Source organism: Calypte anna, chromosome 5A (genome assembly GCF_003957555.1).
Source record: "Calypte anna isolate BGI_N300 chromosome 5A, bCalAnn1_v1.p, whole genome shotgun sequence".
Taxonomy (NCBI): Eukaryota; Metazoa; Chordata; class Aves; order Apodiformes; family Trochilidae; genus Calypte; species Calypte anna.
The window spans coordinates 31876849-31948937 of NC_044251.1; the positions used below are offsets into that span (position 1 = coordinate 31876849).

Sequence of the window (72089 nt, forward strand, 5' to 3'; positions counted from 1 at the left end):
CTAGAGGGCTCAATGTTCTCTCCTGAACCACTTTCAGCCACACCCAAGTGCTAATTGTTCAGCAACGAAAGCTCTAATTATCAGGTTATTAAGATTTTAATTACTAGGAGACTGGAAGAGACTGAGGTTAGACTTCCAAAGATGCATTATTTTTTTATAATAATGGAATCTGATTTCTGTTCATCCAGGAAGAAATCTGTTTACAAGCAGGATAGTTATAAGGTTTTATTCCTGTTCTAGGAAAGATTTATGTGAAGAATCATGAGGTGCTTTTACTATGCAGCCAACTTGGATTAATCCTTGCATGAAAGATTTTATCACTTGGCCTCCAAATTAGCAGAAGGTTTTATCCAAACCTGTTTTAAGTGTATAAAAACAAAATGCTCAGGCAAATTTTGTAACTAAAAAATAGAGAGGCTTAGAAAACATGACCTTAGAGTGGAAAATATTAATACACAGAATAGATTGCTGCAAAGAGAAAGAGAATTATCTGTTGCTTGTATCTTCAGCAAACAGGACAAGAAGTAATGAGACTAAATCAGATCAAAGATGATTTAGGATAGAAATTAGAGAAAACCCTCAAGGGGTAGTGATAATTGATCACAGAACTAGCTTACCTTGAAAGAACATGGACCCCCCATGGATACTGCTTTTTAAAGACAGATTGAAAGAACATCTCTGAGGAGTGCATGTGGTTTCCCTGTACTTTGCTTGCTATGGGGTAACAGACTAGATGCTTTCTTCTGATCCTGCCTGTATTTTTATCAGCCTTTACTCAGTGAAGTCAGAATGGGACTAGAGATTTAATTCATTGAAATTTCATAAGGAATTAGATGCAAGACTGGAGATTTAGATGCATTTTGCATGGTGCAAACATTTTGACATAGTAGTGTTCAGGCAAAGCAGATATTGCAGCTCTGAAGCAGATACAACAATCAGAACTTCTGAATTCTCTTGCTTTCTCCACAGAAAACAATTTCAGAATATTTTGTAGACATATAGTGATATCTTTGTGAGGTCTTTTGGTATGGATTACAGTTATAAGTTCTCTGTGAACTCAGATATAGTTTATGCTCTGCTTATGGCAGAGATAGAAAACATGTATACACACTTTTCTTACCTTAAGACAAGACTTCTATCCTTTCTGGGCATTGCATTAATAATCTAAAATAAAAGTACCATTTATCTGGTCAGTGATGGTGAAAGAATAACTAAACTTCCATTACAGAGATGTATCAAAGTGTTTGACAGAATTATTGAGTGTGGTCCAACCAGTTACATTAGGAAATATTGAGATCAGTCAGTAGCTTCCACACTAAGTTCTAGTGGATTGTTTTAACTGCAGGCATACTCCGTGAGTTGTCTAACACAGATTGCTTCTTGCATGGTATTAAGACAATTTTTCCTGTTTATACTTATAACTCTGAGGGAGATCTGTCGCACCTTGTCCCACTTGTAAATAAAGCTTTTCCCATTTCACAGGACAAATTATGTATTTGTTCCATGGAAAAAACTTGTGTTACATAAAAATGTTATCTTCTTCAGAGAACAATTTATTTTTCTGCCAGTAAGGCCCTATAGTTTTGCAAAAGCAGAATTAAGTCAGAAATAGAATTAGCTGCTTCCATAGTCAGCAGTTATTTTACAAGGGGTGTGCATGTGTGTGTGTCTAAATAATTTATTTGCAGGAAGGTTGTTTAAAGGACAGTGTGGAGCTGTGTTTCAGCTGGGGATCGGTGTGAAGACAAAAAGCCCAGCTGGAATGCAAGAGAGAGAATCCTCATAGATAAGTAAAACATCAAATGAAAAGCAAAGACAAGAGAGGAAGGATGGTTGGCAGGAGGAAACAGAAGGAAGAGGAGTAGACAGGCATGAAGGTAGAAATGTTAGTGAAACACAGCTTCAAAGAACTTCTCTAAAGAAGACCAGATGCTCAAATCTGGTGCCAAGCATCATAAAAAATAATCAAGTAAAAGTCATGTGATTCCAAGTGACAAAAATGCAAGGCTAAATAGCTTCAAGAGCTAAAGCTGGAAAACACAATCCTTTGGGGATATTTTTAGAATACTTCTAGAAACTCACTCCAATCAATGAACATGAGAGACTCAGAGGAATGTCGAACCAGTTGCAGAGAAGCCACGTAGGAGCTGGTGCAGGTACCATGAAAAAGAGATTGTAGTGACTAGAAGTGTTTGCAACATTGATCATTTTTGGACTCTCACTCTTCACAGGGCAATAATCAAGAGAGGAAAATCACACAGCTCCAGGAAATTGTGGAGGACCTGATTAGTCCAGGAGCAAGGATTGCTATTATTAAACAGTATTTTTTGTGGAAAAAAAAAAAAGCCTCCAAACACACACACACACACACACACACACACACACACACACAAAAACCTGAAACAGAACAAAAACTACCACAAAAGCAAAACCCAAAAACCCTACCCAAGCCAAAATCAGGAAACAACAACAACAACAAAAAACCCCATCAAAACCAACATAAGTGAAAAAGCCCTAAATAATTGCTCCAGAGTTTGTCTACAGCCAGGCTGTAGGCTCTTGAAACTATAACTAAGTCAGGAGCCACACTGAACACCACCATAGCCACAATTCAGGCCATTTGCAAAGGCATAAAGAGAAATGCAACTATGAGAATGGCTGTTTTATGGTGCTCTGAACTGAAGGGTATCCCTGGCCAAAGCACTTTTTTTTTTTTTCTTTTTTTTCTCTAGGAAGCCTTAAGGAAACTAGTTTATTTTTAGGCAGCTAAAAAGTTCAATATCAAAATCTAAGAGCTGTTTGGTGACTGGATTTATTGTTTCTATCCAGAGGCTTCCTAAAATGTTAATGAGCATGACTCTTACTTCCTCAGCAGACTAGGAAGCAGGGATTTAAGCAGCTAATTTATTATCATTTACACTAGCATACAAATTAATCTGTCATTTTCTAAGCCTAAAGTAAGAAATATATTTCAAAAAAAGGTGAATCAGAGGCATTAAATAAACCATGACTGTTACCTCTGTGATTTGCCTCCAGTGAGCCTCTCAATTTAAAAGGAATGTATATTTTCTGCACATAGTTTCACACATGTTGGTGTGTTTCTTTCTGTCCCTCTGGCTGTGCAAGGTGTGAGGCAGAGGTTGCAGATGTCATCAAGATGCCATTCCAGAATGTGGCTGCTAGATCAAGAATCTATGTTTGCATGGTGTGGTCTGCATGCTTCTCACCTCTGGCTTGGCAGCGACTGGCAGAGTCACAGCCACCACCAGTGGAGCCACCACTCCGGTACATAAATACCCAAGTGGCTTGCCAGTAACTAAACAGAAAATGAAATTTTGGTGCAAGTGGTAACTGAAAAAATGGAGAAATTGTTGTAGGATCAAAGACCTGAAGAGGGTTGGAGGGAGGAAAGAATATGAAAGCAAAGAAGATTGCTAACAGAGAAGGGGAAAAGGAAGTGGGAAGGAAGATTTAATCCATCTGATTATCATTCAGTCCAAAGGCACTGAACAGGATTGATGTAAAGTGCTCAGAGTAGCAAAAAGTGTAGTAGTGCACCATAAAGTAGTAGAATTTGCCAGGAAGTTATACAGATCCAGTGCTAATAAAGATAATGAGGAGTCTGCTAAGAAGGAGTATCACAGGCTGTGATATCTGCCAGAACAACAGGAAGCGATTCAGGAATCTAACCCACAAGTGGCATCAAACAGTGAAAGCTGAGGATTTCAAAATTATGTCAGGAATTTGAGACCAAATAAGAGATCTGAAGTGATGTGCATATGAGACCTCTTCTAGTTATAGTACTGTTCTTTACTAGCATGACAAACCTGCTGTTAAAAATACAGTTAAGCAAGGGAGCATCAAGCCCAGCAAACATTAAGCGCCCCCCTTGTATTCTCCCACACTGCTTCCTACTCCTTTGTCCCTCTGCAGCCCAGCTTTGTTAACTCCCAGGTGATACTGGATTCCCAAATTCTGTCTCCAATCCAGCCTAAGAGGGGAGAAAAGATACTTGTAGCAGTGGATTTGTGCAGCTTTAACATGGTGCTGAACTACAACTAAAATATTGTTGTTACATCTGTCTTACAGATGCCTGGTCTTTATCTATCCAAGTTTTAGGAGCTGACTCTGGGAAAGCTATGTGTGAATGTTCAAGGTCAGCCAGGCCTTGTATAAACTACAGCACAAGTTTCTCTTTTTTCATAACCCAGCTAAACAATTATGGATGTTCTTCATTTAGCTGTATGTTAGTTCATAGGCTAAAGAAGGAATGAAACGTGTCCATCAGGTACTTCTATTCCCTCTCTTCCTGCCATTAGTTGTTCCCAGTAGAACTCTTTTCCTCCTTTAGTCCTTGTATATCTCAAAGTAGCTCCAGGTCACAAGAGAGGAAACTCTTGCAACAGGAAATCCTGAAATAAGTTGCATACATGAAAAATCCTATGCCTGCATTAAACACAGGACTTTACAAAGAGAGATATAATAGGAATTCTGCTAACTCTCTGTGTGGACCCAATTTCAACACACCTTTTTTTCTGCAAAGCAAATAAATTCTTAAGCACAAGAAAGTAATTCAACTTTTCCATCCCCAGTATCCACCACTAAGGATGTGTGCAATTAATATTTCAGTTGTTAATTAACAAACATCCCTACAAAGTTTTCTAGTTGAGGAACATCATAAAGATGTCCTATGAAGCTATGTGGCTTCTGCATTCTGATACAGTCCTATTCCTTTTGTCTATTCAAAACTATCTTACAAGGCAAATCAGTACATAATCATTCCTGAAAAAAGATCACATTTGCTAACTTTAAGAAGGGAAAATACAATGATCCTTGTTCACAGTTCCTACCTTTATACTTACCTTTATTTTTTTATCCTAACTGGATAATTCAGTCAAATAACTGAGGGGTAATTTTTAGAAAAAGAATGGTGATGGAATCCATTGTTCTTCGGTGTCTTCTGATTACTTTCGTAATCATGTGAAAAGGGATGCTTTCACACCCAGCAGGACCTAACAAAAATATTTGCCTTTGCTAACTTTTTGACACTTCTTTCAGTCAACACTCAGCCCAAACAAATGGCATTTTTAGTATTCTGATTTTAGGCAGCCTGAAACGAATGACTTAGACTGAAAACTAGGTCTTGTAGCAGGCTCTTCTCTGGCCTGGCTGCGCAGCCCATCACTGGACCTCCTGCATGGAAGTCCTCAAGCCAATGAACTGCAAGAATACTTATATGTCTTCATGACAGAGCAACCAGCTTTGGCCTGATAGTGCCTTGGCATGGAGCAACTCCTCGCACTGTGGTAGTCAGCTTGCTAAACTTGTTCAGTGTATCCTCACATGATACAACATGGTGCACTGCTGGAGGAAACTATTTATGGTGGAGGAAACTATTTCTAGTAGCAGGATCAGAATATGTTTTTGAATGTACCTTAATTTCTTGTGGTTATGAGTCTGCCCATTTCAGTAAGATTTAATGAAAGCTATAATGTTACTTTATAATGCCTTGAGGGTTGCTTTTTTATTTTTTTTTTAAACCTACAATTTGTATTATTATTTAGAGAGTATGGCTGAATAAATTATCATAGGAACTGTAAAGCTATTATCCCAGCAGAAGGCCAGGCACATTGCATTTTAGAACACCAAGGAATTCCACATGGATCATGTGCGTATGGTAAGGATAGGAATTAATGTATATAGGAAGGGATTGTCATTTTCTCCTACTTCTAAATTCTTGCTTGTTGCAGATTTGAGATAATAATATCATCTTGTACTTGTATGCCCCAAGTTATTTGTTATCATACTGAATCTAAATCATTCCTTTCTATAAAATGACTGAAATTGTTTTATCACTTCATAAGAAGTATTATTCTTAAAAGTATTGTACAGAGAGTTAAGGAGGGAAGAGCTATTGCAGACCATTTATATATTCTATAAAAATAAACAAACATGAAAACTAATAAAGCCAGACAGATTTTTCTCTAGTTTTTACCCAATTATAATGAAAATGGAAATTTTCTGAGAGCAGATATTTCTGCTTAGTATAAAACTATTTTTTTCCACCAAAAATGCTTCACTTGAATGGTTCAGCATTTTTAAAAGAACTGGTTTCAAAGAGTTGCTTGTTTGTCCCATCTACATGTCAAGAAAGGAGGATATTACATTTTTGGCCATGTAGTTTTGATGTCTGCCTGGCAGCGTACAGGAATTGTTAAGAGCATGCTGGATTTCCTCAGGAAAGAAAGCCAATATCCTCAACAGTATTGTGTATTTATTAAAAGACAGAACCAAGAACTGAGTTTCTACATTTCTACATCATCCAAGCTTTTAGCATTGCAGAAAGCCCTTGCTTTTCCCTATTTTTTTTTTTTCCAGAGAGGAATAAGCCATTAGACACATCAGCTGTTTATGTTTCTACTCTTCATTTTTGGAGTTCCTTTTCAGAAGAAGATTCAGATTTTTACATCCTCAGTAGTGGCATTTATTTCATAGAATCACATAATCATAGAATCACAGAAGCAGAATCATAGAATCATATAATGGTTTCAGTTGGAAGGGACCTTAAAGATCATCTTGTGCCAACCAACCTGACATGGGGAGGGACACATCCCACAGAACCAGGTTTCTCCAAGCTCCACCAACTTGAACATTTCCAGGGATGGGGCATCCATAACTTCCCTGGGCAACCTGTCCCGGTATCTCACCACCCTCATAGTAAAGAATTTCTTTCTTATCTCTAGCCTATATCTATCCTCTTCCAATTTAAAGCCATTCCCTGATGTTCTGTCAATTCATGCCCTTGTGAAGTGTCCCCCCCAGCTTTTTCGTAGGCCCCTTCAGGTACTGGAAGGCTGCTATAAGATGTCCTCAGATGTTCTCTCCTCCAGGCTGAATGACCCCAACTCTCTCACCCTGTCTTAATAGGAGAGGTGCTCCAGTCCTTTGATCGTCTTTGTATCCCTCCTCTGGACTTGCTCCAAGGTCCTTAATGTTGAGGAGCCCAGATTTAGACACAGCACTCCAGGTGGGGTCTCATGAGATCAGAGGAGAGGGGCAGAATCACCTCCCTCAACCTGCTGGTCACAGTTCTTATGAAGCCCAGGATATGGGTGGTTTATGACTTGGGGCAATCTTGTTGCAGTCAAGTACAAGTCAGCACATAACATAGGAATGCATGGTCAGATCAGGCACCAAGGAAGAAGCTTTCAATTTCTCCAAATAAGTCTTTTGAAATTCTCCCTAGATGCAGGAGAATCACTGGGAAACAAATAAAAAAAAAGACAGCGCTATTCTTTGAATCTCTCTCCTCCTCCACCACCCTTGTGGATGTGAGGTTTGATGATTGCTCCCATTTCCAGCCCACACAAATGACTGTCACAGTCATTTTGGTAAGACATCTCTCAGGCAGCCTTTAGTCACACGTGGAAATGAGAGGAACAGAACAACTGAGGGTACTTAATATGAAAGGCAAGCTAGCAGTGTCAGTGCCCTCCTGGAGGCTGCTGCCATGAGGGGAGAGCTCTCCTCCTCTTAACAAAGCACATTGTCATATAAAGAAAATACACCCTTACCCACCCGGCATCTTCAGAGAGGGATGCCCAGAGCAGCACTGATGTGCCTTTCCTCTTTCTTCTGTCTGGCTGCACAGTCCTTACAGCAGAGATCCATTTGCTCTGTTGAGCCCTTGAAGATCCATCCTTGGGCAATGATGGTAGACAGTCAGGGCTGAAATGCTAGGGCTGTCTTACAGATCCTGAGGTGATGGAATTGTGCCTAATGGAGTTTTGGCAGTGATGGTGCTGTAACCAAGCTGGTGCCTTGCTCTCCTCACTAGCAGGAAACACAGACATCTGGTGTGACATTGTTGTCCCTTGCTTGCCTTCTGCTTCAGCAGAGCTAAGGAAGGGCTTGCTGCTGGCCAGGAGCCAGCCTGCAGCACATTGCAATTACAGTTTTCCCTTTCTTTGTCTCTTTATCTGTACATTCATCTGTGTATGCCTTGGGAAAGCTGGCTGACATAAAAAGTTCACTATTTCTTCCTCCAGCCACAGTGTGTCAGTTACTGAAATTAATAGACAGACCTGCTGTGAAGCAGAAAGTGTCCCCCAACTTGCAGTGATTTCTCAAAGAGATACTGTACCAATTGGCTCGATACCTGTGGCTTCCTACTAAAAGCGAATGATGTTTCACAGCAGCTAGCCAAGCACACAAGGATGTATAAATTAAGCAAAACTCTCTTTATTCACCTCCCACGTTTAAAAATGTAATTTTTTTTCTTTTTAAAGTTAGCGAATGAAAATACTAGGTTTTGGCTCCACTACACCTAAACTCTTCCTCTAATAAAGTCAGGTTAATTTTCTACTTAAAATTCAATTTTCTATTTGAATTGAAATATTATTTGTACTAGAATCTTTCCTTGGTAACTAGTAAAGAAATGTGTCCAGTATAAAATCACAAGACCACCAAGATACCTCTTCTAGTAAATGCCGTTTTACTTTTGGAATAAGGTGGGATGTGGAGTAATTTGTGCTTCAAGAACTCTATGTGCTCCTTGGAAATTCAGGAACTGCTCTCTTAGGTGGAAATTATTATTTCTGAGTTCCTAGAAGAAAACCTACCCTAACAACAGGCAAAGATGTGCATCTTTTTTTTTTTTCCCCCCCCTCATGGCGCAGCAACTGTATGTAGATCTGATTAACACAGGAATTCATGTAAAAATCACAGACATCTGTCTATGCCTTCTCTAAAATAAAATTATAGCTGTTAAATGACTTTAAAAACTCAGATATATGACACGAATTGTCCTTATGATCAGAGAAGGCAAAACCCAACATCACAGATATTAGCCACTGCTGCCATACTGTGTACTGTGCACTTGGCACAAAAGGCATTTGGATGCTGCATTAGGGTGTATGGCCTCTATGGTGTTCTGGGAAAATAAGGTCAGGGGGATGCTTGATGTTTCTGCAGACCTTTTATAAGGTGCATATGAATGTTTATCCGAAAATATCACTTCCCAGAAGAGTGAGAATTGATAACATTCATAGATTTCTTTTTATAAAGCTTACATATTTATCCTTTTAATTATGCTTATTGGAACATATTCCCTTCAGTTTTCTTAGGATATCTTGCATTAGGATAGAAGGATGATAATAACATTTTTGGTGTACTCTTATGCTGAAATCAGAATTGCCTGGTTTACTTTTCCTGTATTTTCACCAAGATTTCAATGTAACATACCTTGGCATACACCAAACTCAATTTCCTCCAGTTTTTCCTGTAGATATCTCAAATTCTTTGTTTTTCTGTATTGACGGCTAAGGTTGTGATGAACAAGCTCTGCTTGGCTGCTTAATTTTTGTTTTATTTTACGTAAAGGGACTAACTTAGGGAGGTGTAACCTCTAGAATGCAGAAGATTTCAGCTCCCTAGGGTAAAAGTTTGCTCATGGAAGTGGAGTAGCTGTGGCACAACAGAGTTCAGAGAGTTTCAGCTCATGTAGCCTGCAGCTCAATGCATAGATTGAGAGCCTATTTAGTGAAAAAGAGAACAGAAACCTGGTTCTCTTAGATGATGGGGATAAATACAGCAGGGCCTGAAGATATTGCTTGGGGTATGTTACAACTCAGAAATATTCTGGGTTTTCTGAAACCACTCCCAGGAGCAACAATGTACTTGCAAAGACACACTGGGCAGGAGTGACCCTGGCTACAGCAGATGGATATTAGCATAGCCATGTTAAGCCAAAGGTTCATTTTGCTCTGTATTTTGTCTCTATCAGTGAGCCTCCTACATCATAGGTGAAAAGTTGCAGTGAAAATGAAAGACTGTATCAAAAGCATTCTGAAAATCTAAGAATTTATCAGACACCCCATCCTTATTCATACTTTTACTGAATACTGGAAAGAACTGCAAAAGATTTGCATAGAAGGGCTTCCCTTTAAAAAAACAAAAAACAAAAAAACAAAAATACTGAGTTCTTCACCAAAAACCCCAAGCTGACTTTTTTCAGTTAAATCATATTTACCAAATTTCCATTAGTTTAATTTTTTATTATAGTTTCTACTAAGTTGCTCCATATAGCTACTAAGCTTTATAGGCTTTTTGACTCCCTACAACTGCACTGGAAATGTTTATTAAAAATAAACATCTCAGTGTCATGCCTGAGTCCTCAGGTATAAATGCAATTTAAGTATGAGGACATAAACCATGATTACTCGTTCAGCTATTTCATCCTTGGCTTCCTTTGGATCTCATGAGTGAATTCACAGCGGTCCTGTCACATGTGACTATTAATTTTTTCAGTTCCACCATTCCTTCAACATCACTCCAGTTTCTAATGAGATCTTCATAAGAAATTATTTTTCAATTTTTCCTCGATGAACACTGATTCATCAAAATTCTCTGCTGCCTCTGGAATTGCTCTGTGTTCTCTGAGCATGTCTTCCATATCCTGATCATCAGTAGGCCCTACTGGCAGGCTTTTTGTTTTTGATGAGTATTAATAAATAATTTGTGGTGGTTTCCATTATTTTTGCTAGATGCTTTTCAACATCCCCGTTGCTGTTTCTTCTTTTGTTTCTACATATACAAAAGGTATATATATTCTGTTCATCTTTGCCCAGTCATTTCCAGGTTTCTCTATTTTAAAGTTAATGTTTCCAATGAAACCAAGTTGGTTTTTTTATTTGAGTTTAAAACCAACTTAAGTCTTTCAGAGATCATTACAGGAGAAGGTCTAGGCAAAGTCTTCTTGGAGCACTGGACAATTTAAAGTCCCTTCACAATGTTGTTATTCCTCTACATCCTATTAAGGGGTCTACTTTGTTTTCATGCTTCTCCCAAGTGGGAATCATCAGTGGTCCCCCACCTGCACAGATCAGAAAGAAAAAATATCCTTCGAAGTTGCTTCAGGAATGCATTCAGTTTCAGTGGTTCCCTGGTAATAGGGAATGATTCTAGAATTACTCTGGCAAACCATTTTATGCTTAGTTAATAATTGGCTTTTGTTTTCAAAATTGTAAGTAAATATTTATTTGATGCTCTTGAGTACCTGTTCTTTTTTAGCTATTCTATGCTTCTTGTCATTAATTCTTCCACCCACCAGAGTAAATCTCAAGACAGAACATCTGTTACTAAGTTCTCTATGTGTCAGGATATAATTGTATTTGAAGAAGCCACACAGGAAATTACACTCTGTTGTCCAGTTTGTTCTTGGTTTCCATGCAACATTTAAAAAGCTTTAAGGTCTCACTGCTTTAGAATACAGCAATATTACATCACATCTGGGAGACTGAAACCTTGCTGCATGGAAGAAGCAAATACTGAAGAGCTGAACTAGGGTACATCATTAACAGGGCACAAGTTCCAGATTGCACCCACCTCAGAGCCTCTAGCTCTAATCTTCCAAAGATGCAAACCCTCCGTGAGAAAAAGCCTGAATATCAGGTGGCTCATCTACTCTGCAGTGACCTCTGATGATGTCTGCCCTAAGAAACTGCTAAGATATGGAAGCTTGTTAGCTCAAATGAGATTACATTTTTGCTTAGAAAAAAAATTAACCATGAGTTTCAAATTTTTCATGTCCTAATGTAGCATTCATTGAAACGATGTAGTTTCCCTTCAGTCATTTATTTACACACATACAAGCCACCCTCACTCATCCTGTATATGCAGATGGAAACAAATTAATTAATTGTTTTCTCTAACAGCCTTAAAAAAGGAAACAGTGAGAGAGGATTTCTGTTTCTAAGTACTTGGAAGCTGCTACAATAGGGGCTTGTCTTAAAAGTCTTAAAATGGGAACAGACAACATATTTCCTTGAATCCCAGGATCTGAAATAGAAGTTTAATCATTCTTCACATGGCAAAGTTATCAGGCGAAAGCATTATGACTGTAAGACAAATCATATGGTAGGGATAAAGGCCAAACACTAACAATTTCAAAACAGTGGCTTTTTTACTAAAGAGCAGGCAAGCCACAAGACATCTGGATGTGTTTGTGGACAAGTCAAAGGCGCAATGTCTGTATCAATTATATTAGCACATTGTGGAAAACATCTAGAGGCTAAATTTAGATAGCAATACTAGGAAAAAGAAATGTAAAAAAGAAGTCCTGGAAGATAGATTCTGGGTCACTGAATCCTCTCTGGGGGATAATAAGGTAGTGGTGAAGTATTTTTCTTTTCTGCAACAGCAGAGGTAGTTCCTCACGGTTGGGAGAACAAGTGCTACCTATCCTCCTCTGTGTCAGATGCAGAACAGTCTTCACCCCCTGTTCTAAATCAGACCTCAGACATATCTTTACACGTTTCCTATGCATACCCACTTAGAGATGTCAGCAGCTTCCACTCCAGAAAAAAGTTTTCTTTCTGCTGCTATGTGAATGCAATTCTGACCCTACACCTTTAAGTCACTGTTTGTTTTCATACGTATTTTGTTTGCAGTATTATACTACAAGTAGAAATTATATGACCAGTTCTGGCATTTCAAAAAAATAAAAATCCTTATTTCATTCATCCAATACCTAAACAAACTAAAACCAAAACAAAACCAAACAAATAAAACCCCCAACAAAACCCAACCTTCTTTTCAAAGAAATGCTATATTCCAAGCAGCAGAACTCTGTCACTTCAGAGAAGCAACACCTCCCATCTCATGGAGGTCAATGTGCTGCAGCTCTGTGACAATGGAAGACTCTCTTACATTATTTTTTTAGAGCATTGTCAGCCCAAGGCAGGCAGCCTATTGTCATGGAAACCAAGCAAATGGACCATCCCACTCCTACTGGTTCATTGTAGCATAGTGCATAGAGAAATCACTGCATGACCATGAATGTGGCTTTGGGCTTTAGCAAGACAGAACCATGTTTCTTTCCTAACCTACCCTTGGGCACAATACCTCCTGGGGAGGCACCAGGCCAGCCTGCCTGCTCAAGGGCATGCAGATGATTTAGGTCCATGAGCTCAGAAGGTGAAGACAAGGCTTTGGAGTGAAAGCAACTGCCAGGAGCAAGTGCTGCTGATGGAATAATTGGGAAATGTTGTGATGTAGTACAACAACTGGAGGCGGGAGTCCTCTGAGGAGTGAAGCAGTGTGTTCACTGAGCACTGATTTCTTCAGACTTCTTCCATAGTGTGGGTTTTTTTTTTTGCTTTTCCAGTCTTGTTCTTCTTCATGCTTTTTCTCACTCCCCTTCTTTCCTCCTTTTCTCCTTTCCATTCTTTTGTGTATTCTGTAACATTCCTTCACAGACACATGATCTTTTACTCCTATGGTCCTAGAAGCTCACCCCCACTCCATGGGTTCTGTCAATACTGTTTCAGCATCACTTATCCTCTACATTGCAGGACACTTTTATCTTTAGGCCTTGCTTTCAGACAGATGAGAACTTAATTAAGTTTACAGATATTCCAGATGGAATTGTATTTGCCAAACATCTGCATCATTAAGGCATTTTCTTCATGTATATGAAATTATTGCTAGCTAACATTCATAAATCATTTCCAAGATTCACCATAGGAAGAACATGGAGCTGGGCCAAAATTACTGTAATTTTTAAAAAATTGAACAAATTTTCCCCACTTCACCCTACCCCCACACTAAAGAGCAGGGATTTGAGTTTTATCAGGATGTGCTGATATTTCCTTCAGGGGACAATTCCTGTTTTCCTTAGGCATATTTGTGTTTTTCCAAATAAGATATAAGCCTTTGTAAAATCGTCATTTTCACATGCCTAACAGAGAATCCTTAAATGTTTGCTATGTAAGAACCCAATAGGTTCTGTTTCTGCCTTGCATGCTGGGAGGGAGCCTATAGTGAAAATATACAGGGTACAGATTTGTAGACGTGGAACTACATAGGTAAAAATAGGGAGGCACAGGAGGCAGTCATGGGGAGTGAGAAGAGACACAGTAAAGAAGACACTCAGCTCTCCAAAGAGATGGTGGAAAAGAAGGACCAGGACAAACTCTATAAGGACTAGTAACAGTAAGAGAGAAAGTAGGGCTGATTGCCAAGGGAGACAGGTATAAGCAATCTGAGAAAAGGTAGCAGAAACCAAATACTCTAACCAGGAAATAGTAGAAACATGGGACAAAAAATTTTGATCTTATATAGAAACAGTAGCAGTTATGCCTGGAATGGAACTTTAAAATTCATAAGCCTCAACATTCCTATGCCATCAGCAAAGAGTTGTAAAACTCTTCAGCACAGGGTCTTGTCCCATTAAGGACATGTCGTGGCTAGAAGTTACTTTACTAGTTCAAGCTGCAGAGTTCTGTGCAGTGGCTTTAGATGTTGAACCACACAAGTGAATCATGAAGACACAAGGATGATGCCACTTTATGAAATATTGCGCTCCCATTTCTCATTTTAAAACAAACAAAAAATAATAATAACAATAATAACAACAATAATAATAGTGATTATTATTATTATTAATAAGTTTTTAAGACAACATGAAGGGTGCAAAGGAATAGAAATTCACTTCTCTCTGCAATCTTCCCTCAACCAGCTTGTATGACTTTATTATAGTGGGAAGTTTGCTTAAAGGTCATGCACCATTATTGCAGCAAGAATCAGGGCTCAGTTTTGTGGAACTGCCTGTCACGAAAATGAGCCATGTCTGTGCTGTGAAAGGTGTACAGTCTGCTGGCCCTAAGGTCAGAAAGTGTGTACAGGGGGAAGCAAAGTCTGAAAATCAGAAAGTCTGCTCTCTACATTAAAGCTGCTGCAGAATTATCTTCTACCCTGCCTCTCTCCATGATGTTGTATATGATTCTAGGCAAGTACGTAGAGCCAAACTATTCATGTGTAGCAATTAATTACATTTGACTCATTATCTGGGTCTCTCGAGCCTGAACTGAAAAGGTGTTGAGCTTTCACCATTGCCTTTCATGTCTTTGAGAGCTGTGCTTTGAATACCTAATGAGCTAAATGCACTGAAAAACATATTTTCCATTGGTGACTCAAAATGAGCAGGAACTATTTTAATTTGTTTTGTTCCTCAGTCCTCCAGATATAAAACAGATTTACAAATGCTGCTTTATGCTGCAGAGATGTTCTGAAAATATGATCATTTCTATTTGTGTAGCTGTTGGATTGTAATGCAAACAGCATAAGAAGTCTCAGAGAAAGTCCAGTAACTGTCTCTAGAACACATTTTGAAAAGTGTAGGAGACAAGGCATCAGTGCCACCTGAGTGAGCAAAATGCTAAAAAGCTAATTAAAAGGTGACTATTCAATTGGGCAAATGTGCTGTGAAAAAACACAGTCCCGATAACAGTTGTGAGGTTTTTAATGTAACACAAATGTTAAATCATCTCAGAATGAGAAGGGCACCATCACAGAGACCATATTTTAGAGAAAGGCAGTCCTTGACCTAAGTAATTAATAAATTTTAAATAAGACACAGCCATACAAATATGACACGGACACATAAAACCAAGGCAGGCAGGTGAAATAATAATAAATCACAGTGGTCATATGAGAAAAAAATAAGTAGTTCCCCGCATGTATGCAAACATAATTGAGAGCATATTTGTATCTTTCATCCAGGGCTGCACTTAAAGGGATAGCTATACTCATCCTTGTCATTCCAGGCTTTTAGCTATAGTAACCAAAATGCAAACTAGTAATGTTGTAATATACAATACATTCTTTGTACTGTTTCCAGTTCCCAAAGCCCCCTTGTATCCACTGTGTATCACCATATAAAAATTATTTTCATACGGTATAACAAAAAGGGAGATCAAAATCTGTATGATATTGACGGTGAACATTACTAAACAAGAAAACTAATTTATTCAATGTTAGTGTATTGTAAAAAAGAGCAGAGAAAAAATGCATAAGGATTATTTCACTTGGAAGAGAAGTATCATATTTATTCATGTGTTCAATATTAACAAACAATATGTTAATGAAAGATTTAATGACTTTTTAGATGGCCTGCCAGTGTGAACAATTTATGGCTGGGACAATTCATGGTAGCAGTGAAAATGATGTTAAAAGAAAAACATTAAAACATTACTATTTCAAGAATGTAAAAGCATAGAGCATAGCAGAAGATCCATAGTCCAATTTAGTTTGGGAAACTGAAAATGTGCCCACTTCTGAAAGGAAAAAATAGTATTTCATTTGCCAGTAGCCACCAGGACTGGAAATCCAGAATGCAAGGGAACTCTAAATTCAGTTCAAGTTGTTAACACAAGCTGAGCTGACTAGCTCGTTTTTCTTTTCCTAATTTCTTTCTCTTTCCAAGTCCATGGTTCACTCAAAAGGTGGCAATATACTAAGAAAAAAGAGGTGACTGAACATGCATGCCTGACTTAGCCACAAGTGTGCATTTGAACTTGGTACTTTCCACCCCCATGCTTCAGCTTTTCTCTCTGTGCAGCAGAGCCAAAAACAAACTAGTGCAAAAGCAGGATCTCATCATACTCTGCAATGAGTAAAGAAACTCATTATTTCAAATTATTTGTCATTACTTGATTTGCAAAAATCTTATCAGTTAGATCTGTTTTAGGGAAAACAAAATCATGGCTAATTCAGTTTACCTCAGCCACTTACTTAATCTTAACCACTAAGGAATGGAGGTATTTCAGGCACAACAACAATGACATTCCTGCTTAATTAATTTCTAATTTTAGTCTCAAACCATGCTTTATAAAACCATTCCTGTATCATACCTGCTTTATAAAACCATATCCCACAATAATTGGTATTAATGGATGGGCTTACTGAAATAGTTTCATTGGAAATCTTTCACTGAAAAGTATCTTTCCAAAATTATAGAATAACTCAGGACTGACACAGGGCAAAAAGTTATGCCTTTTGTTTTGCGGGAATTTAGGCTTCCTTACTTCAAGTATTTATCTGCATAAACAATTTTAAATATATTATTGTGGTACCATTATTGAATATGTATCATTCAGTGGCATTTCATTTCAAGATAAGACTAGAAAGAAGAAAGATTTCCTGGGAAATGTAGAACTGAGACATAAACTAAACATGGGGAAAGAGGTTGTATATCTTTGTGAAAATTAGTTTCTCAATATTACACGAGTATAAAGGGTTGATATTTTGCCAGTCTCTATTTTTCTTGTCCTCAGTTCTCAACTGAGGAAAAGAACTTCTGGCTATGGCAAACAGGTCTGCTTCTAGCATGCTCTGCTTTATTATTCCCATCAGGTATTTCTTCTGGTCTGGGTTCTTTTTATTTCTAAAATAATTATTTTTATGGCACCTCTGCTATAAAATATCATCCTCACATTTACAATTGGAACAATACTCTTGAAGCAGTTTCTTTGTGTGCCCCTCACCCAGGAGGTAAAAATTCATTGATAGAGAACAGTAGGAATTTCATCAAATTTATCATTTTCAATGGATGCTTTTATAAGATACTGTAATAAAATGAAGGCTAAACAGGCCTATACAAGGAAAAACATAGTAATGCAAGTAGAACTTAGTTTAGGTTCCATTTTACAGTTTAACATTATCATTAAAAAGAGCAATGAAAAACATAATGATAAGATACCACATTAAAAAAATAGCAGCAGAGGAACTAATTAGAAACAGTATGAAAAAGGCAAGAACTGTACAGCATATGTTTATAATCCCAGAGAGAGAAACCAAAAAAGAAAATGTGAATTGGGACTGTGACAGAGTTAAGCTAACCTGATTTCTGGTGTTAGCTGAGATATATAAAGAAGCAGGAATTCAAGCAAATACACATATATATCAGAAAAAAATAAACAGAAAAGAACAATCAAACAATAAACAATACAGGGGGAGTAAAGGAAAGTTCTGTTTTCTTGGTCAAAAGAAAAACAAAGTAAAAACACCAGAAACTTTTTGCACAAAATGGAAAACAGAAGACAATAAATACCCATATTTGGATACGTATAAAGAATAACAATGGAACTGTTGGGAGTTTTATGCAACACAAGTAACCACAGCATCTTTCCTTTAAAATTACACAAAAGCAGAAAAAGCAGCAACAGTGAAAATAACAGCTTGCTTCCCTAGTTAGCAAAAAAGTCCAGCTGAGATTTAACACAAAATCAAAGATTGAATAGCAGCTAGACATCTGACAGCAGTAATGAGTCCAGAAAGGCATATAGATTGTTTTTCATTTATTTTTTGCCAATAACCAACTTCTTCATGGGATATTGCAAGAACCTAAAACCTTCATCATGGCCAGTACAAAGCTCTAAAATGAGTAGGAACCTCTAAGAATCAGTGTTCATGTTCAAATTTTTAATATCGGAAGACTTTAGAGCTTTCAGAGTGTAAAGTTTTGTAAATTGTCAGAATAGCTCTATTTTGTACTGATAAACCATATTTTTAAGAAAAGTTCCTTCCTGCATTTATTTTTTCTGATAGATATTTCCCTGTATCTGTTTTCCTGCTCACTATCCATATTTAGACACCAAATATAGAGAGATATATTAAAAAGATCATATGTAAGTGGATTCCACACACAGTCAGAAACATATGGCAGTGCTTTCTCTTTCTGGATTATCCATACATTGACAATTTTCCAGAGAACTTGGGCAGTGGTTGAGTGCTGAGTTTTCTTTCTCTCAGGCACACAGTCTTGGATGTCTCACTATCACTTCAAATTCCGTTAGGTTAAAACTAAGCTGTTCATTTTGATATATGTCTGTCTCACAGCAATCTGTCCATTTTTCTTGCTAAATATCCTTTTCAGACAGAAGGTAGATTAATTTAGTCCATCAGTTCAGAAAACCATTTGAACATAGTGCCTTAATAGAGAGAGACTGTTTCTCCCCCTAGCCCCTAACCCCTCTTGCTTTCCCTTGCTTTTCCTTGCCTTGCACACACAGGCAGCCCCTGTCTGAGATCTCAGATCTAGTTATGTTTTACACAGAAAGTAAAATTGCTTTTCTTGCCTCAGGAAAGTACTTTATATTTTTAAATGTAATATCACTAACATGGCAACAAAAATGTTCTATTTACTGGCTGACTATTAAGAATCTAAGTGCATATTCACTGCAGTAAACCTTTCACACTGCAGGAAAATAGGTGCATGTGAAAATCATAGGTGGTGAGAATTACAAACTGAACATTATCTTCATTCCCAAGTGGGTCAAGCAGATTGGACATACTATGATACAAACTTCCTGGCTACTATCAGTGTCTATCAGACTGTAAAGCACCTTTTAAAAATCCTCCTATTCAGACTTTTTAAGAAACATTTTAAGGACTAAAAGATACTGCAAGACCATATAGGATAGCTTTGAAATTGACATCTTAATTTAATCCAAACACCTGATTCAAGCAATGATGTTTTTTATATAAATACATTCCCACAAATGCACTTAACCTTTCCTTAAAGACATCCAATTATTCTGCCTCTACTCTGATGGCAAACTGTCATATTGTCTAATCCTCAGTGTTAAAGAAAATGTCCATATATGCAGGCTAAATTAATCTTTCTTCCAGTTAAATTTTTGGACATCACTCCTACCCACTACAAATGTTTGCACGTTTGTCTTTCCTGTTTTCACACATCATGATGGATGTATTTTTAAGCATTTACCTCTCTTTAAAATAAAAAAAGTCCTTCCATGATTCTCACACTGCCTTTCAATGAACATGTCTACATTTTTCTACACTTCAAGTACTTACAGTTCAGTGCTATAAAAAATGATAGAGACACCCTCCCAGCTCTTTGGAAAGCGTTTTTCCTTAGATTTCTTAAAATATATAGGGTTTTGTTTGGGGTTTTTTGTTGGGTTTTTTGTGGTTTTTTGTTTTGTTTTGGTTTTTTGTGTTTTTTTTTTGTAACATCCTCAGATAAGACCTCAGTTTTGTTACCATTAGTGACAGAATTGTATTTCCTGAATATGTTTCACTTTATGCCTATGCTGCATGTATTTCTCCTCCACTTTCTCATCTTTTACGCTGTGAATAGCAGGATGAGAAAAAAAACCCACTAAAAGAATAAGGCTTTCTGTTTCTGCCTTGATTAGGTTTTTATGCAGTTTTTTCTCAATCCTGTATTTGAATTGTTAGGTGCATGCATCTATCAGTAGAGTAACTTTGTAGAATCTTATGGAATATTTCAAATTTCTACATTAGGGCTTTTTTCTTTATGGTATCAAAAAAAAGGGGGTAAAATCTGACCTTAGGGATTGCAAAATCTCTATCCTAACACTGAGAATGGTGGAAATTGCACTCTTGTTTTGATTAAGATTGTTACAATCAGTAGAAAACTCCCCTAGTGATGAAAGTTTTCCTTTAGCCTTCAGGGCAGCCAAGATTTCATGCAGTGTATTTTCTAAAAGAGCAGACAAAATTCTCTGTGCTATAGTAATTGGGTGATAGATAGCACTGAGATAGTGTTTTGTCATTACTTAAGAGAGGGAGGTTATGAGTTCAGTGCTAGGCAAAGAAATTGGTTTACCATAATGCCTGTAAAGTATTGCTGTATCTTTCAGCTCTACACATTTTGGCTACTGTTCCAATGGAAAAAAAAAATTACCTTGATAAAAAAAATATTTTTGCAATCTTTAGCTAACTGTTGATAACTGCTATTTCTGTATGTAGTGAAATTTGTTTTATGCAGAAAAACTTTCTTGTTTATGTGCCCTGGTACAGAAGGTGCCAGATGAAACATCTGTCTCCCCATTGAAGTCTACATTCACCTATTGCCTTTTGTGAGGGCAGAAATATGTTCTTGAAGTGGGCGAGATGATAGCACAAATCATTTCATGTTTTTCTTCCAAGTCATCTGCCAGCAGTGTACAGAGTCAGCTCACTGAAGAGACAGAGGTAGCTGAATTAAAGCTGGTGTAAGGGGAGAAATCCAACTACACAGCTGGGACATGGCAAGGAGGTGAGGAGAAAAAGGGAGAGAGGATGCTCTACTCAACCCCAGCAAGCTTGTCGTCTGGCTCAGCCCATCTTCCCAGAAACACATAAGGATGGGATAGCCTAAAATAAGGAATGTAAAACAGTTCCTAAAGGCTCCATCTTAGACACCTAGAGGTGTCTAAGGAACCTTCTTCTAATGTACAATTCTAGGCAGAACACAGTACAAAGTGGAAACTTGTAAACCTTGCTAACAGATCTGTAAACTTTGTGGCTGTGTATATCCACTGCTGATGAGATCCCTTCATGGGATATAGGATAAACCTCTCCACTGATCCGGTTCAATTTACTGATCCTCTCATTCACAAAGTATTGCTGCTTTGCCAGGGAGATGGCACTGCCCTGTAGTTATTTCTTTTTCTTCCTCTTTGCATTATTTATAAGGATAGCCCAAATTCTTAACAGTTATTTCTCTCTCTCATTAGCAATCTCACATATGATTTCTATGAGAATTTCTAACTCTGCAGTTAGTCTCAGATTTTAGGTACGGTTATTTGCAGGGACCATTAGGAGCTTTTTATTGATGAGTGGCTTTGTGTTTCTTGTCACTAATGCAGATTCACCACCTCCACATTCTTGCAATAATTAAATAAAAGTTTGATTGAACTTTTTTCCAGTCAAAAGGTTTTACATTAGTAGGCAAACAGGCACTTGGGAGTATGAGTACCCCTAATCTGGGCAGAAGTGCTTCTGGATTTTCAGACTTTGCCAAGATGCTTGCACACTGCTGACCAGAAGGTTGAGCTCTCTGTTTCTATGTTCAGTGTAAAGGAAGAAGTCCTTAACAAGCTTAGTCTCAGGGTCAGTCTGCTCCTCCCAGAAGCTCAGCCCTTAAACATGTTAATTATTTAAGTCTAAAAATTCAAGATTGTTATGTGCCATTTTCTTGGAACAAGTGAAATAACAATACCTCAGTTTCTAGACGGATATCCATGAAAACTTTTTTCTGGATTCAGCTATTTCAGTAAGTGTCTTCTATGACTTGATGCCCTCAGTTCCTGTAACAAGTTCTGAAGCAAATCTCTCAAGGTCAGAGGGATTCCACGAAACTGATTCCCAAAGATGGCAGACTGCTGAGAGCTACCTAGACCAGCACTCCTCAGTCTGCTATCACCACTCTGGTATTTTCAGGTGAAGAAATGAGTACAATAATTAACACCTTGGATGATCTCTGTATACAGAAAACAAGTACATGAGGTTTTATTTTCCAGTTTCTTATGCAAAGACTCAAAAAACTAAGAAAAAAAAACAAACCCAAAAACAACTCAAAAAAAAAAAAAAAAAAAAAAAAAAAAAAAAAAAAAAAAAAAAGCAGGTCTCAGTAGACATCACTAGGATCTGCTAGAGCAGTTACTGTAATTTTCAGGGACTATTGTGGAGACTACGGAGAGTTGGATCAGAGTTGTTTGGGCAGCAAATAAACTAAGCAAAAGCAATTTGCAGTTTGGTTTGCTCACATGGAAGGAGGGAAGAGAAGACAGTCAGGATTTATAGGATACTGGGGTTTCTGTTTTGAAATTGCTATCTGGGCAGATTCTGTTCCCATAGATTCTGGTTATGTTGGATAGATTCCACTCTAACAAAAAGGCTTCTCTCAGAAATCAAATTAGCAGGTTTTGTTTGGATTACAAACAAGAGAGGGGAAAATGGAGGCTTGTTCTAATTTCAGCAATCCAAGAAGAACCTCTGAGACACAGAATAGTAAAAAGTGCACAAATTGAAGGCTTCAGTGTTGATTATAATATATCATACATAGGACTGTGAGAAAAAGATTTTATTAGTCTTTTTCATAATATGTCAATTTTGGACAATACAGCTGATATTCAGTGTTAACTCACAAAACAAAAGAAATGTGTCACCATATGTCAGAGTGTATATTTGCAATGCAAATTAGAGAAGATAATTTGACAGTGATTATAAAACCTATGAATTCTGCAAACTCTTTACTCCTAAGTTCTGAAGGAAAAAAAAAAAAAAAAAAAAAAAAAGGAAGAAAAAACAGAATACAAGAATACAAGGAAAAAATTTAGGATAGGAGGCATAAAAGTTATAGCCCTTCATTGACCAGTTGCTCAAGCTCCTGGAGGAATATCCCTGAAATCACAGAACATTTGTAAGCTATTTAACTACCCTGATTGTCTCTTGATAGAAATATGCAAACAAAGGTCTAACATAACAAGGTTTCTACATCACCAAGCCAAGAACATGTGACCTAAGAGAGAAAGAAGCAACCTTGGACCTATGACAACCTGAGTTTAAATAAATAAGAAAGAATAAAAGCCAAGTGAACAGAATAACCAGAGCTGCTGATATTTATCCTAGAAATACCCAGGCCCACAGAAGAGCAGAGTAAAGGATTAGGATGTCATCATTAACACTTCCCATTTTTTACTTCTCTAGAGTGTCATTCATGATAACCCAGGTTATCTAGAGGGCTAGAGCAAAAGCTGTAGCCAAGTAACTTTTCAAAACAGTAAGCAGTGTTTCTGCAGTAAGAGGAAGGCAATGGAGGCAATCTGTGCATGTAGAGTCAGCAGAGTCAGACTGGCCCTGTTTATCTCAGATAACAAAACTTTTGGAGAGCTTTGATGAAGCAGTGCCTACCTCTTGCATCTTACTCCTAAATGTTGTCTTCTAACTGCCCACTCTTTCTCTGCTCTTCCTTTTCCTGGTTTTTATTTCCCCCATTCTTGGTTAAAGCTAGAAGTCAGCATTAGTAGAAGAAAACTTTTTCTTAAGTGACATGATTGTCTTCAAGTACCAGTAAATAGGCTATCTGGATGTAATATGTGCTTTCCAATATGTATTTTCAGGCAGGTAATCTTGAATTAGCCTGTTGTCATTCCAGAGGAAAAGCAGATGGTTGTGTAATTTTCTTACCACATTATAGGGATCTCTAGTTGATTCAAATAAGTGCAAATTGTTAAATGAGGTCTAGTGGAACATAGCACTACATCAGCAAGCAGAAAACAGGTCTCTTGGGAATCCTAAAAAACAGGCATAATTCCTTTAAAAGAAGTAAACAAGTAACAGGAAAGAATACAAAGAAAAATAAACAGCCAGTCTATTTCCATAAGGGACAGCTCAAAGGAAGAATAAAAAGATTGAAAAGATGAAGGAACAGTCACAAATTAAAATATTGAATTTAAATTGTCTTGTGGTGGAAGTGATATTTCCTCTTGATCTGTTCCTTATATAACAGACTGATAAAGGTCGAATTTGGGATGTATTGGTGGTGGGATATTTTTAACTCTTTGACCTCAGAAACAAAACATTTTACCTTCCTTGCTTTTGCTGGGAGGTCTTTCCTGAAAAAGTTGGAGCTCTGATGTGAATTACTAAGGAGGGAAGTCTTCATCTTTCTGAACACAAGCCCCAAATTAGCTCTTTGTGGATCTTCGCAGTAAATCATAACGAGGCAAGACGCGTGCTTAACACCCACCCTCGGCCCCCGCACCCACTCTCCATCAGATCTCTCTCGCGTTCCCTTCCAGCTTTCCTCCCCTTGCCCGCGGCCGCACCACCCGGGCTGCGCCAGGTGTCGGCTTCGCTCCCTGGCCCCGCGTAGCAGAGGTGTGCGGAGCGGCAGAGCCAGGGAGCGGCTGCCCGACCCGGTGCGCAGGTCCCCTGCCTTGGGTGGAGGGCAGGAGCTCCGGGAGGAGGCGGGCAGCCCTGCCTTCCCTCCCTGCCTTCCTCCCGGACCTCCTTCCTGCCGCCCCGTCGCGCAGGAGCCCGGCGGTGCTGGGTAGAGGGGTAGGGGGGTGTCGCCCCCTTCCCGGCCGCCTCCCTCCGCCGAACTCCTCGCGGAGGAGCGCGGAGCAACGCGGAGCGGCCCCGGCCATGGGGCTGCGTGCTGCCGAGCTCATCGGCTGCTGCTGCCTGCTGCCACTCGTTCTCCCCGCAGCCCCAGGTAATGCCGGCGGGGGCGGGGGGGTGAGGAGCGGGCAGCCCGGCAGGGTCCGCGGGGAGAAGGGGTGGAAGCTAGTTAGGAAAGTTTTGGGATTTTGGCGGGGCAGGGAGGAAGGCGGTGGCCTGAGCCCTCCGGCAAGTGCCTCGAGGGTAAAGCCTTCCGCAGCGCTCGCTCCGGCCGAGGGTGCTGGCGGTCTTCAGGAAGCTTTTCCCTGGGACCCAGTGGAGCGTGTTTCTCGTGCGTGGGATGGCAGCGGCTATCCCTGCGATGGGATGGTGGCGGTATCCCAGCAGAGCATCGCTTGATGCGAATACTTGAAGCGAACAAAATTGTGACCGAGTCCTCTAATGCTTAACTGAGGTTATTCATGCATGGTTTAATGAAAATGGTGATTTTTCATTCTTTTTTTCTTAATCTGAGGGGTTGAAATTAAAGCAACACTTTACTGTAAATTGTTATAAATGGATTTTCTCTTCTGATTAAAGGTACTAAAGGTGTTTCAGGTTGTTCTGAAGCAATGCATGTGGGGCAGCATGTTGTGAAATGACATTCATAGATGTGTTCAAAAATTTTCCTTTAAAAGTAGTTTATAGTGATATTACATACACTTTGCCTGTGCTCGTGTTCTTGAATTCTTTTGGCTGTAATTCTTTATGTCATTTCACTTATCCTATAGGAACACTCTCTAACATGTTCTAGATGAGGTTAATTTAAAATAACATTTTGCAAAAACATGTATTTGAAGAAAAAAGTTGGACAATTATGTGGTCTGGTTCTTCTGAAACATCCCAAACGTGTATAGGGCATGATACCATTTTTTTTCCCCTCAGTGCTTATTATTCTGGTTTTATATTATAAATCTCTTCTTCCAGGCGTGAACTGTAAAACTGGCTGCCACCCAGAGAATGGATTTTGTGAATATCCAAGTGAATGCAGGTAAAAAGATCTGTCAGACAGTGCTATTAGCATAGGAATGGATGGCTTCAATAATTCATAGTACTGGTAAAACAGACAGAAGCTGAAATTATTTGCCCTCTGAAAATACAGAACTGTGATGAAACAGCACTCTATTAGGATACAGTAACTGGATGTAATAGAATCACAGAGTAAAGACATCTAGGTGCCTTTTTAGTGTGTTTTTTCCAGTAAGAAAACATTTGCATCAATTGTTTTTTTGGTTTTTTTTTTTTTCATGAATGAAACGGTGTTCATACACACTGCTTTAGTATCCCCAAACACTGATGGTATCTTTTTTCTTACATGTGCTGCATAGTCCACTTTTGTATTGAAAGTTTATTTATTGTGCCGTGAAAAGGGGAACATCAGTGTAATTATGTTTGTTAAAATAAACTATGCCTCTATCTTTTTTATCTCTTTCAGGTGTCAACCTGGTTGGCAGGGTGCTTTTTGTGATCAGTGTGTTCCTTTTCCTGGGTGTTTGCATGGCAGCTGTTCCAAGCCTTGGCAGTGTATCTGTGAGGAGGGCTGGGTTGGCAGCCTCTGTGACACAGGTTTGTTTGCACATCCTCCTCTTGTCGGGGAAAGAGCCCCATCTGGTGTGGAGACGTGCAAAAGTCCTTCTGGATAACTGATTTTAAAAGACTGACTGTTAGCACCAGATATCAAGGAGATTCTGGGAGATTTTTGTAATAATTTAGGCAGAAGCATTCAGTATCTTTTTTAATTGGGCATATGATCAAGCAAAGTATAAACTCATTATTCTATTTTAAATATACATTAATGTGGAAAAGACCAAAAATAACTGCTCCCTTATTGTCATATAAGACCTTTTTATAAAAATACAAGTTGTCTTGTATATACTAAATAACTATTTACCCTTCGTGTGTGTATATATATATGTATATATATTTATACACATGCTGCCTTCTTAATACTTATTGAAAAGGAAAACGTGTCTATTTCTTCCTTTACCTAATGCAGTGATGATTCAGAGGAGCAGCATTAGTATAACTGAGAAAAAAGAGCAGCCTGAACATGCTGCCACTTCCCCCTCAGATCTGTGGGATAAGCACAGGTCTTGTGTGCACTCTTTCACCCCTTACTGGTCAGAATAGGCCAGCTTAGCATAAGTGGCCTTCACTGTGCTGGTTTATTTTGGCTGACACAAGCAAATACTCAGCCAAAGAGATCGGAGGGGACTGAAACCACAGGAGCATCCAGGAGCATGCGCATTTTCAGCCCATGTAGCTGCAGCTGGAAAAAGACACGTGTCCAGGGCCTCGTTCTCTTTTCATGTCTTTCAGCCTTTTGTTGTTATACAGTTTAGAATTTATAGAGCGTACCTTATAGAAGTTTATGTATGATGCGACAGGTTGAACTAGATAGAATTTTCAATATGTCTAAAAGACTCAGGAAATTTCAGGTAGCTCTTATACTTGCAGGGGCATGGAGCTTGGTGCAAGGCACTCGTGCCCATTTAATTTCTCATCTGGTTTTGCAGTCCATACTCAAGAGCTGCAAATATAAGAATAGTCAGGCTTCTTAGTTTAAAGCTATTTCTGGTGTGTTTACAGGAGTTGTAGGAGCAGCAGCACTGCAGGTGCAACTAAATTTTCAGAGGTGTTGTGGACACCTCTCACAAATGTGTTTGGAACTGAGACATCCATCTAGATTGTCATTACAATTAGTCAGGAGGAATGGATCTCTGTCATCTGTGATATACCATCATATGTTTCTAAAACCAGACAGAAGGACCTTCACTACCACCTGAGGGGGCTCAGTTCTATTTTTTGACAATAACTCCAAAGGACCAGATTGTTAAAGGTGCCAACTTCATACCTAAAGAATCCTGTAAGATAATACTAATTTTTTTCAAGGTGCATATATTTATTAAAAGCCATATGAAATGTCTATCTGAAGTTCTAGGCACTGAAATATCTTTGCAATTTTGAGCCTTGCAACTGGTACCTAGGATGCTAACAGTGCTTTGCAAACTGTACCCACATCTTTACAGAAAAATAATATTGTAATACATATACTTTCATATAATTCTATAATACAAATAAGGTTTCTCATGCTTAAGTTCAGAAACTTTTGTTTCTCTCAGCACTTAAGAGTCATCTCAGAGTCTTCGTTGCCTATTTGAATCTATGTCCCCATGAAGAGCTTCCAAGAATATTCAGCCAAAAAGAAATAGCCATCTTTTCATCTGCAGGGACATGTTATGTTGAAAGTCTCTCATCTCATCTCATCTGGGTTTCCCTACTTTAAATAAATTGTTTTGCCACAAGGGGTGAAGAAAAAGGTTCATTTTTTCCTGTTGCTGGAAGGCTGTTAAAAATTATTATCCTGACTCAATAAAGCACTGAAACCTCAAGTGGGTCAACTGCTCAGCCACTAATCTCATCATCCTCTGCGAAAAAGTTGGTGTCAGTTTCCTGGAAGTAAAAAAAAAAATGATTAGGTCAGGAAAAAGGAAGGCTCCTGCTTTTTGGGGGGTCACTGACATATATACATACCTGTCTTTTAAATATGGAAATACAAACCACTAGGTTAACATCTTTGCAATAGAGTGAACCAGCCCACCTAAGTGAATGCCATGGCATCCACTCATCCTCTGGGAACCTAAGCCTAGAAATCAGGTGTATGAACATGCAGTACTGGGCCTGAGGTTTCCCTCTGTGCCTCTCAGATGTGCAGTATATAGTACAGGAACAGGTACCACATCCAACACTGAATATAACAAAGTCAAAACCAGTTTAGTCAATTTATTTCTGAGAAAAAATGGCAATCAAAGCATATGAACCACCTTGCTAAATCAGCTCAGTCATCTCTATCAACTTATCATCTCTGACTGTGCTTGCATAGTCATGTCAGGGTGCTCCTGACTTCCTACTTGAATCTTGGCCTCAATATGGCTAAAAAGGCAACATGACGTGAGCTCAGAGTACACTGTGCTACATCACTTGACAGTTTTGCCAAGAGTATTTGTTGGTAAGCTGTCACCAAAGAGTGCAGGTGGAGCCTCTAATGCCCGTGCTAGGCATGCATGGGACAGGGTATAGGAGTTCTGCCAGGACACAGATGACTATTGAGTGTCCCTTCCTTAGTGATTGCTTCAGGTACTGCAGCATGACAACTTAGTTTTACATAAATATTAATTTATTCGTAATATGATTGTGGCCATTCACAATGCATGTGTAAGTGTACCATCCTGGTTTTGAATTTTCATCTCAGACTCGGTTACCACTTGAAGCAAGTAAATTGGTAATTTGGCCTTTTGAGTAGTGAGGTAAATTGGCCTTTTGAGAGATAAACTAGATAAAATAGAGAAAAGGGGCTGTTTGGGGGTATTCATGTATTTATGTTTTAAAAGGATATCTTGCTAGCAGCTTATATGTTGTGTTTTAAAATTAAAACCTTAACACAAATTACCAATGTGTGTTTCCTTGCTCAGAGTTCATACTTTATTAGCTGCCTTTAAAGCCTATGAAGATTGGTGGCAAACAACACTGTTCAAAAAGGCATTCAAGGTTGTTTTGGTCTGTGTAAAAACTGGAGCTTATAGTCAGGAAGAATTCCAAGTGGTTGTCTTCCAATAAGAATAGGTTAATACCTTAGGGAATAGAGCCTCTTATCCAGGGAAGATTGTATTTGAAAGCTGAGGCTGTTGGAATGTTTTGCTCTGGTTAAATTTTTGGTGTACCTTGTGATACCATCTAACTTTCTGGTTATGCTGTGGGAAGTACAATTTAAATGCCCTAAAGTTCCTTTTCATCTTCATAGGAAGTGTATGGGTGCACACGTGTGCACAAGGCATCAGATATGACTTGCAGTCAGCACTTCTCTACAGCTGTTCCATTTGTTGGCTAAAATATGCACTTGTTTGTTTATTTATTTTTAATTATTTTAAAAATTCAGTAATCATTTGAGTGGGAAGTAGCTCAGCAGGGAAATTGTAAAGATAATGAGATGTGTGGCTTTGGGTCCAGACATCACACAGCTCTCTCTTCTGGTGCAGTTATGTAAGGGTTGGATGCAGCCCAGACAAAAGATGAAATTTTAAGAGATTTTTGTAACTTGCTGATCTCTGTTATTATGAAATGTTTGTTCATAAGCACATAATGATAGGGTCTCAAGCGGGGAGCAGGGAGAATTCCCAGTTCCTGATTGCTTCATCAAAATTCTGCTCATGGATATGCCAAGGTTGTGAAAGGATGACTAGGCTGCATAGTTCTTTCTTCCGTACTAATATTTTATTGATAAAATTATTTATTTACTGACTCGAGCAATGCAAATGTATTTTACACGTGTGAGCTAGGAACAGAGAAACAAGCTGAAAGTGCTTGCAATAGCTGAGCAATTTGAACTTCATTTTAACATAGGGAAGAATAAATCATAGTTTAAAAAATGCAGGATGAAGAACCATTGAAGCTATATTTTATTTGAAGCATTGTATACTATTTGCTAACTTTCCATTAGCTTAATCAAGCCCTGTTGTTTGGTTGGGTTTTTTTAAACAGATATTCACCCATGTTCTGCAAAGCCCTGCACCAATAACTCAACATGCATAGAGACAGGTGATGGAGGATATATTTGTCTGTGTGCCCAGGGATTTACAGGAAAAAACTGCCATCTCAAGAAAGGACCCTGCATTATTAATGGGTAAATATTGTTTTCCAATATGAATTTAAAATCCGTACTCCTACTATTATTCATAATTCTTTGCTAAGGGGAAGTATCTCAGTGCTAAAATGCATAATGCTTCTGCTAGATACTAGTATTGTTTTCAAATTTTACAAATCTGATCTGTTTGTATAGTAAAGATTTACAGACTATCAGTACAAGTTGACATGCATAATTTGAATCCTAAAATTGATAATTTTATTGTAGTTAATTTATGCGTTCCCATTATTTTAGTAAAAAAACTTGAAGTTACCTCCCATCCTGTGTTCTTGCCAGTAGTGAGAGATAAGTGTATATACAAACCATGTACAGTATTTATTACAGCACCCAACAGGCAAGCTGTCTGCACAAAAAACATCTAGTCCACCAGTGTATAATTTTTTTAATGTGATGTATAGCAGTATGTTTGCAGATTACTGTAGGTGTCAATCTCACTTTCACCAGAGCAGGATGTGGGAGGCCATTGCTTTACATTCTCTAAGAGAAATGAGACATTAGGAACAGCATTGCCAGCAAATTGAGGAAGATGATCTGATCCTTGCTTTCTGCTCAGTCCTGTTGAGACACATGTGAAGTGCTGGGCCCAGTCCTGGGCTCCTTGGTATGAGAAGGATGTGAACATAATAATGTGAGTCCATCAAAGGGCTATGAAGATGTTTAAAGAACAGCTCTCCTACAAGAAGAGGCTGAGAGGGCTGGATTATTTAGTCTAGAGAAGGCTCTGAGGGAACTGATGTGTAAATACTTAATAGAAGCAAAGAAGATGGAGCCAGGCTCTTCCTAGACATACTCAGTTAAAAGAGGCAATGGGAACAGACTGAAAAACTTTCAGCAGTATCACTGGTAGAAGTTCTTGAAAAAACATTGCCCTTTCAAAGTTAAAGAAAAGTTAATTGGTAATTTTATTGAAATCTAGAAATATCTGATTTCTTCTGCCTCATCAAGGATCTGATCCCATAAGCATACAGAATGCCTTTCTGATGGATACAAGCTTGGTAAAACTGTAACCTTAAAATTACAGTTTTCTGTTTGGAGTTTACATTCTTTCTCTCTACCTTCATATTAGTATGTTCTGGTTTTGTTTTTGGTTTTTTTTTTCATCAGTAGATTATTACAAATATTCAGTTCTGTGTCATGACTAAATCTTCTGAAGACTTGTTCAGTCTTGTTTAAGGACCAGTAATGCCTCTCACTGTATCTGGCAAGAATTGCCATTTGTACAACTTTATGTCAGTGGAATTTGCCGTTGGTTTCAGTTGGGAGACAATCATACAATTCTATTTGGGTTTACTTTCAGCATCCAAGATAATTGCTCTGATCTGCCTATTTTTCTTCATGGAAAATTAGGATATTTAAATCCTCTCAAGTGCCTTGAATGACATCCAAGCACCTTGCCTAACACAGGGGACACAAATACCTTACTTTCTCCACTTTTCCTCTGTGGAGCAAATATTTCAGTAATTCAGAGCGGATGTATATTAACTATCCCAAAGAACAGGTGAGATACAATCCCAAGAAAATAGAACAGATTAGTTCCAAATACTTAAATAAAATTGCTGAAACTACATTTTTGTGATGGTACTCAGTGTTTGAACTCAATGCACATGAACTAGTCTGGAAATCATGCACAATTCTTTATAAGGAAATAACATTCTTGAAATAGCAATTCCTTTTCTCTAGGAAGCTGTGTCTTCTTCTGGAAAATGGGTAGCAGACTCTGCAAGTCTGCTTTTAGTTGAAAAGGACAACTGTTCTCATCATAAGCACTCAGTGTTGGCAAATACTTCACAGTCCACCAGAGAGTGCACCTCACATCCTGGAGAGAGACCTCATCATATGATGTTATCTCATTTACATCTCACTTCCTCACAGTTCCCCTCAGTAGTTATTTTAACAATCTTGATATTACGAAGATTTGCTGCTGGCTCCACAGTTAATATACACAAAGGCAATTTATAAATCAAAGTGATTGTTCTAGTCTGCTTACAAAATCAAGGTGTATCTGCTTTAGTGACATCTTTGTAATGTTTTGAAGTTTTGCTCTGAAACACATCATTGAGTGTCACATAAAATGCAAGTAGAGTATTTGGAAAGCAAAGAAGTGGTTATGTCCATGTTCCACAAGCAGTCCTGCATGCATCACGCCTTACTGAACATGCACTAAATACTGTACATGCAGGATAACAATCTATCCAAAGAGATTGATATGAATACATTATTTATTTAAACATATTAAAATCAGGTAAATGCAACTCAGTGTTAGTAATAATCATAGAAAGTTTTTTCTCTTAACCTTATTTCATTTTTTTACACTTCTGAAAAGTGTACCTTTGCATTCTCCATCAATTTCTTTCCATTTTTCTAGAAAATACTATAATTCAACCCACCCATGTGGTTCAAACTTCTACACATTCCATATCCAAAACATCTTCTCATATTTTCCATGGAACCTGGAAAGCTAAGAGAGTGTGCTAGACACTCCACGACAGGACATAACCACTCATTTACTCAGGGCCTGTACAGCTCAAGTTGTTGTCAACAACTTCTAACTTCAGACTTCAGGAACAACCATGTCTTTTGCTTTCCTGCTTCCAGCCTTCCAGTTTCTTGTTTCAGGAGCTTTTATGCCAGCCAACATCTACAGTAAAGGACAGTACAAGAGGACAGAGCAGTCTATGTGGAAGCAGCAAAACACAGGCAGATGTTTCCTTTACCACAGTATTCAGACTCTCCTGATGTGTGGCCAACCAAGTGTTTTGGTCCCCAGTAAAGCCAGAGGTTGCTGGGCTAGTCCCTATCATTTCTGTTCCCAGAGGAGTAGATGGGTTTTAACCATATCCTGACCAGTGATGTAGTCAGGAGCTTTATCCCTTTCATAGTCATCTCATTCAGACATAAACTGGTCTCTTAAATCTCTGTGTCTGACCATGGGATTCCATGGTAGCCAGTTGCTACCGACCACTGCCTGTGTGAAATGTCAGCATTCGTGAAGCTGTGAGGTTGATTACTATTGAGGACTTTCGCCTGGTAGTGTAATACTTAAGTAAGTTTGGACTTCTTAACTATGTCCTGGTACTGTGCTGTAGGTCTTCAGAGATTTGTAATTAGGAAAACTTTTGTTGTCAGGCTTGTTGTAAGCTTCACCAAGCGTTACTCATTTTTAGAACCTAAGTTTTAGAAGCTCTGTTCATATATGATGAACTGCTCAAAAAAATGGGTTTTCAGATTTGTAAAGGTGCCCAGGGTACCTTTTCTGCCAACACTGAAGGACAGAGTCCACATCGCACAGTTCCACTCACTGGGTCATCTGTGCCTTTCTGTCAGTGGATGGACCTATCCTTTGGCCTTACAACCAGTAAGTCACAGTTATATTGCAATGGTAAAAAAAAGGTTCCTCAGTGAATTTCCATCACTGAAAACATATTACCAAGCTATTACTTATTAAGTTCTTAAAGAGTTTTCAGAAATACTCGGTTTTCTGTGGTCCTGTCCTCACAGCTGCCTTTGCCAAGGCTAAAACTATCCCACTAATTTATTTTTTCATTATATTTACCACAATTTTTGGCTGAACATCGGTTTTCAGGAAAGTATTTGTTTGCCTCTTAATTTTTCACATCATGAACCACTGGAGAATCAGAATGAAAACAGCCAGCTTTATATCTAGCTGCCATGGTGGAGTGCTTTGCCACTACAATACATAGATTATTTTATGAATAACTAGGTGGAAAAGAAAGCTATGCTGCTAGTGTCTTTGTTCAGTCTTGTCTGAATAGTTGCTCAGCTAAATAGCTCCAAGCATATGAAAACACGTGGAAGCTTAATTTGAATAAATGTTTGAAATACTTCAAAATCCCTTCAGAGCTCTTCATGTTGAATTTATATACTGTTGTACTAATCCTGCCCAAAGGGTCAGGAGAAGATAATATAATCTGTATTGACAAAGCTGTTGAACAAACTCATTCTTGATTCAACTATATTGACTTCAGTGGATTTGCATTTGGAATTGGCTCTTCCAAAGAAAACCAGCTCCTTTTATTATATAGAGCTTTTCCTAGTAGTTTGTGTCATTTGAGTTGAATTCAGTTCTGTCTCTGTGTTTGTTGTCTGTTCTAGCTCTCCCTGCCAGAATGGAGGAACATGCATTGATGACAATGGTTTTGCACCACATGCTTCCTGCCTGTGCCCTTCTGGTTTTGCTGGCAACTTCTGTGAAATAGATCGGGATGACTGTGAATCCAACCCCTGTGAAAATGGGGGAACATGTACAGATATTGGTGCGAATTTCAGCTGTTTTTGCCCCCATGGCTATACAGGAAAGCTCTGCAGCAGCCGTATCATATTCTGTGCAAGTGGCCCATGTGAGAATGGGGGGACATGCCACGAACATCCCCAAGGAGGATTTGAATGCATCTGTAAACCAGAATTTTTTGGTGAGACCTGCAAGCAGCCCAGGAAAAACATGAGCCTCTCTGAAGTGAATATGGAGACAAAGCATATGCAGAATTACAAGCCTCCCCTAAAAGCTCATCACAGATCAGCCCATCATCAGCAAGAAATCCTGAAAATAACAGTGAAAGAAACGATCCAAAATGCAGATCCCTTGCTCAGTAGAAGCCAAGTGATATGTTTTATTGTACTGGGCTTGCTGACATGCCTTGTTGTGTTGGGTACAACTGGGATTGTTTTTTTTTCAAAGTGTGAAATGTGGCTTGCTAATGCCAAATACAGTCATCTCCTACGCAAGAAAAAGAACTTTTTTCTCAAATCTAACAATGGGGAAAACCTCTCAGTTAATATTATATTCCCAGAGAAGATCAAACTGACTAATTACACTAAGAACTACACTGCCATCTAGGCCCCTGAAATCTTGCACCTTTTCACAGCAATATGTGAAACAGATAGAATTTATTGCCTGTGATTGGCCTCAGTATTTGTGGGTACAATTGCTGTAGCTTGTGCTGAGTGATAACAAATTATATTGTATCTGTATTGCTAAGGATATTTTCATTCCCCAAAATAAAAGTTAAAAAAAAAAACTATTAAAAATCAGGAAATGTTAATTTGATTTATTTTAAAGGCAGCTATTTTTTGTAAAATAAAAAGAATTTACTATTGGGACTGTACTGCAGCTTTGTCTTGTGCATTGTTTATTTGGAAAAAATGGTACTTGTAAATTACTCAGTAATGGGTTTTGGGGTTTTTTTGTTTGTTTTTTAATAAACAGCAGCTAAGGGCTATACTGCTTTATTTATTAATTTCTAAATGCTATGGTATGGCAAAGTCCACAGCAAGTGCCCCTGCCTAAGTCTTCTGCTGTCTGTGATAAAAACTGTAAAGATTATAATCACCAGGAGCAAATGCACACTGATGTCTCAGGTATACAGTTTTACTATTTTTTACATGCTTGTAAGATAGATAACTCCTTCTGTCGAATCTGATCTTTTTGGTACTGATTTCAGGTTAAAGATGTCTGTTGCTTGGGATGCTACCTCCATAAATTCTTCTATATACCATCACAATGTTAAAAAGTTGTCCAATGTCTTTGGTGATACTTTCTGCATAGATGCCAGGTAGAACTGTAAAGAATCTGAATCTGACTTTTCTATAAATATTCCCCACAGAACTCTGCCAAAATACACATCCTTCACACCTGTTTCTTTGGAAGAAATGAAAAGATAACGTGTCATCTGAAAGAGGACATCTGGTTTAGTTCTTTGTTTCTGCTTTTTCTCTCCTCTGTTTCAAGGTGAGGACAAGATTTTCAAGAACTGAAAGCAACACTGAGAAACAAGCAAAGGCTCATGAAAGCTACAAAACTGTTAGGGGCCTGAGGGTTCTAACAATATCTTAACATCTCTGAGGTGCCTGACCCTGGAACCTCACCCTCCCAGCTCTGGTTCAGCCTCTGCCAGACTGTGCTGTTGTTAAGGGTATGACCCACCCTGGGGCATGACCCTCCTGGGTCTCCAAGCTGCATTTCCATACTGGGCATCCTGGTTCTGTCTGCTCCATTAAAAAAACAAAAGAAAAACCAAACCAACCAAAGAAAAACAACCCTCCAACCAAAAGAAAAAAAAATTCACAAAACCCCCACAATTCTACCACCGAAACCCAACAAAACCAAAACACTTTGCACTGGAGTGCCTGAAGATGTCTTCAGCTGCTGTTGAGTAACAATTTACTTTTCCAGCCACCTCAGACTGAAACACTCAGCAGTTTCTTCTGAGTTGTCTGATAACTATGCTATTCCCAAATCCAGTAACAGTTGCTCAGATTTAAAAATAAAAATAAACCACAATAAAGCTTTAAAGCACACACAGGTCATTAGCTTAGGTTTTTTCTGTTGACATCTCCTAATTGATATGAATATGTAGCAAGTTTTCTGTATTGCTGATAATATTCAGACATACCATGGCATTACAGTGCAGAGCAAAGATTAGAGCTAACAGGAGAAAGGGTGTTGAGATGCTACTGTGGAAAGCATTGACTTCTAGATAACAGAATGAAAATTTTAAAGCAAGCAGATGCTTTCTCTCAAAATTTGTTGAGAAGATAAATATTCATCAAAACCAGCAACTTTACAGCCAGTCTTAGCAAAGATGACTAACTTCAAAATCCAGATGAAGGTAAAACGAGGTAAGCAGTGTTGAATTTGAAACCATGAAATATGAGTCATGTGGGTTTGCATGTTGCTTTTAAAAGAATATTTTTTAAACATGTAATTCAGTGTTGTAAATTTTAATGTGTTTTATTCTGTGATTAGAAGTACTATAGGCTCAATCTGGATATAATCAGATACACTGAATAACTCCATTGAGTAGCTTGCAGCTTTGATTCACAATCAATTGCATAGAGGAGATGTGCTAGGAATCAGTGATTAAATTCCAGAGTACTGTGCAGCTTCCTTCTCCCTTTGAACATAGACTTCCTTAGTGCTTACAGCTGAGCAAAGCTTCAAGTAACAAAGCTTGAGATTAAAAAACAAAATCCAGGTACTTAGAGTTCATATTTATAAACTCTCATGATTTTTTGGCCATGGAGACCTAGTTTGCAGCTGCTCCATCACAGTGTATTTTTTCACATGTAGACAGGAGAGCTGCTTTGAAGAGGTCACTAGTTCAGCATGGAAAAACCAACAGATTTCAGCTCCCAATATGGTCTCTATCACTGATAGTGTCAGCAAACAGTAGAGAAGGCTACTGTCCTGCTGTACTCTCTAAAGGCAAAAAGTTTTACCTTAAACATGAAAGGCTGGCAAAAATAATAGGTGTTTTTAGCTTCTCTGTTCCAGAGAAGGATTAGACATGTTTCTCAAATCTTAGCTGTCAGTGAACAGCTCTGAAGCTGCCTCACTATGTAAGTGATAGAGCACAGATTAAAGTTTAAGAAAACTACAGTATTTGAATCAATAGCCTGAAACAGGTCTCCAAACCAGTAAGTTTAAAACAAGCATCTGTAAAAAACCAAATAAATAAGGACAAGTAGGCTGAGGGACTGGCTGTGACAGGGGGACAGTTTGTTAAATATTGTAGAGTAACTCCAGCTTCTCCACAGGCTGTAGGAAAACATTTTGAAAGATATTTTTTTAACCATCTCTCTTTGAGCCACCTTAGACTCAGTTCCTGTTATGTAAAAAAGAAAAAAGGACCCACAGATCTTAAACAAAGCTCAGGTTTTTAGACACAAGACATTAATGTTTTTCTGGGGTTTTTTTTGTTTTTGTTTTTTTGTTTGTTTGGTTGGTTGGGTTTTTTTGTGATTGTAGTTGTTTGATTGGCTTTTTGGGTTTTGTTTGTTAGATTTTGTTTGGGATTTTTTTTGTTGTTTTGTTTTGTTGTTGTTGGGCTTTTTTAATTGAAAAGGGGGGGGAGAGCTTTGCCTGCTGTAACTGTAGAACATAGGAAGTAGTGATCACCAAATTATGGACAAAGATGTCTGAAGAGTGAATACATGCATGTCTTTTGTTTTTACTGACATTCTTGACAACTGTCCATAAACCAATAATGTACCCATTGCTTTTGTTTAGTAAGGATTCTATTTGCAAGTGCTAAACCAGCTCCTGATGATACAGCCACAACAGCCCAGTTAATCTGCTCTTCTGGGCTGATAACCTGAGTTCTGTTCTCAAAGAAATATTCAGGTGGACCATGGTATTACTGATTAAAACAGACCTTCAGCTTTTGAGTGAAGCAGTGTTAAGGGCCTGGCAGCAGGAATGTATTCAGATCACTGAAGACAATGGTCCAGATCGCACTGCCTGAATGCAACACTTTTCATAACTATGTTCTTCTCTCTCCAAGTTCTCAAATTTACCTATGCCTTGGCAAAATTTATTTACCATCACAGCCTTAAGGGAAAAACAATTTTCTACAAATATAGGACTTTGATTTTTAATTTTTTTGAAATCCAGGACTATCCCGGCAGAACTGGCTGTGTATGCATCCAGAGCACACTAAATTATTGCACACACACTGTTGATTTTTCAAAACACCTCTCATTTACTATGCATTTTTCGTGAATGAGCCATGGACAAATCTTGCATTCCTGGATGTCACACAGCCGAGGAAAATATCCAGTGCTGCCTGGTTTAGGTGAAAGAAGAGTCTTGAGAGATTACTCTGGTTGCTCAACTCATACTGAAGCCAGCACTTGAGACCCACAAAGATGGACCAATTTTGCCGCTTCTCTGTGGCCATTAAATGAGATAAACAACAACAACAACAAAACATTATAATCTGCGTAGTAGATTTTGATCTTATAATGTCAACTAAAATTTTCAAGCTTTTTCCTAAACTTCTTGAAGGGAATTAGTATATAATCGTTTTATTACTTTGCAAGAGGAGGAACAAGACTTTATAAAAAGAGTGTACTTCAGTCTCAAATACAAACTGAGCTGTTGCTCTTTTAGAAAACCATGGAATTCATTAATTTTGTTCATTAGCTCTAAAGCTGAAAAAGAGATTTTTTCTTCTGTCTTGCTCTCCGATTGATCGTTGAGATGGAGGACCTTTGTTGAAGCTTGTATCTGAGTGAGGTTCTCAGAGAAGTTCATCAAGGCATAATTCAGACTCTAGTCCTATCCTTAGCAAGCCAGATAAATTTTGCAGACACAGAGCAACATCCTTGTTCATGGTCTCTCAAAGGCAACTCTGAGCAACTTTAGTGCTAAAAACATGATAAAACATGAAGGTGGTATAATACTCGAATGAAGGACTAATCCAGGCTCAGTTAGAAGTTATGATTACGCCAAAAAAGTTTTTACAATGTTTTGGCACGTGAAACAGAACAAAATACTGTTTCAATCTCCTCTTTGTGCACTTTCCTCTCTTGTAACTATATTCCTGCTGTTAGTTGCAGCTTTCTACTATGTACATCCACTTGATGGCAGCATTTGAACACAGAACCGTTTAGAATCTCTTCAAACTGTCCTCTGTATTTTGTATCTGGAACTCTGTAACCCATCTCCAGTGGGAAATGCTCTCTGAGAGAGACAAATGTGGGAAGAGGGCAAAAAGGGGGAAAGATAATATGCCCATGGTTCTTCCTCTGTAGGTAACTACTGCTCATGACCTGGTGAGCTGCAACAAAACCAAAACAACACTTTGCAATTTGTAGAGGATGCCAGCAGTGTTTCCACAACAAAATTACTGGCAGGCATCTCCCAGCTTGCTGAGAGTCCATCTATTGACTTTTCCAGCAAGGAATAGTTAACACTGTGACAGGCTAAATAAACATGGAGTTCACTGGAGCCATTCCATTCTACCTTCCGTCGTTTAAATTACTGGAAGTATTTCAAGAGTTCTGCATCTTATCATGGAGCAAGTATAAGCTTTTAAGGGATTCAAGTCTCTACTCTCACCTGTGCCTGGTTTTCTTCCTAACTAATGGGACTTGGAGGACTAAGGAGATCTGACTGATCTGGTGGCCTGGAGCCTGGATTGCTGAGAGATAGGAGAGGCAGCCTGTTTTCAGGGACTGTTGGAGCAGTCCTTGTAGTTTTGAGCCCAATCAAGAGTTAGCAATGGCTCCTTGCTGAGAGAGAACAAAGGTTGCCTGGAAGCCAAAGATGAAAGCGTAAGAAATCGCATGTGGGCTCAGTGGTGGAAGAGAGCCATAAAGGGACCAAGTCTGATGTGGTGTGCTCTCTGAAGAAATTTTTCTTTAGAAAACTGCAGGGCTGTTATGCTGTTAACACATCAGGGGAGATCTTACTTTGTGTTTTATAGAACACATGTGAGGTTAGGGGACCTAAAAGCTTCAGATTTACCAGGTTTGCTCTCCACAGCTGCCTGAGGCCCAGCCCTGCTGTCCCCTTCGGAAAGCTGGAATTGTCCAATACTTTCAATGAGACTGCTGCCATTACCTAAGGGTGTCATCTTCCTTTAAAATATAAGTCCATTGATCTTGGCTGGAGATTTTAATTTTTTTAATCCCACAGTCATGATCTCTATTAAAAAAAAAAGAAGCGCTGAGAAGCACCAAGCATTTCTTCTCCAGAGAAACCAACAAGAAAGGATAGAGATGGTTAGCTCTCCTGACAAGTTACAAAATTAGGTGTGATATGGAAATTATATCCCTTAAGAATATCCCATTCTTAAGTAGGAAGATCAAGGATAATCATGTCCATTGACTGTATTTGCAGAGGCTGACATTTGAGGTGAAGGAGCTTCTTTTACACTATGCATAGTAGTATCTGAAATACATCTGTCTTTGGAATTAACTACATGCTAATCTATATTGAAGATGCCTAAATGCAAACAAATAGAGTGGTGGTAGAGCACTTAGGAATGGAAGATCATGCCCAAATCCACACAGCCATAATCCAGTAACAACTTTAGCAAAGAGCTTCATGTGTTCTACTTTGCAGAGTCACACAAAAAGAAGAAAGGAGAAATAGCTGAGTTTAAAGAGACAACGGAATGGTGAGTCTGAGCATTTGCTTTGAAGATGTGAAGTAAAACAGTGTGGTGGGATTGTCTCCACAGAGCCCCAGGGCATAAGAGGAATGAAGACCACCCAGCTAACCTGGAAACAATGAACCTCAAAGGCCTTGTCAGTCTAGAAGGCACGACTAGCTTGAGGCAGGGGAGGAAATCTAAGTAGGTGGCATGGCTAGAAGAAGCAGGGAATTTAGGCGTTTTTTTTAATTATTTTCTTCTGCCCCCAAGATGTGCTAGTTAGATTTGTGGTAACTCTGTCCAATTGCTTACAGACAGCAGGGTATGTGTGACCACTACAAGATGATGGGTAATTAGCCATCTTGCTATAGTTCTCTACTTTTCACCTCACAATTTAAAGAGAGGTAAGAAGTGGGGAAGCTGAAATGGGATAGATAGTAGCTTGTGTGTATTCAGCAAAGACTCATCTAAATGTCTGAGGTCTTGATAGGCTGTCGATAGCCAAATGATGCCTATAGCTAGGCAAAGATAGTGTTTTTCTATTGAGTAGGACCACGAGGTAACTCTTTTAAAAAGGTATAATTTTAGCTTTAAAGGATTCCTCGCTGTCCATTTTTCAATCCAGTCTTTGGAAGAACTTGATGTAGAGGAGACAAAATGTTATTAAATCTTGTGATTCAAATGTTGGAGCATTAAACTATCACCCTAAATACATCTTCAGATGTATTGACATAATAAGCACTTACATACGCTCTTTCTCTTGTGGGCAGTGCTGGGTTTGCAAACAAGTGAGTTTCCATTGAAAAAGTTACAGCTAAGGCTGCCTACAAAGCTCTGACCAACCAATATTGGTATTTCTCCTACAGAGCTACATTTGTGATAAAGCCCCGGAGAACCCAACTGATCATGTATAATACCCATGTCCTTTAGCCCACAAAGCTCCATATTTTGTAAAAAACAAAACAACAAATATGGACAGTGTGTGCTTGAACATTCATAAGGTGCTTCTGCAGGCCCTGGCCGTGGCAGTGTGCAGTGCTGTGACTAGATGGTGCACTTGCCATGTCATATATAGAAACTGCAAATAGAGTGGTGATAGCTGCTCCTCACAAAGGTATTTGTGAAAGCACTGGTAGTGATTAATGTGTGCATAGCTATCTTCATCTTTGGGGAAGGATAATTTCAGCCATGGGATGAGTGGTAACTCTGGATTTTAAGCTCTGAAGTCATTAACGACATGTATTCAATACAATAAATGCAACCCCCCCTCCCTGAAAAAAACCCCAACCAAAACCAAATCAAAACAAAAAGTAACCAAAACAAACCCTAAACAAACCTACCAAAAATAACCCTCAAACAAAACCAAACCCCCCCCACACACAACATATCACAGTATTTTTGTCCAAACATCCAGCAAGCCTCATTCACTATTATTTGTATTGCCTTGTTTGTAATAATATTGTGAGTCTGTACTGAAACTTGTCTGAAATTTCTCTTTCTAGGGCCCTGTGCTGGGTCTGCAATATCAATGCCTGGTGCAAATTATCTACATATAGATTTCCCGTGCTTTGTGGCTGGCTCAGGCTAATATGGTTTTAAGTCTCCGCAAAAAAGCCATAACTGTGTGTGGAACCATAACAGTACTACCCAAAGATATACTCATACAAACTTCTTGTCCTTTTAACATGAGTTTTATTGGGCTGTCTTGAATTTCTAGTTATTAATGCAATAGTTTAAACCACAAGTTTGAGGGAAGCAAATGCCAGGTTTATTGGAAACAATTCATCCAGATAAAAGCCAAGCCTTTTAAAAGTTGAAGTACACCTTCTGCAGGTCAAAGATCAATGCTTCCAAAGTCCTAGAGCTCTTGGCTGAAATATATTCTCTCACAGAAAACAAGTAACTGTGCCTGAACTGGTCCTGGCTCCAGTTGTACATCCTGAAGAAAATTAAAAGTAATTTGAGTTTTATCTTTCATTTTCAGTGAACTCATGATGCCTTGTGTTTGCCATAAGCTGACAGTTCCACGGGATTACAAGATGCAGCTGCCATGTGATCTGTTATCCTGCACAAGAGTGTAGTGTAGGAGTGTGATGTACCTGAGATCCTTCCTCTGAATTCCTTCCAGTGGCAGGGATGGGCATTTTAAGACTGTTGGACTGAAAACCTTCATAATGTTTATTCAAAGCCTGTCTGAAATCCTTGCTCATGAAAAGGACAAGTGTGAAGAAAATAGTTTTGCAGTTTGTTTCAATTATGTGTGTATCTGAGTGAAGATTTCAGGATAAAGCTGCTAGTCTGGAATTAGAACTGAAACTGCAGCCACAGAGGGCCCTAGGGTTGCATTCTCATTTGACAAGACTGCATTCTTCTCAAAGTTCAGTAAGACTATCCTGTGATTGCTGGGATATATATGTTTAGTATTCCAGCAAAGCTGTGTGCATCATGCATAGGACAGATTTGTTTTGCCTTGGCACAGATCTGACAGTGCAGCTTGAAAAGTTCGGCTGGAGCAGGGCTCCAGCAATTCTTTCATTCCATCCAAATGGTCATTTTTTTTCCAACAAGTGCAATCTGATGAATTAATTTCTACTTATAAGATAGCAATTTGACATCAGGGAACAAAAAAAGGAGCTGTAATTTACAGTCTTCTGTTCATGTGGAGAAGTGTAACTGAACCAATTTAGAAAAAAACAAAACTGTAAAAAAAAGAAGTACCAATTTTTCTTTAAAATAGCATTAGTGATGAGTTAGTCTTTATGTATTTTATCAATTTGTATAATTTCCAGGACAACTAAGTTATCAAGACTTGAGGGATGAAGGGTTTTCTTGGGTGCAAGCATTTCAGAAGGATTTATCACCAAAATTACTACAAAGACTAGATGGTAGGATTAATGTAGGTCTTTTTCCTTTGAAAAACACAGATATAAATATTGTTTTCACTTGTACCAAACAAAAAGATGTCTAGTCTAAGCATAAGATGGGCTTATATAAACCACACATTAGTGTGCTCTGGTTTTGACTCTCATTCTGAATTCTGGTCTGAGTTCCTTTTTAATCAGGAACATTGAAATATTTTTAGAATAAGTGATTTGATTAACAAATGTCAACTCCTGTGACACATAAGTATTTTTATTTTCCTCAGAATTAAAGAACCTATACCTTGCCAGGGTCTTGTGTTCTGGCTCTAATTTCTGCCAAAAAGCCCCTAGACTTCTAGGTCATCACTCTTGGAATACATCTTTCCCATGAAGCTTGGTTTTGCTCCATGAATGACACAGCGGTTGTAAGGGGACTACTAACTGTCCTTTGTGGAAAAAAAATTGATCTTGATGCCTTTTTGTATACTTCTGATACTTCATTATTCAGTGCTTCTTGAACTACATTTGTCCCAGAGAAGAGATTGGAAAAGAAATTTCAGAAGTATAATTCCTGTTTTCCCCTTTTTGTTTGTTAGTTTTTTGTCTGTGGTCAGAGGGTGAAATACACTGCGCAACAACTCATGGTATTGCTTGCAGCTGAGTAAATCCTCTTTAAACTTACTAAACCAAATGAAATGGCATTATGTTTTCCAGCAGGGTATAGACTCTGTTAGCACAAACTAGTCAAAGGGTAGCTGATGATACGTATTTACCAGTGAGGGAGCGATATTGAGCTGGTAAAGCATATGTGCTGAGGAGGGTGAAGAAACAGAAGGCTTCATAGGGGCAGGGAGGTGACATTAACTGTCATGTTATGACAGCATATGTTCATTACTTTTCTGGGCATGGCCCTTTGTTCTAGTGCCTTGCTGTATGTGTTAAATCCTACGTAGTACTGAAACTCTGTACATTCAGAGTAGAGTCAAAAAAATAAAATCCACTGTGCAGTGCCTGGCTGAGCATTAACCTGCACGCTCAGGAGAGAACATGGAGTGGGCATTCAACTGTACTGGAAGAGCAGGTTGCTGTGTCAGCCCAGTGCTGACCCTGAGGCTATGAACTTGTTCCCTGGATAGATTTTTAGGTCAGAGCAGCAGTGCACTGATGGAGCTGTGCTAATTCTGCTTCCAGAGCCTGTTCAGTTAGTATCAGCATTCCCTGCTCCAGCAGCTGCTGCAGGCTTGCCCAGACCAGCTGGCCTGGGGCTCCTGAGTCTCTGGGCTTCCTTGAAAATCCCATTGTAAAAACAGTGAAAGACTAGCAAAAAAACCTCAGTGTCATCTTCTGTTCACATTCAGTTCACATTCTGTTCACATTCTGCCCTATTCTCTTTTTCCATAATTTTATAATTTAAAGTAAACTAAGCCAATAGTAACTAAATCTGAAAATCTGTAAAGAAATCCGTTCACAGGTATGGGTATCATGGGAAATGCAAATAAGACATGTCTGTTTTGACTGCCAGTAACTGCCTTTACCTACGTGATGAGACTTAAGTTGTGCAAGCTGGGAGGAAAGTGTACATCTCACTGTACTGAAGCAGCAAATGTTGGTGGGAAAGAGCACTGATGGAGAAAAAGGACTTTCTATTGTTTTTCCAGCTTTGTAGAAGATCTTTAGGGGAATGAAAGGAGAAATGAACTCAGGGTACCTATGTATGTCAATGTATGAAAACATGTCATGATACTGAATAGTAAATGGATGCAGGTATGATAAAAATACTACTGCATTGTTGGGTCTTCACAGAAACACTGCCCAGCCAGGACTCAGTTCTTCACCCCTGTTTAGTCAAGTCATTCATTTCAGTTATTTATATAGAATCAAGCTCTGGTTTTCATCTCTTCAAGAATAAATTCTTAAACTTACATACAAAATTTCTTTCACTAACAGATAAAGAGGGTCTTGACAATGCTAAAAAGAAGGCAAGGTGAGTTATGATATTCCATTCATTCAGATGAGAGTAGAATATCAACTACCCTCATTCTTTTTGGACATCGTCTTGTGCTGGTGTTACAGAAAAGGTCATGAGAGACACCAGTTGTATTTACCACCTGTAGGGAGAGGAATGACAGTTTGGACATTCATGAACTCAACCAAACCTTTCCTATGTACTCAAACTGATTTTAGATTTCTTGGGTTATTATGTTTTCTTTTGCTGCCAAATGCAAGAGATAGAGCAGAAGAAAATTAAAAACAGCTATATTTTTTTAGATCTCCAACCTGCCCCTGTGGACCAGAGATGTGGCTGACGATAGAAGCATCTGAAAGCTTCCTTACAGCATCTTCAGAGGTTTTAAAGTCTGTTTTTTTACAGGATTACTTCTAATGTATTGTGCAACCTTCTATAAATAATAGCATCATCTGTGTGTCTGTCTGCACATGTAGCAGTTACACTGAATCTACTGGCAAACAGGTGTCACTGACCCTAAGCAAGTGATTATCTGTGTCCTTTTTTTCATTCGCAGTATTAGATTGGCTCTGTCCCCACAGAATGATTTAAGTTACCTTCTAAAGAGCTGGAAATTTTCTTTTGCTATAACTTTGGGGCTTGAGTGCCTGAAGTTTTTGTAAGAAAGGGTCAATAGCATACTGGGAATTGTATTTAGAAAGGGTAAATATGAACAAAAATAATCTATGCTAATGACAACCTATTTATAAGAAGATTTTGATCTACACTTGGCTATTTCAGGATTCCCTATCTCTTATTCTATTTAAAACTCCCTGGCAATATTTTGAACCCCTGGACAGAGGCAGAGGACAGACATTATTTAGGGATGGGGGAATTATCTGATTTCACTGACATTTACTGAACGTCAAAATCACAGCAATATCTGAGTGAGAACTTTTTTGGCAGTTATTGCAGATGTACAAATTTAGTGCCTAATACTGATGACATAAAACAGATTTTCCTGTTTGTGTTGTGCAAGCTTCAAAACTAACTCAGAGCTGAGCCTCTTTTCCCATTGGTACGTATGCAGTGAACAAGTGGGACAAATGTAAGCAGAGCAAAAATGGGATCTTGTAAAGGACTCCAGGCTACAGACTGTATTTCAAAATGGTAGACACATCAATTTTGTATATGAAGAGAGGTTTTCTGATTCCATCTTTCTGTTAACTGTATATAGGGTCAATTTAGTTCTGTCCTGTTCCACAGGAAAATGTCTGGCTTATATCAATGAAATTTTGTCCTCTAGCTGGCCATTTGAGTAGAATTACATGAAGAAACTCACAGAAAAGAAGATGCACACAGATGAGCTACCATCCCCTTTTACACTACTGGATCTTCACTCATAGCTGGTCACTGAAGGCTCCAGCCTCAGCTCTCTTGTCCTTCATTTAAGACTAGCTCAGTGGAATTTTGTCAAGATTCCAGTTTAAATATTTCCATTTGTCTCTTGAATCTGTCTGAGGGTAGAAAGGCCTTAAACTGATAGCAAGATAAAAAATAAACCCAACCTGTGTCCTTTCTTGTGACCCTACCCAATTCTATTCCACAGCATCTGCAGACCAGCATTGTTCTTGCTGGGGCTGCCCTAGATGAGTTCAGGAATACTTGCCTATCAGCACAGGATAGGTGGATAAAACACAACCAAGTTAAATTCTAAACCAACACTTTCCCAAGAGGTGCTGTGAGAAGGAATGCAAGAGCTGTGAGAAGGCACTGAACAATAATAATGTGAATATATTGATGCAATCAGATTGAAGCTGATGGCTAGAAATGCCAAAGGTAAGGATCATTCCACAGGAATCCAGAAATCCTCATTCAGTCACCCAGGTTTGCACAATAAGAAATTCTAGGTGTTACTGATGCAGCCTGAGCTCTTGCAAAACTGCAAATCTTCTGTCATAAACTTAGCCTAGAAATGTACTTGGTAATGTGGAGCTATCTGTACCATCTGGCAGCTGTCAGATTTCTCTGTTCAGTTCCCCCCTGCTAATGCAAAATGCAGAAACTGGACATTTTACATCTTGCTATGTGAAAAAGGTTGGTGTCTAGAGGATTTTAAGGCCAAACCAATGCAGTGTTCTGGTGCCTGGTATCTGGATGGCCATTGCAAACATTAATAGTGACTTACCCTGTTCATCAATAGCCATATATTTCTACTTCCCCAAATATTCCTTTATGGCAGTGTGTCTTCCAAGAACATTGCACATGTCCTCTTAAATACCTGAAATTCACCTCGTGCACTGCTTCAGAAGGATTTTAAAAACATCTGGTGTTTATCACATAGCTATCTTCATTTTTAGCTGCAGTTTACTGACCTCCATCATTTTAATCAAAGATTACATTGTTTTTCTAATTTTTGCCAGAACACTTACAGCTATTCTCAAATCTTTTTTAGTCAGTGCTGACACTTTGCTATAAGCCACCTGTGACATGAAGTGATTAATTTGCTTGTTTTTCATTTGTGTTACATCCTGTGAGGAGAGGCACTGGGTGAGGCAGGACCTTCAGGTGGCTGTGGAGAAGCTGTACTTTCCCCAGAGGATAGAGCAGGGGCAGAGGCTGAGGGACGGGAAGGCAAGGCAAGGCAGCAGGCAGGGACAGTTTCAGCAAGTATCCAGGAACTTGCCCTGCAAACAGACTGCCAAGAAAGCAGTGAGTAGACAGAGACCAGACCTGCATAAGGAGGTAAAGACACACTTACTGGAGAGCAGAGTAGGCTGTGTAGATTTTGAACTCATGGAAACTAAGCCTGGAAGAAACATAGTTCCCAAAAAGAGTCAGTGAGTGAGGGCAGCTTGGTTTATGAGTGCCTTTATTCTGTTGTGTATTAAGTACCTGTATGTCTTAAAGTGAGACAGTAAAAACCTAGCTTTTTCAGATTAATGGGGTTGTATCTTTTCTGTTTGTTTGTAACTGTGGGGTAAAGGCTATGGGGAAAAGTCTAGATACACGTGCCTTAAAGCTTTTGTTGTTGTGGGCATGGTCCTGTTTTGCAGTGCAAGAATAAACAAAGGAGCAATTTCTCTGATGGTACTGACTACTGCAGGCTGGATGTCAACTCCATGGAATGTGCCAGGATTTCAATACAGCAATAAAAAATAAAGTATGAGGAGTTGTGCAGAACAACACGCCCTGAACTGACATTTCATTGTTGGGGTCATCCTTGCCTGTCAAACATGCTCTGGTTCTGCTCTCTGGAGGCAACTGTAAAGTCAAAGGCTTTTGATGTTCATAATGTGAAATAAAATCTCATGTGTTTCATAAACAGGGTGGCCTTACAGCACCTTTCTTTGCCCTGAGGTGCTTAGCTACCTGGAGGTCCCAACTCAATGCACAGCTGTGCTTACTGACAGAAAAGGAGAAATCTCATGGTAATTTTTCTCTGTAGCTACACGTTTCAGATAAGAATAGTGTAGGGCAATTAGTAACAAATAAATCCCCATTGCTTCTCAGCAAAAAGGTAAGATGGTGCATGAACCTTAATGTTGTAGAGTTTTGTGCCTTTATGATGGAAGTAGTGTTTGAGGAGCACTCCAGAGTGGTGAGATTTTCTGCATCAGGATGTCACAGTGCTGTGAGCACGCATCATAGGCAATTGGTTGCCAATCCCCACAACAGTGCCAGCTTCAGAAATGAAAGATGTTGGTGGGGGTGCTGCTAACCACACTTCTTGCGTTCCAAAAAAATAACATATTACCTGGGCGAAGTCCATCTGCTGAAGCTGTAAAAATTCTGAGCTCTCAAAGACCATAGCAAACCTCACTGTGGAAACTTGATTCTCCACTATTCAAAGAACTTTTCCCTGTTCAGCACCTTGCCAAATGTCTACAAGGTTCTGGCTTTTCAAATTTCTTTAGGTTCTTTCTTGGTTCGACTTTAATCCTATTCCTCCAAGACACAAGGTCACCTCTGCTTGTAGCCGTTTCTATTTTTATCTGTTTCTTAGTAGCTGTTCTATGTAATCTGCTGCTTAATTGTAACACAACATTATCTGTACTGCTTAGCAAGGATCAGGGTCCCATCGTGATACACAATATGAAGAGAGAGGAGGAGACAAATCACTACCCCAAAAGCACATAAACAAACCATAACAGAATGAAGGGTAACAGTGTGGGAGATCTCTACAAGGGGGATGAGATTTGGTTAACAGATATTCATGCCTAAGGAAACAAGTCTGAGCTGAATAATAAGAGCTTCTATCCTACACCCATAGTCTGGTGGCATAACCCCAGACCTATCTGCTAACACGGTGTGGCAGGATTGTAAACATCCCAAGGGTTGGCTACACACAGCATTATTTGAACCAAGACTGACTATGCCAACTCTGACTCCAGGACTCTTCTACAATACTCCTCTGTGATTGTTTCCTCAAAAGCAGAACTAAAAGAATTCAGCTTGATAGAAACTATTTTATTCTGTTTCATATGTTTGTAGCTCCTACCTCCCAAGAATCTGTTCAGCTTGCTAAAAAATGAAATTGCTACAGATGGATATTTCTTTCAATTACTGTAAAAACGTAACAAAGCCTCTGGCATGCCAAGAAGCAGGCATCAAAGCTTACATATTCTATTAAGTGGTTTAATATTGTAGAGAAGAACAGAGAAAATACAGTGTTTTGTCCTTCATGTCCTTCTTTAGGAGACCTCAGACAACCTAAAGGTTGCAGTTTTCCTTGTCTCCCTGCTCAAATATTAAACCACTTAATAGAATATGTAAGCACTTGAGCTTTGATGCCTTCTTCTTGGCATAGCAAGTACAGTCCATACTGTTTTGATGATTTGGGGTGGTCTATGGGAGATTATTTCCTCTCCTGTTGTGAAACCACAGGAAACACAGGCCTGGCACACAGACTTTTCCTTTTTGTTTTGAGGTATAGCTTACTGCTACATTCCCTTGCACTACTACTTGTTATCTCAAAAAACTTTTCAGTCAAAGAGAACAGCTGCAACAAAGGTAGGTGGATGGGCTCAGAGCATTTACTGTACAACAGAGACTTTACTGCATGGAGCCATTTGGGGATGCAGACAGAGCTCGAGATTGCATCAGCAACATGAAGAAATCTGAACATTGCCATAGACCCAAGGTGTCCTATGGCTCATTAGAAACTGATCTACCTATATGTCTGCACAAGCTGACCAAGAGGCAATCTCATCATGTTCCCACCTACCAACAAACTTCTGCACCAGCTGTGCATGCTCTAGAAGTGAAGCAAGGAAAAGACACCCAGAAAACCATATTATTTTAATTTATTTTTCCAGTGACTCATGCATCCAAGTTGGAACTAAGCAAGAGTAGGAAGTGCTGCTCCATAGGAAATTGTTTTAGACTTTATTGGAAAAGCTGAGATGAAAAAAATACTTAATTTGGAAATGTTCATTTTTGTTTTCTTTAGGGTCTTGCTCATTTAGATTCATTTAAACACCAAATTGTGTTTTGCAAATGACTGTTGGCTTGAAGTTCTGGGACCCGGTGCCCAGATTCTCCAGGATGGATGTCCAGCCATCCACCAGACACGTAACTCCCATGTTGTGCCACATGGCTTAGAAGTAAATCAGGATATTGCCAACAGAGAAAAATCCTCTAGCTTGAAGTGTAGAACATATTCAAGTAGAGCCTGAACAATAGGCCCCAATTGCACTTCAGCACAGATAATCATGTTGCAGCAAAAGGACTTGATTAACACGGCAGAAAGTGAAGCAGGGTTGCAGCCCTTACAGTGGCACTGCCCAAGAGAGAAATGAAATATAGGACTTTATTGGAATTAAGTACTGCAGACCAGCTTGAAAGGGGCTAAGGGAAGCATGAAAAATAGAATAGTCTGGATAAATTAAATATTTAATCATTAATATTTTGAGTAATCATTAATTATCCTCACAGAATCATCTGCTTTACTGAAATTTCAGCTCACTTTGACTGATTTTTTTTTCTGCTTCTTTTCCAAAACTAAGTTTGAGAAACTTGCTCTGAGAAGTTTTGATAATAACTCCTTTTAAGGCTGTATTCCTCTCTCACTATTCCTTCTTTTCTATCAGTACTACTTTAGGTACTTGGACATATAACAAAGACACAGATTGGTCTGTGACCTGAAAATATGCCAGTCTCTTCTAATTTTAGCAGCAGAAGTATTTCCTAAGTCCTCCACCATCTCAACACTGGCCTAAATTAATCTCTCCTCAAATACTTTGTGATTGCTATTATGAAGTACTCTACCTGAAAAGTAGATGTGGAAACATATTCTTAAGCCTTGTTTCTAATTTTAGAATGAGTATTCTAAGATATTTTTATTCTTTAGTCATTGAAAATCTGATTTAATAGCAGTAGAAGAGGCTTTCGAAGGAGGTCTCCAAAATACTCAGCTGAGCTTTGATAAACTTGCATTTCCCACAACCATTAAGGGAAGTTCATTGTTTGTGAAGTTTCTTTCTTTTCTTCTTCCAGCTGTATCTTAGGCCAGTTCTTAGCTTGAGTGTGTATTGATCTGGTAAGTTCTTAGCTACACTATTGCTGATGTCTGACAACAAACATTTAGAGTTTCACACACCATCTCTAGAGCTAAACAAAACTTGTAGCCAGATTCTTCTTTGTGCCAGAAAATCTGTGTTAAAAGCACTCAGGTTGGTGTCCACCAGGATTCCCAGGTCCTTCTCTGTAAAGCTGCTTTCCAGCTGGTGCCTCCCAGCATATATTGGTACATGAAGCTGTTCTTCCTCAGGTGCAAGGCTTACACTTCCCCTTGATGAACTCCATAAAGTTTCTGTCAGCACATTTCTCTAGCCCGATGAGGTCCCTCTGGATGGCAGCACAATCCTCTGGTGTATCAGCCAATCCCAATATTGTGCCACCTGTAAATCTGCTGAGCAATCACTCTGCTGCATTATCAGGTTAATCAAGCATGACTTCTCAGTGAATCCTTGGTGAAACCTATTCCTCATGGTTTTCATGTTGTTCTTTTACCTGGAAATAGTTTCCAGGATTAGATGCTCCAGCATCTTCCCTTGGACTGAGGTGAGGCTGACAAGACTGGAGTCTTCCACGATGAGGGTGACGGAGCACTGGAAGAGGCTGTCCAGAGAGGTTGTGGAGTCTCCTCATCTTCTCCTGAAGACTTCCAAAACTTGCCTGGATGCATTCCTGTGTGACCTGCCCTAGGTGATACTGCTTTGGCAGGGGGATTGGATGAGGTGATCTCCAGAGGTCCCTTTCTATTCCTGATATTCTATGACTCCTGGGACCTCCTTCTTACCCTTCTTGAAGACAAGATCAGATATTTTTCTGCAACAATTCTGTTCCCTCTTAAAATACACAAAAGCTCCCTGGCTTTGTACAGAGATGAGACTTATAGAAGGTAGAGCACATCTACTCAGAACAAGAAAGCCTTTCATCCTCTTTCACAACCAGGGAGGTAGAAGTCAGTTCACCCTTGCCACTAAGTACCTAAGATGCTGAATCCATGAAGCATGGCCCTCCAGAAGGGCTTCTTTTCCCATGCTTACTGGCAACTGCCGTGGTTACAAGGCTTCAAAACCTGGTTTTACAAGCCTATGTCAGGGTAGACACATAGTGACTTGAATTTCTGGGAAAACTGGGACAGCATGGAAGATTTAGTGGCACAGTGACACTCAGTAAAAGTACTTTCATAAGGTGCTTGGCAGTAGAGAAAGCTTTAAGATGACAGAGTGAGTCATAACTTTTCAGAAGATTGAAGATGAAGCCAGCTGAACATACAGGAAACTCTTTTCTTTTTCATAAACAAAGAAACTAATCTCTGAAACAATGTCCCTGGTGTTGCAATGTTTTCATATCTGTTTAGTTCTTCACACAAAGGCTGTCTAACAAAGAAGAGGGTTGTCCAAAGCACAAATCAATTTAGCTCTTCAGCAGCACAGATAGCACAATTTTATATGCATAGTATACAAATGATCCTAAATGATAATGACCTATATTGTAAAATAAGAATATGAATTAATCTGTTACACTAGCAGTACCTCATTCCAAAAATTTTAAATGTTATAAAGTAAAAATAATATAAATTTTAAAAATATTTTCATTTAAATACCTAGGTTTTTCTGTCTTTCAAGAAAAACTAAAATTTCACAGTGCTAAGTATGATGATACTGTATTAGGAGAATAATGGAAATGAGATATTAAACATCTGAAAAGATATTAAGGACACACTGTAGAATGTAGTGTATTTTAATATATTTTCTAATGTATATATTAAAAAAATCACATTTCTACATTGTTGAGTATTAGTTTGAGTTATGAAATTCTAGAAATCTTATATCCATACATGTACTCTAGGTCATTAAATTTACTCCTTTAGTATATTAATGAGTTAGTAGAAACATTTAAATCATAACTTAGCACCTTTAATGTTTTCTCTACCTGCTTCTTGAATGCACTAATATCTTTAAATAAATATTTGCAGTTCAAGATTATGGGACTTCCATGGAGAACCCCTTAAAGCACTTTAAAAATTACATTCATAAAACCCTGTGGATAAAGATTATCTTGGTTGTAGAAGATCAGTAAATTAAGAAATAGGGCTTCAATAATCCTCCTGAGGTAACTGTGGAGTACAACTCTCAGTTCTTAATTTTTGTTCTAGTTCTAATATTTTCCTTTCGTATAGTTTATTTTTCTTAAGGAATGTTTCAAATGGCAAGTGCTGTTAATTTATAAAATCTATAGAGGTAGGTTTGAAAGAAGAACATTTGGCATGCAGTGTATGTTTTTTAGTATAAAAAGGTGAGGTTTCCATAAAGTCATTTTAACATGCATGGGCCTCTCCTAAGTTAACTGCTCCAGTCCTCTTTTCTTTTATAGTTCTTGTATGGATAACCAGTAGAACTTGTCTTTAACATTGGGTCAACAGTCCCACATCTGAGCAGTGCAATATGGAGAAGTGCTACCTCTTCCTCAGGCTGCAGAAGGATGTCCCTTCAGGTGGTGCTCAGGATTTCTCGAAACTTTCTTGTAGCCCATTAGCTGCCATTTCACTTGATCTTTTTTTTAGTGCTTTTCTCCATTTGTTTAACAAAGGGAGGAAATACAGCCTGTGAGATGTGCCCCTGTGTAGTGCTGTCTTCATATTCAGATCTACACTGCTGGAGGCTTTACTTCCTACAACTGTGCTTTAGTCTAGGAACTGGTATAACTTCACCAATGAAGGTCCCTTGTGTAAATGCCTTCCTCGCCTGTGGTGGGAGTCCCTATCAGTCAGACTGATCTACACCAATGAGTGAATAAGGGTTACAATCCAGCCTAAACATAACCAAGTCTCTGTCCCTTTGAATTTTTCACTTACTCTACAGGTACAGAACATATGCTTTTTGCCTGCCAGCTGCTATTAATTTCTTCTCCTGTTTCTCCTCCCATAGAGTTTTTCTTAATATAATTTTTATTCCACTCACTAACATGTTTCCCACTCTTTTCCATAGCTGAGAGAGAGTCAAGAAGATTAGGCAATACTTTACTGCCATTAAAAGAGGGCTAGAGCATTGAATCATCACCTTGTCTTCCCACAGTGGATCTTAACCCACCATGTCTTTACACTCAACATAGCACAATGATGGTTCAGTAATACTACCAGAGCAAAACTTTACCTATATGATAGGATGAGATTTAATATGCTGATCATAATATATTGAAAAGTGGTGCAGTAGCCATGTCTTGTTTATTTGCTAAGATTATACCAATATCCAAAACATAACACTCAAGCTGTGGTCACTATATTAATGCCCTAGAGTACTGTAACTTTAAAGTGTCCTCAAATGACTTGCAAAACCAACCTAGAAAAAACAAAGATCAGATAGTGAAAAAATTTCTATTATGTAAGACATCAGTATTCTTTTAGTCCAGTCTTTTTTGTGGTTGAACTGAAACAAAAGAATACATATTTCCAGAGAAAGGAAGAAAAAGAGCAGATTGTAATGTAGAAATGCAGCAAGACTAAATAGTGCTTTTCATTTTTTTTAACTACTGAAGAGCTGAGCATGAGATTTTGTAGCTAATACCCCATGTCCAGGAATTATCACAGGCTGAAAGACTTCAAGATTGTATATTTAAACACTGATGGGTTATTAAATGGTAAGGTGTTACTGGGTACTATAAATCTTTAGTCTCCTAACAGCCTGATCCTACTATTGTTGCTGTTATTAGTTAAAATAATCCAGGTTCCTAAGGGAACATAATGATTTAGCATTAGCTTCCAAGACATATCCTCTAAAAGAGAGATTCTGTCACCCACAGTCCTGTATAGCACATCAGCCTCCAAATATTCCTTCTAAAATCAATGGAAGAGTCATATTGCTCTGAGTTGACAAAACACAGAAAATCTGTTTAAGCAGCTAGTTTGGCTTGCCATCTTCCAGTGGGGACTTGTGGTTACATGGTCAGCAGAATGATTCTGAATTACTCTGTGCCTGACCTCTTATACCATCAGAACACACACCCCAGAGTAAGACATATGACAGCATGGGAGTAAACAGTAATAACTCTGGGACCTTCACAATCTGCACTGGTCTCACAATTTTTTATTTGCTTTTTTTTATTACTATCTTTGGATAGGAACATGTTTAGTGCTGTTGTTTGGAGCACCAGGAAGTGTCCTGTTGATGATTAAAAGTAAAGAACAGTGCTCAATTCTCTAGGTACCCTGACTAAATAACTTGCTTTATGTGGTCTCATTGACTTTGTGCAAACATGCATAATGCTGTCCTGAGTATGGGTAAGGATTAGAACCCTCTGGTGTCCTGAAGTCCACAGTATACAAGGCATTTATATAGTATAATCAAAATAAAGATTTTGGTAGCACAATATATCGCAGAAAGATGACATTAGTATTTGGAATATCTGAAAAAGGGAGACTGCAGCCCTAGCAGGAGGTAAAATGGCCTGGCAGAAGGTGGAAAAAAAAAAGGAAATATTTTCTTACACTAAAGAAAAACTTAAGAGTTGTCAAGGAACTGAATATAGAGACCCCCTAAGCTACAACTAAGCTTTACTTTTGTAATTCCTCCACTCTCTGAGATGAACTGTTCAAAAGTCCAATTAGTCCCTTAATAATCATGACTGTTATCTAGTGATGAATAAACCATCTGCAGAAAATATTGCAATCACAGACACAGCTGTTACCATATGCTGAAATTTTCTTACATGACCTTGGTTGCTACAGTACCTACTAGCTGAAATAAGACGTGGAAATATTGCCAGCTTCAATTAGACTAGCAAGCTGTTCCTTTCCCAAGGCTCTTTAGGCACTTCAGCCATTAACATGAAACACAAACCAACGAATTATTACAAATTTCAACTACCCATTCTTAAGCTATAGAGGTGAAATTCTGGAAAGAATTTCAGTTCATCATTATTAAGGTGGATAAAAATAGAAAACTCAAGTACTTGATTTCAAAAGATCTTCAATTATCTATTGCTTCTAGAAATGGAATCTTAAGCCAGGGATTGCAGGAAGCAGAGAGGCCCTGGAAATGAGCTGCCTTGGGTTTGTTTTGAACACAGGCACAAAAGGAGGTTTTTGGCAAAGAAGTCCTGCATGCTTTTCTTTATTCAACAGGTAGGAAGTATGTGACCTTGTGTGGGTTTTATTTTTTGTCTACCATGAGGTCTATTTCTAGCAGCCCGAGATATTTTAATAAAAATAATCCTTTAAAATCTTTCCAAATCTAAACTTTCAAACATGCAGTTGTAGTAAGGAGGCGCCGGCTTAATTATGTATGCCTTTGCAGAGTAATGAATATTTTAATCTTTTGGAGATTTTATGTTAGCCTCTGTAATCCCTGTAACCCCTTCTATATTACACCAATATAAAAATGCTGAATTTTGATATAAACCATAACAAGTCTCACAAAACCAATGTAGTTTCTTAAGTCAGGAAAATTATTTTGCCTTTTAATTAATAAGTTATCCATTCAGTTTAATATGTAATAAAGGAATAAAGGAGATGAAGAGAATGGGCTGAATTAAAGTGCCTGTGAGCTTTCCCAGACCTATTTTGTTTTACAGATTGCTCACAAGCAGTTAAGGGTGTGATATCAGTATTTAAAATCTAGTTTCTCCAGTAATTTTTGCAGGATGATTAGGCCACATGGCCTTTTTCGACTTTCAGAAAGCTGAAGCTAATTCTGGAATGGCTTTCTGTGGTCAAGATAATGATTCTTCTGACTGATTTTCCATGGCCATTCTCTAAAAACTACTTAAAATAATGCTCTGCAAAGAGTTTAATTGCTGCAATTATTCAATGAAAGAGAGACATTAGAATTGCTCATGAGATGCCTGGTCAGAACTCGTCTTTTCATTCCTTTTTTTATCTGCTAATAGTATCACCTGAAGTTAAAGGGACGTTAAATGTATAAATACCTACAGACATTTTATGTCACTTCAAGGGAGAAAGGAGATGGTCTACGGAGGTATGGTCCAGCTTTCAGTTTGGTAGAAGGAAGGGAAAAACAGAAGTAGCCAGTCCCAGAAATTGCCTGGCTTCTACATCCTCCTTCTACCTTTTCCATACAGCGTATTTGTAATTCTCTTCCACGCCTACTCAATCAACTCCCATTTTCTGTTTCATTACCCCTTTAAAGCATGTTCTGGGTATCACACTAGAGATGTGCAAAACGTCTGTGCTGTTCCCAGACTTTGAGCTCACTCAGACAGTGTGGTATCTGACCTACACTTTCCAAGTCTGTGCTCTAGGAACACCCTTAAAGTACTGAAGAACTCTGAACTAAGCACCTTGTTGTGTGTCCTGCTAAACAAAATAGTCCTACTCAATAGTAAATAATTAACAGGATATTGTTAATAATGTTCCATAGTATGAGAAACCCTGACTTAGGACAATAGCAGTTCTGCTACTACTTTTGAAAAAGCCAAGAAAGACTCACTACAATTGCAATGGAATTATTCTGGCATATGCTTTAGAATGCTTGTAATTATTACCAGTTCATATGATTAAAAAGCTCAGTGCATGAATCAGATTATGAACTGTGCAGTTAGAAGACTGTGTTTGCATGAGCACACATGCATAACCAAGTGTACTGTACTGACACTGGAATATTAAGTAAGCCATCTATTAACTTTTAAGTTATATGAGTTGGTAGCAATACAGAAAACTCAACCTGCAGTTACTCTGTGACTGCAGCTTGATAACTGTATACTTACTGAAAAATCCAGTTATCCTTTTTTTTCAGCCTTGGAAGAAATGGGTCCATGCCTTCCTCCGTAGAGCTGCTATATGCACAGGTAGTCTTCGCCTCAGTTCCTGCAGTAGAAGGCTTGAATGTGGAGAGGACTAGGAAAACCCATCTCATTAATAGGTGGCTAAGGGACTGGTGCCACCGGCGGAACTTCGGGTTCTTCGACCATGGGGCAAATCCCAAACTGCCTTGTGTCATTAGATCTGATGGACTTCATCTAACTAACAGGGGGAAAAGGACTCTAGGTCATAGGTTGAAGGGGCTGATAAGGAGGGCTTTAAACTAGGTTTGAAGGGGGAGAGGGTTGAAACTGAGCTCTCCAGAGAGGAACCTAAAGGTGGACTACCCGAGATAAATGACAAATCAGCAGCCCAGCTGAAGTGCATGTATACCAATGCACGCAGCATGGGCAACAAACAGGAGGAGCTGGAAGCCATCGTGCGGCAGGAAAGCTATGATGTAGTCGCTATCACGGAAACGTGGTGGGATGACTCCCATGACTGGAGTGCTGCCATAGGTGGATACAGGCTCTTCAGAAGGGACAGGCAGGGTAGGAGAGGTGGAGGGGTAGCCCTATATGTTAGAGAATCTCTCAACACTGTAGAAGTTGAGACCACCAATAATAGGGCAGAATGCCTGTGGGTTAGAATCAGTGGGAAGGTCATCAAGGCCGATATCGTGATGGGAGTCTGTTACAGACCGCCCAATCAGGATGATGAGGTCGACGAAATATTCTACAAGCAACTGGAGGATGTTTCAAAATCATCATCCCTTATTCTCGTAGGTGACTTCAACTTGCCAGACATCTGCTGGGAACTCCACACCGCAGAGAGGAGGCAGTCTAGGAGATTCCTAGAGTGTATTGAAGACAATTTCCTGCTCCAACTAGTAAATGAGCCCACCAGGGACGGAGCCCCACTTGACCTTCTTTTCACAAACAGAGAGGGGCTGGTGGGAGATGTGGTGGTTGATGGACGACTGGGACTTAGTGACCATGAAATAATAGAGTTTTCAATACTCAGGGATACAAGGAGGGTTGTCAGTAAAACCTCTGTGTTGGACTTCCGGAGAGCAGATTTTGGACTATTCAAAAGACTAGTTCAGAGTATACCCTGGGAAACAGCCCTTGAAAACAGAGGGGTCCAGGAGGGATGGACATACTTCAAAGAGCATATTCTGAAAGCACAGGAACAGGCTGTCCCAGAGTCCCGGAAGGCGAGCCGGCGGGGAAGGCAACCAGTCTGGCTGAACTGGGAGACTCTGAAAGAAATTAGGATTAAGAAGAGGGCCTATCAATTATGGAAAAAAGGGCTAACTTCTCAAGAGGAATTTAGGAATATAGTCAGATCATGTAGAAAGAAAATCAGAGAGACAAAAGCACAACATGAACTGAATCTTGCTACTTCTGTGAAGGACAATAAGAAATGCTTCTACAGATATATCAATAGCAAAAGAAGAGGCAAGGAAAACATTCATTCTGTACTGGACATGGGTGGGAATATAGTTATCAAAGATGAGGAAAAGGCTGAGGTATTTAACACCTTCTTTACCTCAGTTTTCAACAGAAAGACAGGTTATCCTGTTGACAGCAGGCTTCTGGAGCCTATAGAAGGTGATAAAAATCTAAACAGCCCCCCTGTAATATTGAAGGACACAGTCAGTGACCTCTTGAGCTGCTTGGACCCCCACAAGTCTATGGGACCGGATGGGATCCACCCAAGAGTGATGAGGGAGCTGGCAGAAGAGCTCGCCAAGCCTCTCTCTATCATATACCAACAGTCCTGGCTCACGGGGGACATCCCAGACGATTGGAAGTTGGCGAATGTCACACCAATCCACAAAAAGGGCCGGAAGGAGGACCCGGGAAACTACAGGCCTGTCAGCCTGACCTCAGTGCCTGGCAAGGTCATGGAACAGATCATCCTCAGTGCAATCACACAGCACCTGCAGGATGGGCAAGGGATCAGACCCAGCCAGCACCGGTTTAGGAAGGGCAGGTCCTGCCTGACCAACCTGATCTCCTTTTATGATCAGGTGACCCGTTTGGTGGATGAGGGGAAGGCGGTGGATGTGGTCTACCTGGATTTCAGCAAAGCCTTTGACACCGTCCCCCATAGCATTCTCCTGAAAAAGCTGTCAGCCCACAGCTTGGACAGGAGCACCCTGTGCTGGGTTAGGAACTGGCTGGAGGGCCGGGCCCAGAGAGTGGTGCTGAACGGGGCTGCATCCAGTTGGCGGCCGGTCGCTAGTGGTGTCCCCCAGGGATCAGTATTGGGCCCAGTTCTGTTCAATATCTTTATCGACGACCTAGACGAAGGGATTGAGTCCATCATCAGCAAATTCGCAGATGACACCAAGCTGGGAGGAAGTGTGGACCAACTCGAAGGCAGGAGGGCTCTGCAGAGGGACCTGGACAGACTAGAGAGCTGGGCCGATTCCAATGGGATGAGGTTCAACAAGGCCAAGTGCCGGGTCCTGCACTTTGGCCACAACAACCCCATGCAGCGCTACAGGCTGGGCACAGAGTGGCTGGAGAGCAGCCAGGCAGAAAAGGACCTGGGAGTCTGCATCGACAAGAAACTGAACATGAGCCAGCAGTGTGCCCAGGTGGCCAAGAAGGCCAATGGCATCCTGGCCTGTATCAAAAACAGCGTCACCAGCAGGTCCAAGGAAGTGATTCTGCCCCTGTACTCAGCGCTGGTTAGGCCACACCTCAAGTACTGTGTCCAGGTCTGGGCCCCTCAGTTTAAGAAGGATGTAGAGGTCCTGGAACAGGTCCAAAGGAGGGCAACCAGGCTGGTGAAGGGACTCGAGCACAGGCCCTATGAGGAGAGGCTGAGAGAGCTGGGGCTGTTCAGCCTGAAGAAGAGGAGGCTCAGGGGAGACCTCATTGCTGTCTACAACTACCTGAAAGGAGGCTGTAGCGAGGTGGGAACTGGACTCTTTTCACAGACGACCTTCAACAAGACAAGAGGACACAGTCTTAAGTTGTGCCAGGGGAGGTTTAGGTTAGATATTAGAAAGAATTTCTTCACGGAGAGGGTGATTAGGCTATGGAATGGACTGCCCGGGGAGGTGGTAGATTCTCCGTCCCTGGAGACATTTAAAAAAAGACTGGATGTGGCACTCAGTGCCATGGTCTAGCAACTGCTCCGGGGGGCCAATAAAATAAAATTCTGACCAAAAGGCCTTTTATTGGCCTCCTGGTCCTGCTCATGCGCAGCGGGGGCCTGCCCTAATTGGGCACAGGTGGGCTTGACATAAGCTCATGCTCACTCCCTAGCAATTAGTGGCACCTGGTTGCCTCGTTACACTACAGCTATGTTTCCCAATCAATAACCACCCAAGACTGCCTAAAGAGACTTTTAATTAGAAGGGAAAATGGTTTTGTAAAACTGATATGCATGTTCTAATGTTTTCAGGGAGACCCAAAGGAGAAAAAAGTCCCAAACTAGGTTTTAGACATAAATAGACTAGCTTTTGGCAGCACTTAAGACATGGCTGTTTGGGCTAGCACAGGAACAGCATCTGAGACTAGGGAGTCCTCTTCAGTCTTATATTTCTAATTGTGATTATTGAATATGTGTTTACAATTGGCAAAAAATCTTTTTGCAATGCTTGTACAGATGTGTACCTTATCAAGTTCCTTTCATCAATCTCACGGGAGGGGAAAAAAGCAAGACTTAGATTTATTATATAAATCTAAAGAGTTAGGCCCCTTGCCATGCCTGGATGTCACTTATTTCAACAGACAGATGTGTAACCCTTCAAAGCCCATATTTTTTAAAGGACCATACATGTTTTAAGTTGATAGGTGACATATGTTCTCTCTGTCCTGCTTATGAGAGCATGGTGTGCTCACCACTAACATCTGTTTGAAAAGTAGCGCACTAGAAATTGGATCTAAGGTCATACTGAGAGAGGAGCACATTGGAAGGTAGACATGGGAGTTACAAAACTGCTTTTTTTGTTTGCTTCCTTAAAATCCTTTCACTGTCCTTCTTATTGGTATGTTTCAATTTTAATGGCACCCAATTGTTTACTGCCTGTATTTGGCATCCACGCTGCTGCCTCAGCAATCTTTTCTGTTTGGCTGCTTGGCAAATGTATTTCTATTTGGGTGAAAAATGGTTCCCAAAGTATGTTTAGGATCTATCTTTTCTTTCTGCATATTCCCTCCAGTTCAACCATCTGTGCAAATTAGCAACACTGAAAAGCTTATTAGAGCTTTTTTTTTTTTTTCCCCTTGATTAACACTTCTTGCATTTGGAGAAATCTGATATAAATTGTGGATCAAATGTTTAGTCCTAAATCACCTGGGCCAGGTCTAAGAAAAAACTTGGCTATAATGATACTGAGGTATATGTCACTTCAAATCTGGAGCTCTGAAGCACCCAAATCAGTGAGTAAATGGGAGAAGTGCAATGCCAGTGTGTGACCTGGCAGGCTTCACCAAAAACCAGTCTCTCTGGAGAAGGTAAACCATTCTGCAGTCATGTCCCAAATCCTGCTTGTCTCATGGACTGAAGCCTCTACCTGCAAGCATAGGCTGGGTGACACCATCAAACCTGAATTCACAGACCTGAGTTTTTTAGGAATGTAGGCTGGCCTCCAGTGCCATATGTTGAGGAGAACTGTGAACATAAAGGAAACATTTTATGTGGATCCACCTTTCTTGAAAGCACCGCTGTCAACAGAGCTGAGTGTGGAGGTGGACCAACTCTCAGCTTTAGTGAGGGAGCTACAACAGGGATAAGCCCATCAGACATGCTCTGGAAAAGGAGGACTTGGTCCAAATCAGAGATAGGGGAAAAAGGGCTAGGGTCAACTGCCCTCATATAGAACAGCCCAAAATGTGTTTGCTGGGACATCTGTTCAGATGCTGTATACTCTGAGGACCAGATTAATTTACTTTTTAAAACCAGTTTGTCAAATCAAACTTTTAACACTTCAAATTGAGAAAATTACAGTTAAAGGAAAATGTGATCAAACCTCAAGTTCTGTTGTGATGACAGGTGCTTGAAATAGCCCCGAAAGTTTCCTCTCTTCTCCTACTGGCAATATTGTGGAGACAGAAAGAAGGAATGGATTCTGAATAATGCAGCAGAAGAGGTGGTACAGGCAAAATAGGAGGTCTGCATAGAGAATTGATTTTCTGTGTACCTATAAACCTGGAACATAATCCCAAGCAAATTTGGGGCAGTCAGTGTAGTCACTGTAATACAACAGGAAAGATCTATTTCACTTTCTTTATAAAAATCTCTTTAGGCTCATTTTTCATCTACAAACTAGACCAACTGATCTAAAAAACACATCTTAAAGTTCCAGGTGCTGTAATTCTTGCTGACAGCCTGATTCTAAAGATCCACTCTGGAGCCCAGTGTTTCTCAATTTCTGTAAGGATGTTTTTAGGGAAAAAACCCCACAGTCCATCTCTAAAGTGTTCCCACAATTGTTTTCATTTACAGGCAACTAAAAATTGGGCTAAAGTTTGAATTGTCATTTATTACAAAATGAAAATAAGTCTGTTTGCTTGAAAGTCTGGGGAGTATGTGTGGTTTCTTTCTAATTTCATGGACCAATATATTAAGATCTACCAGTGATGCATGGAGCACAACCCAAAAGAACTATTGTAGATACTGTATCAGATGCAGATTGCATGCTATTTTGCTTTCTAGGATGACTTTCTAAAATACTGATGTATAGAAAATGTCCATGCTTCATCCCCTGACTGTTATCTTTGATGTCTGGTAAAAGGTGAGCAGAGCTGATTGTACCAGATGAGAAGTTTTTTGCAGTTGCATACATGAAATTTGGCTATTAACTGTCTTGTTGCTCAACAGACAACTGCAGATAACACCGAATAAACATTAAAAAAACCTGGGTAAAGTTTGGCAAGGCTGCCATTGCCAGCTTGGAGGACAGAGGAAGAGAGTTTTACAGGAACCATATGAGAAAGTGCACAGACTCTTCATAGAAAAATGAAATTAAGAAGTGATACAGGACCAAGATCCTGTAAACCAAGATCCAAACATCAGCTCTTTAACTTTCTTGAACCACAGACATTTAATATTTAAAGTCAGATTACAATATACCAACAAGAACATTTGGCAGATGAAGAAAATACTATGTTGAGCCTGGCAAAGCATTTGTGTCAACATAATAACTCCCCCTTAAGGTTCTAAGGTTTAGATGTTATCAGCTTTGAAGAAAATACCAACTCAGATATCTTCCATGGTTCTCTTGTATTTCTGATTTTGTTTTACATTGCTCATTCAGAAATGGATTAGCCTCACTATTTCCCTGCCCTTGCTTAGGAAATAAATATCTGAAACTGTCATCCTCAGATTTGCTGTTTCAGTCTTATCAATGAATCCAAATCAATTTTATTTTCTAGAAATACTGGTAATGCTCGAAATGTGCATATTGCTAGAACCTATTTAAAATCCTTACGACAGCTGTTTTAGAACATATTTCCTTGAAAATAATTTAAAGCCTGAAAAACAGGATTAATTAGGTTTGCACTGACCTAAATAGGTTGTTCAAAGTGTCTGATTGCTATCAGCCATCCAAGGAAAAAGCTAAGTAAATTGCATTTAGTTGATCTCATACAGGGGACATGGAAAAAGGAAGCATTTTTTACAAGGGAGAAAAATAACATGCTAGATACACCAATCTATTGACATCATCTGGCACCTCATTTGAATTTATACTCTAGGAAAAATATATATAGAACCAGCAAGCCAAGGCACTAGCAGAAAATAAAATCACTTTCATTATTATGAAAAAAAATAACAGTCTCTGTCCTATGATGGTTTTACTGCTGCTTGTCTGTCAAAAAAAGGTAAACACGTATTTTTAATCGTTTCCTTCCCGGTCATGCAGCACCTCTCATTTTTTTCCCAATGTTCTTCATGCAGTTTGCTATCTTGTAAATCTTGAGAGTTACTCTTTTGTGGAATATTTTTGTGCTATGCTGTACACTGCATAGACAATTGACTTTGTCTGGGGGTCTAGAATAGTATTTGAAAAAGAAGATGAATCATCACAGTGTATGCAACAGTTTTCCATTCTTCTACAACAATGAGTAATAACAGCAGAATTGCAGTGTGGAGATGGAACCATATATAAGGAGCGGATGCATCAGGTCTTCGTGGGAACTGGACTTTGATCTCCTGTGCTGAACCATCCCAGGAAGGAAGCCTAGACTGGGTTACACTAGAAAATGGACTGTCAGGGTAACCCTCAGAGCTGCTCAGTGACTGATGTAGGGCCAGGAGAATTTATCCCCAGATCAGACGGGCTGTTCTAGCACCAGAAAAGGGCAAAAAAACCCATGAAGTTATTAAGCAGTTTCATCACAAACTGACTGCAAGGGTCTGAAAATCCTGCATGGAGATATGGCCAAGGCAAGATCACAGTCTCTGGACAGTGACCCCTTCGTGAGATGCAGAGTCCAGAACTGTACACAATACTCAGCAAAATAACACTCTGCCTTGTTCTCAGTTCTTACTCCCAGTGATGCCTAACATTTTGGGTTTTTTCAGATTTCTGCTACACAGTTAGCTGCTGTTCAGAGTATTTTTAGTGATGACTCCAAAAACTCCCTCCAGAGTTGTAGCTGCCTGTTCAAGAGCTCAGCATCAGATTATCATTGTTTAGATTGCTCTTCCTTTGATGCCTAACATCATGGTTTCAACACAGCTCAGCTGAAAACTGCTACGTCTTGCCTGTCCATTAGCTCAGCTTGGTTTTTCTGGGGTTCTTTACTACTAGTGCACACCTGATGAGCTGAAAAAAAGCTTAACACTAGCTGCAAACTTGACATTTTCCCTGGGCATTTCCTTTCCAAGGTCACCAATGAAGGTGTTGTACAAAACTAGTACCACTCCATTAGTCCCTTTGTTTTTTCAATAAACATTAAAAATTACGCCTATGTAGTGGCATGTAAGGTGGGCAGTTCTAATGCAGCTAGATCAGAATCTGGATATTTTTATAGAATCACAGAATGGTTTGGATTGGAAGGGACTTTAAAAATCATCTAATTTCAACCACCCTACATGAGCAGGGACATCTCCCAGTAGACCAGGTTGCTCAAAGCCCCATCCAACCTGGCCTTGAACGCTTCCAGGGATGACGCATCCACAACCTCGGCAACATGAGCCAGTGTCTCACTGCCCTCACACTAAATAATTTCTTCCAAATATCTAACCTAAATCTACTTTATTCCAGCTAGAAGACATTATGCCTTGCCCTACCACTAAAATGTTCTTATAAAATGTCCCTCCTCAGCTTTTTTGAAGGCCCTTCAGGTACTGGAAGTCTGCTATAAGGTCTCCTTAGAGCCTTCTCCACTCTGTATAACCCCAACCCTATTTAATTCTTATTGAATCCAGCATGTATTCTCCATGTGTGAGAAGTAGTAATGTACAGAATAGAAGAACTTTGTCAGCATAGTTAAAAAGGCAAAGGCTCAACTATCCAGACCACAGAGATTTTGAAAACCATCTGCCTTCCTCCTTCATGCAATCTGCATAATTTGTTTGCATACCCACTTATAGGACCTGAAGTGTTTTCAGACGATTGAAAGGTACTTACAGAGTGTGGAAGATGGACTATGCCTAGTGGTTAAATCAGCAGAGACAGTCCAGGTTTGGATGGACTCTGTCACGAAATTCTTTTCACTACTTTATCCTTTAACTCCACAATACATAAAAAGTTGCTAATGCTTCACCTCTTGGGGAAGCTGGAAAGTTTTTCTCCTTAACATTTGCAGAGTTCAGAGATGAATATGAAAATGGTATTAAGTTACAAAGTAAAATCATAACAGTAAATGTTTCCCTGAGAAGCCAAGTCTAAACCAGATCCAAAATATGTCATCTCCCTTGAGTTCTGTGTTACATCTGTGATACCAGATACAAAAACCTTGGTAAAGCCTCTCTGAGTAACTAAGAGGCAAGCAGAAAAAGTCAAGGCCAAAGAAGATACAAAAGTTATCTAGCCAAATATACAGACTGCTGCACCAGCACAGAGACCATGAGTGCTGAAAGCCTTAAGGCTGTTTTCTGTAGCTGTTATAGGCACCCAACTTGGGCAATGACTTGAAAAAGTTAGGTACTTGGCCCATGGAGGGTTTAGAGCTTCTGTCCCAGCTGTATCTGCCTCCTTTATGACTAAAGTAAACTTTGACATCTGAAAAAAAGGAGGAGAGAGTTGCCAAGAGAGAATCACCCTGAAGCATCATGCCTAGAGCTGTATCTGGAAGACTCCAAAATTGGGATTTGCAGGAATCACCATTAACCAGTTGGGATTCATAGCAGCAAATTTGTTTCTACAAGTGAAAAGAGCAGCCGGCTTTTGTATACCAGCTGCACTGCAGGAGGAACTAGGTTTTGGACTGTAACTGAATGATCCTATTTCAAAATTGGTGTGGATGAGGGAAATAACAATCACAGGAACAGCTATTTTTTTTTTTTTTTAATTTTTTTTTTTTTTAAGAAAGACTGAATGCAGGCACTGAAGAAAATAAGGGCTGGCAGCAATTTATACAAGCTGTGATCTCCCTATTCTTTCAGACCAGATTTGCAGATAAAGAAAAGCTTTTAACCAATGACAGCATAAAACTCCCTCCTACTCAGTTTGTTACAGTCTCAGAAAAAACAGAGCTCAATTAGGTAAAACTCCTCTTGTTTTGGGGCAGAAAGGTGCCCCAGGATAAATTTTATTCCAACCCTGTTTTCTGCAGTAATAATTTAGAGAACTTGCAAAAGACCTTAAAAGTTCACTCAGGAAGGCTAAGTGTTTCTGTAGAATGTGTTGAATTTCATAATGAGACGCAGGAGAAGCTGCAACTTCATATGGTAGAATGAAGACTAACAATTTTGTTAATTTATAAATGTCATAGAGGGCATGCTATAATATAAATCAGTTTATGGTATTAAGAAGAAAAAAATTCAAAGGAAGTTAGTTGGCAGAGGACTGGCCCAAAACTTTGGAGTTACCAAAAGTAACAGAAGCAGCACTGAAAAATTACAAGATATGTGAGTATGTGAGTATAACACAGAGACTGTCATACTGCTTCAGTAAACAAAATACAAAGCCAGTCGGAAGAAACTTGCTCTCTTGAGGGTTGTTTCCAAGTGAAGGAGCTCATTTTACATTAGATTGTCAGCACAAAATGGCTTCATGTCATAAGTGCCTGAAGATACAACGCTAGGGCAGAAAATGCAATGGTGAATGACAAGCAGTGCATCAGACTCAGGGTACAAACCCTGTCAAAGCAGAGGACAAGGAGGCACATGGAGGAGGAGACAGGTTTAATCCTGAGGTGGAGCTATACATTGTAATACATAAAAAAATTAAATCCAGTGTTTAGACACTATCAGTTGGCACTATTTAAAACAGATCTGGAGATGTCAGCTGCAGCAATGAGTTCCTTTCTACAACCCTGGCAAATGCCCTGCGGGATGGAGGGCTCTCTGCTGCTGGACATAAGTCTCGCTGGCCTGAAGGCCAAGGCAAAGCCTGCTGATATCTATTATTTTATGACCAAAATGGCAAGTTTTTCAGAAATACAACAGGTCAATCTGCATAAAGGCCTTTTCTATATGGAGAAAGGCCATTGTGCAAGGCCTGAGCTCAGAAGGGAGTAGGTGTGTTAGTTTTGACCATAGTATAAACGTGATGGCTCAGTGTGGCCTCTAGAAGAGACTGTTACAAGCTACGTCAGCTTCAGCTAGATACCAGATGAAGCTCTCTAGAGAGGGACACAAAATGACTCATGCAAGAAACAGAAAGTCAAGACAAAATGCCCATTTAAATCAAGGAGCGTAGAAGAAAGCAAAGAGCACAACAAATCCTGAGAGATACATGAAGCACCACTGGCGTTTACTAAATGAATCTTTGTATTTATGGCAAAACATGGAGGAAGACAAGGAGAAAGGAGGGGGTGACAGACAGGAGTGCCATCAGTATTTAACCCACTATCAAGCACTCCAAATGTGGCAACATCCAGTACACAAAAATTCTTTCTAGCCATTGGAATTTTTACTGGTGTGTATACTGAAAAACAAATATACAGAAAACCAGCTGTGTTGATCACTGTGAGTCCTTCTGCTGTTAATTATAAAGAAATTATTTGATAAAGGAACATAAAAATAAGAGGTCTTAAAGATTGTTTTAGTTACTCACATAGTTTTGTCACTGTATTCCCTCTGCTATACCTACCCTAATTCTTTAAGTTAATGAGCTTGCAGAACGGATGTTTTTATCCAGTGACATATTTGATTAGTGTATACACTGTCAATCTGTTTATTTCTTTACTAATATTGTTTTGTTTTTAACTTTTATGTAAATTTTGCCTCTAAAGCATTATCTTCCAATGATTTTTATAATGAAAACATTTAAGTTTGTGGAAAGAACTTTTAGAATTACTTGTTTTCATTGCTTTGAAACTTCCATGTCTGCATGCTCCTGTATAAGAGGGAAAGGTTCAGCAGGTTTCATACTAATTTCCTACTACTTTCTTTGACTGAAAGTTATTCTGAACATCTGGTTATTCTTGTTTTTCTCTTTACCTTTCCTACATATACTTTATCTACATTAATTCTAGTTTTACTGTATAGAATGACCAGATCTACACACTGCATTCAAAATATGCAACATTCAAAGCATATCTTGCCTGCTCTCAGCAATTATCCAGAGCAGTTCCTCTATCACTGAAGCCAAAGCCAAAATTTCAGATTACTGCGCCTTCACCCTATTTAAGAGTTACTCAGCTGATATTAATTCTTTTATTTTTTTTTAACCACCTTTTTAATTCTTTGCTCTTTTTTTTAAATATAGTTTATGCTCTTTTCTATTTCCCCCAAATTGGTATGACTTTCACATTTTGGGAGGGTAATGTTTTTAAAAGCTGCTTTGCTGTTTCATTTCGCTGTTTCAATTTTGTAGCTGGAATTTCACTTAATGGTTCTGTTTAATTAGCACCATTCATTAGCTGTGATCCTCTGATGTGGTGGTTTTAAACATTGTCCTCGCAAGCTATAAAAAATTTGTCCTTCTAGTTGCTTCATTTTAGCTTCATTTTAACTAGTTTTCTCATGGCAATGTAGTTATATTTTGAAAACGAAAATGCTATTGTGCTGTATTTCTTTTTCAACAACCAAGTTCAACATATCTATATGAGAGTATATCAAAGTTGATTTCCAGTATCCTTTCCATACATTTCATTTTACTTGAAATGCAGACAAAAACTCTTTAGCTATAAAAAAAGAATGACTTCAAGAATAACTTTTTTTCAGAAAATAAAAGCCTATTTTTATAATTAAAGATACAGTTGCAGCTCTGCCTTCTCATTCTTTTACCTTGTGTTGATCTTATAAAAATAATGGCTCCAGCTTCCTTAAAAAAACATAAAAATGCTTAAGAGACTGGAAGGCAAATGATGACTGCCGAGAACCACTGCTGCCTCTAGACGGTAGCTAGTGAGCAGGAAGAGCCACGTTGCACCAAAGTCTCTCACATAAGTATGTGAGAAACTCAGACAAAATGACCAATGTTTAGTTATCTCAGTCAAAATTATTGAAATAGGCAAAGGTAAATCTCCTGACTTGGAACAGGGGATTTAGCCATAAATGACCTGCAGTTATTACTTGAGTA

At 39.1% G+C, this 72089-nt stretch overlaps 1 protein-coding gene across 1 annotated transcript; it reads left to right on the forward strand.

The window, feature by feature from the left end:
* The first annotated feature begins 24635 nt into the window (after positions 1 to 24635).
* DLK1 (delta like non-canonical Notch ligand 1) lies at positions 24636 to 35312 on the forward strand. The gene is made up of 5 exons (XM_030452207.1): positions 24636 to 24811; positions 25684 to 25747; positions 26192 to 26322; positions 30295 to 30436; positions 34571 to 35312. The coding sequence occupies exons 1-5, from the start codon at positions 24742 to 24744 to the stop codon at positions 35310 to 35312; spliced, it is 1149 nt and encodes a 382-aa protein (XP_030308067.1). The 5' UTR covers positions 24636 to 24741.
* Positions 35313 to 72089: the final 36777 nt, after the last annotated feature.

What these genes read in the sequence shown, in the direction of transcription:
- DLK1 (XM_030452207.1), top strand. Translation starts at nt 24,742, where the DNA reads ATGGGGCTGCGTGCTGCCGAGCTCATCGGCTGCTGCTGCCTGCTGCCA. An exon ending in CGTTCTCCCCGCAGCCCCAG is followed by an intron (nt 24,812 to 25,683) that starts GTAATGCCGGCG and finishes CTCTTCTTCCAG; the next exon opens with GCGTGAACTGTAAAACTGGC. An exon ending in GGACCCTGCATTATTAATGG is followed by an intron (nt 30,437 to 34,570) that starts GTAAATATTGTT and finishes TGTCTGTTCTAG; the next exon opens with CTCTCCCTGCCAGAATGGAG.